This window comes from Desmodus rotundus, chromosome 11, assembly GCF_022682495.2.
Source record: "Desmodus rotundus isolate HL8 chromosome 11, HLdesRot8A.1, whole genome shotgun sequence".
NCBI lineage: Eukaryota > Metazoa > Chordata > Mammalia > Chiroptera > Phyllostomidae > Desmodus > Desmodus rotundus.
Window position 1 is genome coordinate 41,303,804 of NC_071397.1, and position 72,089 is coordinate 41,375,892.

The window sequence follows — 72,089 nt, forward strand, 5'->3', positions numbered from 1 at the left end:
CATGGTAATTCAGCACATTTTAAAGACAAGTAAGGAAGTCAAAGCTCAGGAGAATTTGTTATGTGGACTATCACTTTCCTTGATTCTTCTTCTCTTATAGGGACTTCTATTCTCTATTTATAAGACTAGGAAAGCAGGAAGAATACATACAAAGTTGAAAAACAAAATTCATATCCCCTGTTGAAAGCTGAGGTAAAATTAGGTGTCCTCTAACATTCTTATTCTTTCCACAGAGCTGTTTCAGAAAGGGTCCTGAGTGACCGCATGATGGATAGCTTTTGTTTCCCCAATGCTTTGGGCATCAATCCTCATGTTCATTCTAAGTTCTTTCTCTCCATAAAAAGTCCTAAGATAAGTGCTATGGATAGACAGTTTGGGGTTGCCCAGAAACTGTCTGTATGATAGGCATGTGATTTTCTTTGCTAACCTCTTCAAGTTAGCATTTTTATTGCTGTCTGTAGTTCAAGACACATTAACATAATTTCAGATATACTTTAGGATTTTCAGAGATGAACCACTCTCTTTCCCTTCAATTGGATAATAGCTTCCACACACCAGATAAAGCTCTGTCCAAATAGTTTTATGTGAAAAGAAAGAAGAAAGAGGCAGGGTGAAGTTGATTAAGAATAATTCCAGTATATTCAAACATCATTAGATATATGTATATCTACATAGTCCATCATTTATATAGATATATATCTACATAAATATAAATATAATATGTAGATATATAGATAAATCTCAATTAATATAATCATTATTATTACTACTGTTATATTGTATTGCTCCCTTCTTTTCTTACCCACTGTGAACATGAAATGCTTGATAGCCAGCAGGTTGACTGGAAAGGAAAGGATAGGACTGATGACACAAAATCACTCACCTTCGTGTGGACCTATTCTATTGAAGGATGAATCCTGGAAGTTCATACAGGCAACAAGTGTGAACAGTGCCCAGTAGACAGTCTACAATGCTAAATTTCTCAGCCATTGATGCATCAGGAGGGAGGGAGGAAAAGTGAGAACTCTTTAGATAAGACAAAAAGTAATGGAAAAGTATTTCTAACTCAACAATGTTTTGAGAGAGTTCAGCTTATAAAATGGATTTCTAATGGACTAGCATTTGGGTCAGCCAAACAATCAATAAGAGGTAATCTGGGGAGGCCATTTCGTCCTTCATTCTGTTGGAGGCAAAACCATGTTGATGTATAAATGTGCCTCCTGGTTTCCAATTGTTGTTCTCACACAGCAATGAGGCGTGAAGCCTGGGAAACCACAGATATTTGGATCTAAGAAAGTATGTATTTTATTTCCCCTTCCCAGGGCTGTAGAGTGGAAAATGCACAAGGGAACTTTCTCTTAGTCTTGTGAGTTCTCATAGATGTATAACCCTCTTCCTCTGAGCTTCAAACTCACTAACTTAATCTGTACATAATTCTATTATCAAAAATGGCTCCCTGGTATACACATCTCAGGCCAACAGGGAGACAGGCAGATTTCTTTCCTTCTCACAGGTCACACACCTTACCTTCTAGCTTTCAGTTGTCAGAAACACGCGGTCTTAAAGCAAAGTAGCAACAATCTCTTTGCCTAGTTATTTAGCCTCCATATGCTTTGTTTGAGTAAATTTCTCACTGAAAAAGAGGAAACTGGTCCTCACTTTGACATATACACACAACTCCTCTCCCCCAAAAATCTCTGTATCATCTTAATTCCTTTAGGACTGAGTCAATCCCTATATCTTCTATCAAGGGGGAATAAAAAGACAGAGCAATGAATTCAGGGCTTTCCAGCACAGTTTTTACTTTCCAGATTCCTTAGAGACCTCCCTCCACAACTTTTTTCCCAGCTGTACTTGGAAGCTGTAACAGATCCAGAGACCATTTTAGAACCTCATTTGTATTGTCCTGACACTTAAGAATCCAGTTTCTGCTACAGGGATGTCATCAAAGTTGGTGGGCTCAAAACATGACCTACTTTTTAAAACCCATCTGTTAGGAGCCTATAGATTTTCTTGGTTTGTTTGTTTCTGACTGTCTACAGAAAGGGCAACAGCAACATTCTCACTCTGCAAGCCCACCCCAAATAGTACTCAGCTGAATGCTCACCACGAAGGAGCTGAATGCCTTCCAAATATGCAGCAGGCAAAAAGAGTGATTTTCCTTAATCTGGAGAGAGAGTAGAAAGTAGTATTCAGTTTAGTTTATGCACATCCAGGCTATTTCCCACCAAAAACATACTCCAGACCAAATTGGAGCATTAGAAATTAGCACAAAAGATCTACCAGTTAGCCTGCCAAATGTTCACCACTGTGGAATTATCATTCCCTCTAACAACGAGGTTCCCAATACACACCCAAAGAAAGGGGATTTAGGAACTTCAAATTGAAGTTAATGGACACCTTAACATAAGCCACTATTGCTCTGGATAGTAGCTCTTCAATGTGCCCTCTCCGTTGATTTTACCCTAGTTTAATCGCTGAATTTGTGCATGCATGCACATAAACACAAACACACATACATAATGAAACTTCTGAGTTCCCCAGAGTTCATCATTCCTGGACTAATAAAGCTACAGATAAGGAGGGCTGAAAGAAAGGAGGGAGGGAGGGAGGAAGAGAAGGAGGGTGGGTGGGTGGGGGAGGAAGGAGAAAAAGGGGGAAAGCAGGAAGGAAAAACAGGACATTCATATATACTCACTCTTCAGCTAAATCATTTATCTCTACCTAAAAGTCAGATTCTAGGTTCTATTAACACTCAATTTCACATCATGTGGACCCCAACCCAGTTCTAGTTACTGATTCAGTAGTTCCCTATAATGTGGTTCAGGATCTTATTTTAGAGTCTTTCGATTAAAGTCCTGACTCTTCACATTCCTGCCTCCAATCTCCAATGCTGTAGAAAAACTTCCTTCCCTGCAATGACTCCATGATCCACTTTACTCTTATCACCTTTATGCTCAAACCTGTCATATAGTTTCGTAACAGAAATTAGACTGATACATCAGTCTAGGCAGGGCTAAGGTCTGCCTAGTAGCCTATGAAGTTATGTAGGATTTGGTTACAACAAGTCGACCCTAGACAAGTGAGATATAAAATGTCCCAAATTATTAGATTCAGATATAAATTCTTTTATGATGTTTTTGTTCTCTTTCTGACTTCTGAGGCCAAATTATGAATTGCTGAGGAGCAGAAGCTGATATACTAAATGTGTTAATTTACCAAACATTGACAACTCAACTATTTAAATTAAAAGACACTTTGTTCAGGGATAAAAATGAATATCAAACTTACCCAGCATTTCAGCAAGCAGCTTGAGTTCAGTCACATTAAGGGACTGATGTTTTTGTGTTGAGTCAAGCAAAAGTTATGTAACAGCATCAGTCTGAAGGGACTAAAATAAATTAGTTTCTACATGAGAATTTTCATAAAAATGGGAAAAATGCAAGTGTGGTATTTTTTAAAACTTATCCACTATCACTTTCAGATAGGTCAGTTCTAGGGGTGAGTGAGAATAGGCAGGAACAATTGTTTTAGTGACCCAGCCTGCCACCTCTAGCGAGTCACATTCTCTAAGAACTCTGGCAGACATTGCTGAACTGTTGCCGGGAGACAGAAATGGAGGTTTTTTTCGTAACCACAATGAACTATGTAAAAGTGTTTCTTAAAGGAACTAAGGAGAAGTCTCTCCTGGGCTTGACACTGGCAGAGAAACTTCTAGACTTTTTCTACTTTGTCACCACTCTACTGATTTGGGCAGGTCTCACTTTTTGGTACTCTTATTTTTGGCTTCTGCCCTATCTCTTCTTTAAAAATCTAAGCTCCCAGAGATCTGTGTGTGTGTGTTTAATTTTAGCATGCTTCTAAGCCAGCACCAAAGATAAGTGTTCCATGCCTAAAACCAAAGAAACCCAGGTACAATCCAGGGATTCAGCCTTCCAAGCTGCATTTTGTGATTGACTTGCCATGTGGGCTTCAAGAAATTCATCTCTGTCCCTCCATTCATCTCTGAAGTGGGAATAATAGCAGCCATCATCACTTGCAGTACTGTTTCCTTCGTCATTAAATATTTATTAAGCGTCCACATGCATGACACACAGTTGAAGCTATATAGGCTAAACCAGACAGATGCTATTCCTGGCTTTAGAGAGCTTTCATAATGCAAAAGATAGGAGGCATCTGGGCACATAAGTACAGGGTAAGAGTGTGCAGATGTGTGTGTGTATGTGCTGAAGAACAAAAGCTGGACCCATATCCTAGTTGACATATTCCTAACTACATGTGTTTGCCTTGATTTTAGCTTATCTTTGGTCAGTAACAAATAGAGATGTGTTTTTATTTCACACTAGAGCATAACTAGATTCTGCCGTCTTTTCTGTTTGTGCAAAAGGCATTCACTGGCATACATCCGGATGGTATTCATGTAGCAGGTACACAAGATGACCAACCCCACAGAAGAATAAGGATAGATCAAACATTCACAGCACCAATGAGATTCTCACATGTTGGTGTTAGCTAAGTGCATAATACCATCAGGGCATTATTCTTTACAGTATAGGTCATAATGAGACTGAATTATAATGGTTTTTCTTTTCTGCTAAGAAAACACTTTCTCTGGTCAGAAGAGGGCAATTGGAGATGTGGTAACCAAGAGGGTGTAGAATGGAAGTTACTGTGTTAATATGTCTCTCGCTATGAAGCTCCAGCCCTTCCCATTAACCTTGTGTCAATCTGTATTATTAAGAGACAGTCAATTATGTGAGATACATTATAATTTTTTTAAGCAAACCATAGTTGCAAGTTTTCATCTGGGACCTAGCTGAGTTTCCCTTGTTTGCTTAATCTAGGCTTTCGGTTTTCCTGAAAGATGAAAGCCTGCCATTTTAGCCTCCATGCCTCATAATATGTGTGTTAAACTCACCACTGCCTCATTATTTATTAATGTCAAGTTATTACACTTCAGTGGAGGATGGGGGCCGAAGCCGCAATGGTGACAGATGTTCCAACAGATCAGCTTATATAATGAGAAGTCAGGCCAAATCTGTCGAAAGGGGTGTTTTTTTAAAAAACACACCGACTTCAAAGAAATGAGTTGTGGCATCTGTAACATCTACGGAGCAGTGCCAGTGCAGGCGAGCCGGTCTGCAGCCGAGCAGCGCGAGGCATGCGATTACTGGAGCTTGCCGCTCAGTGACTGGAACAACATCTGGGCTGCAGCAAGCTGGCCAGGACATTTTAAAAGAGCTCCTGCGGTGCCTCAAACTTTGATTTTACAGAGCTGTGGGGAGAGAAACAGGCTGCGCTCAAGAGCTCATGTGTTTGGCTCACATATTTTGTCCTCAGTCACTGTGGAGGGCCCCACTCAGCTGGGGAATCTGAAGGACGCTCTTGGACAGTCGCTCTCCATCGATTCTGCTAGCTCAGTGGATTTGTGCTGAGGTCTGGGCAGGTGATCCCTGAAAAGTGTATGAAATAAGAAATATCTCTCACCAGTCCATGCAAACTACTTATTCTTTCTCAGCAAGAAACTCTCAAGGGACGCATTCGTGCAAGAACTTTACACCTATCAGTTTGTTTTGGATAGCACTCGAGTTGGAAAATAAATAGTATAGTGTGTGAGTGTGAATGTGAGTGAGTGTGTGTGTAGTGAGTGAGTGAGTGAGATTGTGTCCTACAATTGAGAATTAAGAATGTCCATTCCCAGTATCACAGTATCCCAGCACCAATTCCCAGTATGAAAATGTTCAAAAAATCTTTTTCCCTGTCCCCTTTCTAGACCATACATTTATTCCACAAATATTATTATGAAACTACCATATGTGCCATATGCATTAGAAAGTGTCTTGGACAGAGTGAAGACCTGGGACTCAATTTCAGCCTTGCAGCACCCCAGTTGCATGTGCCTCATTTGCAGCTGAGATGCTTTGGAAAGCATTTACAAGGTGTTTTGGAAACCCTGAAGTTCTACTAACATGGAACACGTGTCAGGACAGCAGGGGAGAAGAAGAGCCTGCTTTCTGGAGCCAGAAGCCTTGGGTGCAAATCCTGACTTTGCCAGTTACAGATTGTGTGACCTTGGGCAAATTATTTAATCTCTCTTTGATACTCAGTGTCCACATCGATAAGATGGGGATGATACTAATAGTAATAATAATAACCAATTACAGAACTTGTTGTTGGGAGCAAATGTGTTCATACATATAATGTATTCATAATTTTACTTGGCACATAGAAAGCATTACATAAATATTTGCTCCTTTAAAGCCCACATGTGCATGCACACACCCCACCCCATCACACATAAATGAAAGGTGTTATTTCAAAACTGAAACTGTCAGATGTGAACACCAAAACTTCCCTCTCATTTCTGCCTTCTCTTCGAGCCTTCATTTGGCCTAACTCTGTCCTGCACTTCCTGATTTCCTTGTTTTTCCAACCTTTCGTGTGTATCTTTTAATAGATGTAAGCTTCCTTTCCCAACTTTTTACATATTATAAAGCTTGGAAGCTTTCCGGTCCCAAAACACAAGCAAGAGCAGAATCCAAAGGACATATTGTACATGCAAATTAGAAAAGGGAAAGGAAGCATGAGCCTAGAGAGAAGCACTGGGTAGAGAAGGCGCTGGGGCTGAGGAACCTGAAGTTGAAGACTCTCACTTACCAATGCCGACTAACATTGAATGCTTGATAAAGTGGACTGTGGATGAATCAGACCTGGCATGAATCCTGGCTTAGCTTGAGCATTCAATACCTATGCACCCTTGGTCTTAGTTTCCTCATCTGTAAAATGGGTAATATTACCTCTTCTTCTAGCACAGTTACATGAATTGTATTACATAAAGTAGATAACAGACTTAATAGAGCATCTGAAGCATAGTAAGTATATAATAAAGAGCAGCTGTGATAATTACCACTGGCTGTCTCATTTCCAAAACAGAACCCTCATCCCTAGAGATCTTTCTTTCTCCAAATCTCTCTTTCCCTCCAAATCTCTCTCTCTCAGTCTCTCTCTCTCTCCAAAGCCCATAATGGCACAGGTTTGAGATACCTTAGTGGACTCAACTCACAATCTCACATCAGTATTAGAGAAAAGTTTGGAGAATGGAATGAAGAAGAAATAAGGGAAACCTCCCAGCTTTCTGCCTTTCTTCATCTCAAGCTGCAGATGCTTAACAGTGCCTTAAAAAATTTGCCTCTTCACTGCTTGATAAAAAATGAAGTGGGCTAAGGAGATACCCTGGGCTGTCTACTCAGAAAAACAGAGATTTACCTATAATGGAATCAACATGAAGACCAAATTTCAAAGGATTTAGAAAAAAAGTATTGTTTTTAAAAAGTCAATGACCACACTTCTTTGTGACTGAAAAAAACAAAACAAACAAAACCCAAGCCAAAAAAACCCCCAGCCAAATATGCCAATTGAGCAGGAGGAATTAAAGAACTTTAATACAATCATAAATTTCATGAGCTATCACATTTGTTCCAGTCTCTAAAGGTGACAGTCATCCTGGTACAGCAGTTCAGGTTCACATGCTTCACACACCCACAGAATAATCCCAATGTGGAAGCCCATAAGTGAGTCACTTGGGGAACAGCACATTTTTCTTCTTCTTTTAAATCCGGTGACAGCAGAAAGAAAGCACGGTTTTAGAAGCCACATTGATAATCCTCATTATCCAATCTATTTTCACATCAGAAGGAAAGATGGTGTCAGAGCCCAGAATATTTTTCTTGAAGTTTATGATGGGTCAGCTAAATAAACAAGAGGTCCAGATTCCCCTTTGATAGCTACCCTTTCCCCCTTATCTAATGCCAACTATACTTTTTATTGGATTTCTATTCTCTCAATGTTCTTTGTGGAGACAGTTCCTGTGACTTACAGCTGGTGCTAATTTATCACTTTCAGCATAACTAATTAATTCGCTGTATCATATAGGCCAGTCATATTTCCATCAAATGTTGCTATCTTGTCCTTCAACCTAGAAACCTTGGTGTGATACTCTCTTGGAAAACCTGGATCACATCTAAAAACATGTGGCAGAGAGAGAAGCCAAAGACGGGCCATCCTGGGAGGCCTCAGGTTGGGAAAAAAAGCTCTACTGTCCAAGCAATAGAGGACCAGCCACATGCCATGTCTTCACTGGCCAGCCCACAAGTTTCCATGTTTCTCTGAGTAATTTCACTTGTTTCCACATCACTTGCCTCACCCTGACCCCTCCATTTCTGTTATAGTGACCAATGAATACAAAGTCCAATTTCAAATATGTCTTCTTCCCAAAATACATACAAATGTAGCATACTAGGTATACTTAATGCTTATTTATCATAAACCAATAATAATTTTCATGGAGCATGAAAGAAATTCCTCTTTGTGGATGTGGGTAAGGGGAGGAAATGGAGACATCTGTAATAGTGTAAACAATAAAAATAAAGTTAAAAAAAGAATTTGAAAAAAGAAATTCCTTTTTGGAATGGCAGCCACTAGTTGAGCATTTTAAAAGTGGCTAATGTGACTACAGAACCTGATTTTTAATTTTACTCAACCTTAATTAATTGAAGTTTAAATTTAAGAACAAGTTATGTGAAATATTTTTTCATTAAAGACAACTTTATTGTTTTGGGAGGGTGACACTAAAAATTTGAAAATTTAGAATCCAAGTTCAGATGTGCTATTAGTGTAAAATAGGCACTAGAGTTCAAAGACTTAGTGCCCCCCAAACATAAGATCTCCCATTAATAATATTTTTATTAATCACAAGTTGAAATGATAATATTTAGGATATATTGGATTAAAATAAAAATATTTTATTAAACTTCATTTCTCATTTCTGTTTAACGTGGTCACCAGAACATTAAAACTACATTATGTGGCTCATTTATATTTCTATTAGATAGCAATGCTCGAAAAAAAGAATACAAAGAGATTGGAAAGAATAGTTGTGCACTGAAATGGAGAGGCAGGAGGGTGGAGTGAGGAGAATGAGAAAATACTAATTTAGCCCATCTAACTTTATGAAAGAAAACAATTTTATCTGAGACTAAATCACTGACTCATAATTGCCTATAGAGTTAATTTTCCATTCCATGTTTCTAATCAAAACCTTGTATTGGTCACTTCTGGGTGATGAAATTGCCCTGTGTGACAGCTGACTGCTCAATGCCCAGGCATGACACACTCCCCTGACCTTATCAAAGTGCTTAAAATGGTGTAATAAACATACAGCTTATAGTAATGGCATTAAATGTTCCCCTAAATGGTATCTGTGTGGAGCTTAAATTAGATGGAAGGATTACAGACAAAGTTTGTGTCATAATGATTCTTTAAAGTGAAACTGTAAATCAACATTCATCACTACCAAATATACAACTTGAGAACAAACTCAAGTGCTGCTATTAATCACGGTTTCTGAGCATTCGATGACACAGATTAAACTGCTGTAAAGAATACTGCTGTGCATCATATTCTTACAACTGTCATCAGTGCTTCCTCCAAGGGTCCATAGAGCAGGAAGAAAAGCTGTTCAGCACTTACTGTAGGTGCCTCTCACATTTACCGAAAATCTGGCAACAGGTGTATGTTCACAACAGCCCTCAAAGGTACCCGCAAATCTTCTGCTTTCTTAAAAGAAGAGAAAAGTCTTGGAGCAATTGAGAGGCAAAGTGGAGGTAGAATGTAGGGGGCCAGTAAAATGAGATCAGATATCACATTTAATTTAATTTCCATTTAACTTTCAATCAGATATGACTTTCCACATACCTTCTATAAAATATTTTAAGTAATTTATAAGATACCATATTTCAAAGGTCTGAGGCTATGTAACATTTTTGTTATGTTTTTAAATCTTCCAAACAGAAACGCACCTTAGAGTCAATGACATCTTACAGTCGCTGTAGGCCAGGCATCACTCTGATGAGGTCATTGTTGCGTGCATGCTGTGTGCCTTTCAGCCATGCTGGCCCTATTTTAATCACTTTCCTTGAGTTCTTTGCACTGTCAGTACAATAGGGGTTGAGCTTAACCACAAAATAAAATGCCTTTAAGAAGATTACATCAGGATACAGCATTGAGACAGAATGCTATTGTGCACATAAAAAGGCACAGAGAGAAAAAGGTAGAACATGAAGTCATCAGTAGAGGAATGACATCAATTCCACCTTTTCTTATAAGCAACAACCAAGCGCTTTATGGGACCAAACAAGTAAAAGAAGCTGCCTTATACTTTGTTGGAGAAACGTGCAAAAGGATGGTTTATTGCATACCAAACAATGCAAGGGAAGGCAGAAGAAACTGCAAAGCAACAAGACTGATGTGATTGATTGATGTGTTGCACAGAATGATGTCTAAGGCCTTGGATCAAGTATAATTAGCATTGTGTTTTCTTCCTTAGTGGTTCAAAATTATGCACATCTTCAATTCCAAAAAATTCAACATGAAAGTAGATGTATAAACAGACAGTATTAAAGAGCTTGTGCCCTCAGTTTATTTTGGGTCCCAGTGATACACTTCTAAGGGACTTCCTTGTCTTTAGTAAATAGTAAGTTGACCCCTGGTCTCCCTTCTAAATATGGGTGCTCACATAAAACTTATGTACTTCCTTTTATAAATGATTGTTTTAAAATATGAATCATAATCAACAGAAGAAAAAAGCAAACAAAATATAACCAGAGACATTGAAGTTAAGAACAATCTAACAATAGCCAGGGGGGAGTGGGGAGGGGACAGTGGGGAGAGGGGATTACAGGAACTACTATAAAGGACACATGGACAAAATCAAGGGGGAGGGTGGAAGCAGGGGATGGAGGTGGGTTTTGCTGGGGTGGGGTGGAGGGATGGGGAGAAAAGGCATACAACTGTAATTGAATAATAATAAAAATTAAAAAAAACTATGAATCACTTTGGTTTTTTATAGGTGAGCAACATTCAGTTACAGAAATTATGAAATGTCCTCCTGCCTGTAAATAGAATAATCTTCCCTTTTTTCTGACTTGAGGTCTAATAGGTATGACCATAGAGATTTACTGAATAACATTGATAGGAAAATACCAGGAGAATTGATTACCTGCTGATTAGATGACAGATGTGACTCAAACACATATCAGCTGCATCTGTGTATCAAGCTTATGTATTTTTTTTATCCTCACCCAAAGACATGCTTATTGATTTTAGAAAGAGGGGAAGGGAGGAGAGAGAGAAGGAAGAAACATCAATGTGAGAGAGAAACATCAATTGGTTGCCTCTCTCACATGCCCCAACTATAGCTGAACCCACAACCCAGGCAGGTGCTCAAACTGGGAATGAAACCCTTAACCTTTCGGTTTACAGGATGATGCCATATCATCCGGTTCCCAGTCAACTGAGCCACACTGAGCAGGGCCAGACTTATGTTTTTAATGGCATCCTTGTTGCATAAGAAGCATCCCCCAACATTTTTAGTAAAGCAGTACTACAAATATACTTGGCTTGCAGATATGAAGAACTTGAAAACACAGTGCAGCTCATGTTAGATGAGGGGTAGCAGTATAGTGTATCCAGTACACAAGTGTATATATTTAGATTTTAAATGTAAAACAAAATCAAGACCAACAGTGTCCTTCCCTCAACCACATTCTTCCTAGTACATGGTTTCATAGCGCTATTGACGCTGTTTTCATGAAGAACATTTACACTATGGTGATTTTATATTTGTTTGAGTTATGTGATTAATGTCTGTTTCCTATATTAGATCATACACTCTGTGTGCAGGGCAGTTCTGTGTCTTATTCACCACACTATTTCCAATGTCTTGAATGATGCCTGATTCATAAATGATGTTCAATAGATATTTGTCAAAGATTGAAAGAACATAAGCACAAATGATGGTAATACATTTTTCTGAAAGCTATGAGAATTATTTTTAGTCTTTCTTACTAGAATTAGTACAGTGCTATGAACATATTAGCATTATGCTTTTCAAATTTGGGGGTAAAATATACATAACAAAATTTACCATTTTAACCATTTTTAAGAGTAAAGTCCTAGCCTTGTCTGGTGTTGCTCAGTTGGTTGTAGCATTGTCCCGTAGATCGAAAGTTCTCAGGTTCAATTCCCTGTCAGGGCACATACCCAGGTTTCAGGTTTGATTCCTAGTTGAGGCATGTGCAAGAATGCAACCAATCAATGTTTCTCTCCCTCTCCTCTCTCCTCCCTCCCTCCCTCCCTCCCTCTCTCCCTCCCTCCCTCCCTCCCTCCCTTTCTCTCTCTCTAAAAGCAATGAAAAAATGTCCTCAGGTGAAGATAAAAAAAGTTCTATGGGATTTAATATTCACATGGTTGTGCAATTAGTGTCACCATCCATCTGCAGAACTATTTCATCTTCCCAAACTGAATTCTGTACCCATTAAACACTAGTTCTCCATTCCTCCCTCCTCATTCCCTAGCAACTACCACTCTACTTTCTGTCTCTTTGAATTTGACTGTTCTAGGTACATACAAGATTTGTCCTTGTGTATCACTTGTTTTCAAGGTTCATCCATGTTGTAGCACATGCCATAATTTCATTCCTTTTTAAAGATCAATAATATTCCATTGTACGTACAGACCACATTTTGTTCATCTGCTCATTTGTCAATGGACACTGGGCTCCTTTCCACTTTTTGGCTACTGTGAATAATGTTGCTGTGAACATGGGTATAGAGACCTGTTTAGATCTCCATTCTCAATTCTTTTGAACACATATTCAGAAGAGAAATTGCTAGATCATATGGTAGTTCTATTTTTTTTTAATGAACCACCATACTACTGTTTTCCACAGTGGCTGCACCACTGTCACCTGCAATGCACAAGGGTTCCAATTTCTCCACATTCTCACCAATACATGATTTTCTGAGATTTTTTCTCTTTTGTATGATATCCATGTTAATGGACGTGAAGTGGCATCTCAATGTGATCTTGTTTTGCATTTCTAATGACTAATGATGTTGAATATCTTTTAATGTAGATACTGGGCATTTGTATATCTTCTTTGGAGAAATGCCTATTCATGACATCTATCTATTTTTATTTGCTGTTGTTGCTGCTGAATTGTGGAAGTTCTTCATATATTCTGGATATTAATCCTCATCAGATGTATGGTTTGCAAATATTTTCTCCCAGTCCATGGGTTACCTTTTCACTCTGTTGATAGTGATCTTTGATACACAAAAGCTGTTAATTTTGATGAAGTCCAATTTATCTATTTTTTTGTTGCCTAGAATTATGTTTTGTAACACAACAATTATTGTAAAAGCAATTCTGGTATTAGATGGACTTGAGTTCAAATACTGATTTTGCCCATTTCCAGCTGGGTAGCCCTGGGTAGGTCAGTCTTTTATTTTGCTTCAGTTTGCTCATTTATAAAATTGTACTAAATAATATTTGTATTTTGGAGATTAAAATATATAAAGGAACTTTGGGATCACAATTCACTTTAAAAGAATATTAGGCAATGACATCAATAGTCATAAAAGTTAAATTTCAATCTGGTAGGATTTTCCTTGAGGCAATATAGCTACCAGATCAGTGAACTTTTGCATGAGGTAAACTTTTCCTTTAAGAAAAAAATTGATATCATTCTTCTCCTCTCAATCTTTATTATGTCAACATATTTGCTCCTTTTGTAAGAGGTATAGGAAAAACAATTCTGTCAAGTGAAGACCTGACTATTGGAAATAATTTCCATAGTATTTTGACATTTTGTACACATTTTCCAGGGGGATCATAAAAAGAAAAGCTGACAATTTCATTTCTCCTCTTACTAATCCCTAATAGTAAACTCTGTTAAACCAATTAAACAAGGACATCATGGTCTAATGCTGTGGTAGCCTCTATAAGCAAACCAAAATCTAAGCCTATAAATGTTTAAAGGTTATGAAATCAAAAAGCCAAAGACAGCCAGTCACAAACAGCCAGCTAGGCTTTAAGCTGTAGCCAATAAATTATTGCTTTACTTTGTTTCTGCCTTTTCTCTAGAAAAGTCTCTTTCCAAGCTCCTGCCTGTGGAGTGCTCTAACCAATTCCAGTTTGGTGTTGTCTGATTAGAATCAATTTTTGCTCAAATGAACTCTTATAATATTTAATATGCCTCAGATTTTTTTTACCAACTCTTAATCCTCCCTCAGTCACCCATTGATGCTAGAGAGCTGTTCACAGGAAGCAGGTGGCAAGAAGGGAAGTTGTGTTGAAGGATCGTCTTGGTGATTGGTCTTGCCAACCAATTGCTTTCCCTGACAAGAGCTCCATGTTTTAGTTACACAACATCAGCAAGGAGCACCTTCTTTCTCCTTTTCTTTCCCTTCCCTTCTACTCTCTCTCCCTCCCCTCTCAGTTAGGACTTTTTCCCCAGTCATTACTATTTTTCCAGTCTCCTTCTTTCCATGCTGTCAGACACCATTAAGGCACCAGAAGCTTAGGCTGAGCTACAGCTTGTCATCTGATGGCCGGGTGATTGTGAGCAAGTCCTTAACTTTTGCAAGCCCCAGTTTCCTCATTTACAAAGTGAGGACCAAAACATTTCTTAGGATTGTTTGTGGTAAAGACCAAATGAAATAATGTATGTGAATATGCAGTATGTACTATAAAATGGTACACAAACTCTATTTTTTTAATACCTCATATAAGCAAAAGTCTGCATTAATTTTTCCCCATCTTTAGCTGGGAGAAATTGTCTTCTTAATTCCTTTAAGGGGGGTAAGGCAGAGGAAGAACCACATTCACTAATAAATGATTATCTAAGCTTTAGTCTAATTTGACAAGGGGAAGAGGATGAGGAGACAACAACCTTCTATCCTGTAGTTCAGCAGCAGTTACTGCATGGGGAGAGTAAGGAGCAGCGTAAGGAGAAAGGAATCAGGGTGTCAGAGTCGCCTCAGACAGGAAGGTAGCCACTATTACTGCAAACAGTCTTCCCTATTTCAGAATTAATAACTGTTCTTTCCCAAACAAACCTTGTCAAAGGAAAGTGCAATGTGTTAACTCCCCAGAAAGGACTCTCTTGGCCTCTGTCTGATGGAAGGGAAATGACCTGAGACCTGAACCATCACTGGACAATTGTGTGTGACAAGACCAAGTATTTGGATGGCAAAAGGAGAATTGCACAGGTGGTCAATAAGCTTGTATGTCATAAATGAGTGGCCTGGAAGAGTCACACATCATTAATCAGTTTTCAGTGACAATTTGAGTCACTTCCTACTCATAATAACCCTCCAGAAACATCCACGTCATGGGTAAACTGTGGATTTCTTTTCCTGGTGGTTCAAATGTAATTCACTTTGGCAGTGACTGAAAGTCCTTATTTACATATTTTTTTATGTTTGTTTATGGTCTTACAGTTGTCCCAATTTTTCCCCTTTTGCTTCCCTTCGCCTAGCTTGTCCCCTACTTCCAGGGTTAGTTCCCACACTGTTGTCCATGTCCATGGGTCCTTCATATATGTTCTTTGACTAATCCCTTCACCTTCTTTCAATCAGTTCCAACCTCAGCCCTCCCCTCTTACAGTTGTCAGTCTATTCCATGTTTCTATGCCTTTGGATGTATTTTGCTCATTAGCTTATTTTGTTCATTAGATTCCATTCATAGGTGAGATCATATTGAAGAAGCTATCCATTCTCCCTTTTGCCCATTATCCCTAATTCTCCAAGGACACACATTACTTTCTGCTTTGCAGAGCTTTCTAGAGCTTCACTGCTCAACATGGTAGCCACTAGCCACATGTGGCTATTTAAATTTAAATTTGAAATAATTAATATTTTTTTACTTATCTTTTTTGATATATTTATTGATTATGCTATTACAGTTGTCCCATTTCCCCCACTCACTCCACTCCATCCTGCCCACTCTCTCCCTCCCACATTCCCCTCCTATAGTTCATGTCCATGGGTCATACTTATAAGTTCTTTGGCATCTACATTTCCTACACTATTCTTACCCTCCCCCTGTCTATCTTCCACCTATCATTTATGCTACTTATTCTCTATACCTTTCCTTCCACTCTCCCCCTCCCGCTCCCCTATTGATAACCCTCCATGTGATCTCCATTTCTGTGGTTCTGTTCCTGTTCTAGCTGTTTGCTTAGTTTGCTTTTGTTTTTGTTTTACGTGTGGTTGTTAATAACTGTGAGTTCGCTGTCATTTTAACTGTTCATATTTTTTTATCTTCTTTTTCTTAGATAAGTCCCTTTAACATTTCATAGAATAAGGGCTTGGTGATGATGAACTCCTTTAACTTGACTTTATCTGAGAAGCACTTTACCTTCCCTTCCATTCTAAACGATAGCTTTGCTGGATAGAGTAATCTTAGATGTAGGTCCTTGCCTTTCATGACTTGGAATACATCTTTCCAGCCCCTTCTTGCCTGTAAGGTCTCTTTGGAGAAATCAGCTGACAGTCTTATGGGAACCCCTTTGTAGGTAACTGTCTCCTTTTCTCTTGCTGCTTCTAAGATTCTCTCCTTATTTTTAATCTTGGGTAATGGAATTATGATGTGCCTTGGTGTGTTCTTCTGTGGGTCCAGCTTCTTTGGGACTCTCTGAGCTTCCTGGACTTCCTGGAAGTCTATTTCCTTTGCCAGATTAGGGAAGTTCTCCTTCATTATTTGTTCAAATAAGTTTTCAATTTTTTGTTCTTCCTCTTCTCCTTCTGGCACCCCTATAATTCGGATGTTGGAACGTTTCAAGATGTCCTGGAGGTTCCTAAGCCTCTCCTCATTTTTTTGAATTCTTGTTTCTTCATTCTTTTCTGGTTGGATGTTTCTTTCTTCCTTCTGGTCCACACCATTGGTTTGAGTCCCAGTTTCCTTTGCATCACTATTGGTTCCCTGTACATTTTCCTTTGTTTCTCTTAGCATAGGCTTCATTTTTTCATCTACTTTTCGAACAGATTCAACCAATTCTTTGAGCATATTGATAACCAGTGCTTTGAACTGTGCATCTGATAGGTTGGCTATCTCTTCCTCGCTTAGTTATATTTTTTCTGGAGCTTTGAAGTGTTCTGTCATTTGGGCCATTTTTTTTTTTTTGTCCTTGCGGGTCTGTTACTTAAAGGGGCGGAGCCTTAGGTGTTCCCGGGTGGGGCGGGGTAATGCTGGTTGCAGCGCCGTGAGGCTGTATGTGGAGAAGGGGCAGAGAGGGCGAATAGGTGCCCACTCCACTCTCTGCTGGATTTCAGCCACTCCCTCCACTACCCACGATCAAATTGGGCCCTTCTGGTGCTGGTTCCCGAGTGGGTGGGCTTGTGCACGCTCTAGGCCCCTGTGGGTCTCTCCAGTGACCTCTCCTGTGAGGCTGGGAGTCTCTCCTGCTGCCACCCCAACCCCCACGGGCATTTTAAATCAGAGGTCTGAGGCTTTATTTCCCTGCGCCGGAGCCCTGGGTTACGTGGTCTGCTTCGCTCCCCGCTGTTTGTCAAGGTTTATCTGTGCACGAATGTGGGGCCACGGGGTACCACCCACCACTCTGCCTGCCTGTTCTCCGCCACTCTGAGTCCAGCCCTCTGGGTTTATCTGTGCACGAATGTGGGGCCGCAGGGTCTGCTGGTGGTCAGACTGCCTGCCCCGTTCGTCCCAAACTCTGCCAGTCTGGGGCCCCTCACAGCCACGCGAGTCCTCTCTGCCCTGGCTGCGCCCCTCTTACAGGTCTGGATGAATGTTTATTTTTTATCTACTTGGTGTTGGACTTCCTTGCTGTTCGATCTTCTGTCAGTTCTGGTTGTGCGAGGAGGCGCAGTGTGTCTACCTACACCGCCATCTTGGTTCTTTCTGAAATAATTAATATTAAACAAAATTTAAAACATGGTCCATCAATATTGGACAGTGCAGATAGAGAATACTGACATTGTTGCAGAAAGTTCTATCAGACTATTGGAGAATTCTGTGCTAGAATACTCATCCCCTGTTTTCACCAGTCCTCCCTGGTTTTTACCAAACAGTCTCATCTTCACAGCTTTCCTTGATCTCAATCCTCTTCCCAAATAATCTTAGTTATGTCCTCCAATTCCCCACAGCTCTTGGTACTACTCTGTTTTAACATTTACTACATTGTGACTGCATCTTTGCTTCTGTGACTCTCTGATGAAGCTCTGAGAATCCCCCCCCAAAACAAGTTTTTCTTGCTCTTCACCACATTCCCAGCAACATGTGGCATGTGGCAAGTGCTCAACAAATGTTAAATACAGGGGTGTATGAATGATTGCACTTCATGTAAATAAGCAAACACATATTAGGAGCTCAGGGTGTCATTTACACCCTTTTCCCTGGGGTACTGACAGATGTATCACACACACATGGGGGAAAAAAAACAGAAACAAAATACTGTTTTATCAATATGGGCAAATATCTGGTATCCACAAAGGAGACCTGTAGTAAAAGATATTCTATGAACTCAGTGCAGCCTCCTGTTTGTGCATACTACCTTTCCCCAGTCTAGACCTCTTTCACCCCAACCTTTCAGGTGGATCTTACCACTAGAATCAAAGGATCTTACCACTAGAAGGAAAAGCAAGCCAAAGTACTCTCTTGTGTTCCAGAGAAAAGGAAATGGACAGATAGCAAGAAGAAGCATGTGTGCCCCCAACATGCAGTGCCTCACTCATTCAAGCTGCTCACCCATAAGATGGCGCCAGCTGCTGGGTTGACAGCCATCCTTGTGGTTTCCGTCATAGCAAAGAAGACTCAAACTGTCTTGAGTCTTCACCAAGAGAGAAAATATTTTTTCTTCCTGACAGAGTACCCCTAATCTGTGGGAACTGGAGAGATCTCTAGGTCCTCTTCTGTAATTTAACATAAAATACTTTTCCTGGATAAAGTATTGATTGCAATATCAATTCTCTTGTACAAATGTACAACTAATAACCTAGAAATGACCATATTAGTAGCTTAATACAACAATCCCTTTAAAGCCACTGAGCCCATAACTCCCAGGATACAATACTCCCATCTCTTGTGAAGCCCGGGCTTCTTTATCACCCAAACTATCTCACTGCAATCAACAACATATCTGCAGATGTCCAAAATATAGCTGTATGTCTTAGGATACAGAAAGTCTCACTTTTCTGCTGTTATTTCTAGACTAGACTTTAGGTGGTGCCTGCAACAGAAACAGTCAATTCCTGAAACAAGAGCTTTGCCTGATGAAGCTCCCTAAATTAAATTGTCTCCAAGTTGCATGTGATACCTTCCTCACTTAGGAATATTTCCCCTTTAAATTTACATAACAGCTTAACTGCTTTCAAAGATATTCATAACAAAATACCTGTAGTTTGGGGAGAAGCATCTTCTTTGGACACCAACCACAATCTTCTGTTCATAAGACTTAGCTGAAAGTGAGAGAGAGAAGACTGTCTTGTCTATTTGTGAGGAGGCTGCATTCCTGGGTCTCCACTGATAATAGTAAATTGGCCACTAACCAAGCAGACCCTTCAGACTGAGGTTCCATCCTAGGCCTACAAACTTTACTCATTTTTAAAATTCATTTTCACATATTTGCTTATATAGCTACTCCTTCATTAATCATTTATTATCTTTACCATATGCTGTGGCAAAAATAAACAAGATACGGCTCCCTTCCTCATGGATCTCCCATTGTAGCTGGGCTGGTTGATCTACACTAAAAGCATATATTGAGTCATAATCTTTTAAGAGAAATATGAACAGAGTGCTGGGACCACATTTTCGAGGGAGAATGTATTTCCCATAGGAAAAGGAAAATGGAAGAGAAAGAAATTGGGAAAGGTTTCACCAAGGAAAGATTTCTGTGAGTCCTTAAAAAAAAAGGAATGTAGGTTCGAAGCACATTGAGCCCTGAAGGGAAAACATGAAGAAAGATAAGGAAGCTTGAAAATGTTTCATGTGAGATCATATGGTATTTGTCCCTCACTGCCTGGCTTATTTCACTTAGCATAATGCTCTCCAGTTCCATGCTGTCACCCATGCTGTCACAAAGGGTATAAGCTCCTTCTTTCTCTCTCTGCTGAATAGAATTCCATTGTGTAAATGTACCATAGTTTTGGGATCCACTCATTTGCTGATGGGCACTTAGGTTGCTTCCAGTACTTGGCTATTGTAAATTGTGCTGCTATGAACATTGGGGCGCATAGGTTCTTTTGGATTGGTGTTTCATGGTTCTTAGGGTATAATCCCAGCAGCGGAATAGTGGGGAGAGGGGTTTACAGGAGCTACTATAAAGGACATATGGACAAAATCAAGGGGGAGGGTACAGGTGGGGGAGGAAAATGGGATTGGCTGGGATGGGGTGGAGGGATGGGGAGAAAATGCAGAGAACTGTAATTGAATAATGATAAAAATTTTTTAAAAAGAAAATGTTTCATGTGATTAGTGGAGACTATCACTGAATTTGCTGAATATCTTGTGTGAAGCTTGTAGATGGATCAAAATTGTTACCTCTGAAGGTCATTTGCTTCTCTACACACAACTCTCCTAGCTGATCTCTCAGGATCTTCTACCTCTAATTTGTTTTTAATTTCTGTCTCCCCACCCTCCCAGCATGCTCAAGGTAAAACTGAGTAGACAGCAGACATTTAAATACATACAATTTCTAGTTCCCCTTTTCCCCATACACCAAAGTCATCAAATTCAGAAAATACAGTGAGCAGAAGGTACAAGGGACCCACCATAGTGTTCATCCATTGTGAACCACACTTCCCTGAGGCAAGGGACTCCTAGAACTTTGTAACATTCATTGACAAAAGTGCCTCTCTTTATTGTTGCTGAGTGACAGCTGCTATTTTGTTTGAAAACATATGGTTCAACTAATTTTCCCTTGAAATGCATTTAGGCAAATTAAGAAACAGGAATCTGCAAATTTCTGCAATTTATTTCACCAAATACCTTTAAGAAAAATGTGCATGAGTTTGCCAACACCCTAAACAAGCAAGGTTTTCCTTCCTGCTATTAATAGAGAAATATCTTATTACAGTTCTGTAAACAGAGCCAAATTGAGAAAATTGCATTTAAATGATGTTAGGGCTTCAAAAAAAAAAAAAAACCAACCCACAAAGCAAACTCAGAGTTAAGGCGATAATGCATCCCTGTTGTACCTTGGCACAGGAGCAAGCTTTTTGCAGTGACCATCTGGGATGTGCAACATCATAATAAGGGTGAGGGCACCAACTCACAAAGAAGCCAAGGGGCAACACTTTTTTTCCTGCCAACTGTGATATGTTACAGTAGGAAGGTTTTTTCTAGGAAACCAGCATTTCGACTTTTACAAGGCATTTGAAGACACCAAAACTTTTTCTCACTGCTGTACCCCAAATATCTAAAATAATGCCAAGCAAATACATGCTCAATAAGTATTTATTGATTGAATAAATATTGAAAGTGCCAACATTTTTCTGTAGTAATAAAAATTTGATGATCCTTTTGGATACTTTTACCTCTTTCTAAGACAATAAAAAATGTATAATTATTTAACCAAGAACATTTCAGATTTGTTGGTAGGAGGGGTAATTTATCAAGTTCAATTAAGCTTATATACCTGAAAAATCACTTGAAAAATGCATGTCTGTTACTACTACTTCTACTAAGAATGTAAAAAGGGAAATTCAAAACATCCATCACAAGCACAAGCACAAGCAACAAAAGCACAAGCAACAAAAGAAGAAATAGATAAATTGAATCTCTTTGAAATTATAAACTTTGGTGATGCAAACAAAGGACATCATCAATAAATTAAAAGACAGCCCACCTAATGAGAGAAGATATTTGCAAATCATATATCTGATGAGACTTGTACCTAGAATATATAAAGAAATCTTACACTTTAATATTAAAGATAACCCAATTAAACAAGGGTGAAGGATCTAAAGAGGTATTTCTCTAAAGATAAACAAATGACCAATAAAGCAGAAGAAAAGATGCTCTACATAATCAGGAAAGTAATATCATCAGGAAAATGCAAATCAAAACCACAGCAAGATATCACTTCACATCCACTCAGCTGGCTATAATCAAAAAGATTGAGAATAACAACTGTTAGTAAGGATCTGAACAAATTAGAGCCCTCACACATTGAAGGTAAGGATGTATAGTGGTGCAACCACTTTGGAAAACAGTTTGGAATTTCCACAAAACATTACAATAGGACTCAGCAAAATCACTCCTAGGCATATAGCCAAAAAGAAATAGAAACACATGTTCACAGAAAAATGTGTACATCAAAGTTTCAGCAGCATTATTCATAAGAGCCAAAAATGGAAATAACTCAAATGTTCATCAATTAATAAATGGATAAATAAAATGTGTTATATACCTACAGTGGAATATTATTAAGCAATAAAGAGAAATTAAATGCTGAGATATGCTATGATGTGAATGAACGTTAAAAACATTATGCTAAATGAAAGGAGCCAGTCACAAAGGACTGCGTATTGCATGATACCATCTACATGAGATGCCCAGAAGAGGCAGTTCCATAGACAAGAAGTAGGTTGGTGATTGTCTAGGACTTTAGGGCAAAGCAGGGGTTGAAGGAAAATTGGGTGTGACTGTTAATGGGCATGGAGTTTTTTGCAGGGTGATAAAAATGTCCTAGAATTGATTATGGCAATGGTTGCACAACTCTGAATATACTAAAAACTATTGAATTGTTCACTATAAATAAGTGAATTGTATGGTTTGTGAATTTTATATCACAATAAAGCTGTTATTTAGAAAAATGTCTTGGCACTTCTCCAAGGAGGACATACAGAGGGCCCAGAGACATATGAAAAGATGCTCAGCATCACTAGCCATCAGAAAGATGCAAATTAAAACCACAATGAGATACCACCTCACATCAGTCAGAATGCCCAACGTAAACAAATCAACAAACAAGTGTTGGAGAGGAGGTGGAGAAAAAGGAACCCTAGTGCATTGTTGGTGGGAGAGAATGCAGACTGGTGCAGCCACTGTGGAAAACAGTATGAATTTCCTCAGAAAAGTAAAAACGGAACTGCCTTTTGACCCACCAATTCCACTGCTGGGATTATACCTTAAGAGCCCTGAAACACCAATCCAAAAGAACCTATGCACCCCAATGTTCATAGCAGCACAATTTACAATAGCCAAGTCCTGGAAGCAGCCTAAGTGCCCATCAGTAAATGAGTGGATCAAAATCATGGTATATTTACACAATGGAATACTATGCAGCAGAGAGAAAGGAGCTCCTATACTTTGAGACAGTATGGATGGACCTGGAGAGCATTATGCTAAGTGAAATAAGCCAGGTGCTGAGGGACAAATACCATATGATCTCTCCTTTAACTGGAACATAATCAACAAAAGAAAAAAAACAAACAAAATATAACCAGAGTTATTGAAGTTAAGAACAATCTAACAATAGCCAGAGGGGAGAGGGGAGGGGACAGTGGGGAGAAGGGTTTTTAGGAACTATAAAGGACACATGGACAAAACCAAAGGGGAGGGTGGAAGCAAGGGATGGAGGTGGGTTTGGATGGGGTGGCGGGGAGTCGTGGGGAGAAAATGCAGACAACTATAATTGAACAACAATAAAATAATTAAAAAAAAGATTAATGCAAAAGAGAAAAAATGTCTTGGACTTAGTCTATTGAGCATATTAATATAATATAAAACATGAACATAGAATGTGTACATTGATCCAGTTTCATATAAATCAGTGAATTGCAGAGTAATCAACTATTTCATTTTATTCTGAGTTTCAGCATGAATAAAAACCCTTCAAAATGGCAAACAAGTGTTTTCTCAATGAGGATTTAAACATATTGTGAATGAACTTGGAATGTTCTCTAGATATTTTACTAGATGCCATACTTATTCTGAAGTAAAATAATTTTATACCATGGAATTAAGAGCTTCATGAAAAAATTTATTAACATTTTTGTTGTTGTTGTTCACTATAAGGTAGGAAATATAGTTCAGCTTCCTTTAAATACTAAACTACAACATGTCTTACATGTTATAACTAAATAATGCAGAGTTCCATTTAAAACATAGGTGGCAAACACAAGGCCCGCAGGCCGAATCCGGCCCTCCACCTTGTTTTATGCGGCCCAGCACCTTGTTTCTACCAAGTGGCAGCGATGAGCTCTTGCTTAACTGTTAAGGAGTAGCTACATTTATACAGTCCTAAAATTACATTTGGCTCTTTGAAGGCAACTGCGAGGCTGATGTGGCCCCCGGTGAAAATGAGTTTGACACCCCTGTAAATGATAAATTCTAAGTAGTCCAATAAATTTAAAATAAGCCTGGTTACATTTTGTTTCTTGTAAATATGTATATTCCATATCCAAAAAGATACATTTTTATAAAACTATTTTTCTACTATTAAGATGGATAATATTTTTATACTAAGGTCATATGAACTTCAAACTGAAACAGTAAAGATTCTCACCCCAGCTACCCCTTTCACATGTAAGAAAACTGTGACCTAAAGTGGCTGTTTTTGTCCAAAATTATGATTGAGAAATCCATGGTTTGAAACCAAGCTTCCTAATCCCCCAGGAAATGATATTTTTATCATATCAAAATTCCAGAAAAAGAAAATGTATCATTTGAAAAATCTATCAGCATATAGATGGAAACTAAGTTTATGTATCTGTTGGATGTTTCTGTACCCAAATGTATAGTATTTGTTCATTTATACCACTGATAATGTTTTTAAGCTTTGAGCTCCTAGAAGGCTGCAATCATGTATCTCTCTATTTAACAGTTCCATAGTCAACCTTACTCTCAAGTTATCTGAGAACCTCTTATAAAGAATGATGACCAACAAGATGAAAACACAATGTAATAATTTGTTAAAACGGTTTAATTTCCAGTGGAGGGCTTAAGCAAACCTCCATGTAGATGAGTCAATATATTCCCCATGAGGCAGCACAGCATAGTTTTATTTGAAATAAAAGATTCTTTATTTGAAATAAAAGTTGCTTTACAAACTTGTCTAATTAGAGAGTGCATTAATGTGGCATCCACCAACTCTGCCATGATCCTGAAAGAAGCTCATGAAATGATTACTTTTAATGGCTTTATACTCAGTTTGGTCTTCTTGCAACTCCTCCCCACCATCCAAATCTTCCCAGAATTTCCCCCCCCCCTTCAAAAATTACTCTTTAATCCTAATAAAACCTCCAGCTGCCTCCAAAGCTTCTCTTTATCTATTTCATACCAAGGTGTGAGTTGCTGAGAGGTTTAAATCTGAGGAATAATTTCTCCAGAAGAATTCACATTTTTAAAGTGAGGTTCCTTTTGTTGAAAACTTCAATAATTAATATAAAGAGTGAGTATAAATTAATGTAAATAGTAATCCTTTGCTATATCAGCAACACTGTGCCCCAATCTCCTCTGGGGGCCACTGAAGTCTCCTGACCCCCTACATTCCAGAAATAGGGGTCAGCAACTGGGTGCCCTGCTTGTGAAAAGCTGTTGACCTCTGGGAAGGAGCGTGTATGGAAGCAAGTGTTAATTTTCAAAATGTGACTGGTTGTGATAGCAGCAACCTCACCTCATCACAATGTCCCCTGGAATGTTTTCTCATCCAAGGGTCTATAGGTGATCTGTCATCACTGGTCAGTGGTACAAGTGACTCATTCTTGTATCCTTGCCCTTCTCCCCTGGTCCTGAAAACAAAACATACCACACTGCCCTCCTCACATTTGAATTTTCATGCGCTCAACATTTGTCAGGGCTTTGCACTCAATGACATGGTCAGAGCATGAAGAAATTATATTTAACACATGAAAAATGAATAAGAGGCCCATTTCTCCATGCCTTGTAATAGAAAGCTACACAATTTGTGTTTGGGGTATGCATGCATGAGCTTATTCTTGGAGCAACATTTAGAGACAGTTTAAATGATTACCCTCCAACGTCATAAAAGGGTTTAAGTAACACACTTTAATATATAATTTCTTAAGCACTTTTTTAATAAAATACAGATATATAATTATAATTATTAATGCATATATGTCATTTAATATAATGATAAAAGCCTAGTCATTGAAGTGACATGGTGATTAATATTTACAGTATAACCTAAAGGAGACAGAATTTGTACAATATTGCTAAATCAAAAAAAGATTAATAATACTTGTGGTTTCATCTCAAATCAACAACAGCAAAAAGGAAAATGATTAACTTATTAATACATATGGGTGTAGATTATTATTTGCATGTTTTCTGAAGGTGAAAAACTCTTTTGTTCTCCTTAAATTATACTAAACACTAAGGCTGGGATGTACTCACATGGACTTTCCCCAAATCTTTGTCAAGCTATTAATACCATACACAAATATCTCATATAGATCTACCTATTGGAAATATTTCATGTCCCTCCATGATAATCTTAAATTGAAAAATCAAAATTAATTTGATGAACTGTTACAGAATGCATGAAGAAACTATCAATATCTATAAACACAGTCACATCCTGTGCAAATCCTGTTGAAATAGTAATCCTCCAAAACATTCAACAGCCATGCTGCTTTAAAGTGAAGGAAATCAGGAGCTACACTTTTTCTCCATCTAAACTAGGGACGAGTTAAAGCAACTGTTCAGCACTGAAAGGCAATCATACTGCTTTAGCTTGGAAAATATACAAGCTATAATGAGGCATTGTTTTAGTTTCTCAACAGACAGATGCTATTGCTCCCACCAGGCATTCTCAGCCTTTCCTATTCACCACATAAGAACTATCAAGGTTACTTGTCTTGAAATTTTTAAATCAGGTATACATTATTTTAGGGTTTTTTTAAATCAATGTTTTAATTTTCTGGTTTTGAGGTTAAAAATGCTGTTGGGGTTAAAAAGTTTTATAGCTCCTTTATCATAATTAGTATCTTCCTCAGCCCTCCAAGAGGGGCTTTATAGTAATGGGCTTTTTGGCCTTTGCACTACAGCCCCCAAAAGACAGATTGTTGGAGATAACCCCTTGAAATTCCTCACAGCATTATTTAACACCATGCAGAATATATCCATTTTGGGAATGACTCGGACTGAGGGTTAATGAGGGTAGAGGTTCCAATTTGTAGGAGTTACAAGACATAAATAAGTAGCATAAATGCCTTTTTCCTTACTTATAGACCATGGGTCAGGAGTCTCAAAGCAAGATGGAAAAAATATCCTGAATAAAAAACCACACTATAAAAATCTAAGGGGTAGCTTACAATATTATTTTTCTTGATTTAAAAAGATAAGCAGCATTTCTCACTGGGATCAAAGAGTTTGACATGGATTTATTTTATTTTTGCCATTCCACTCATATATTCTTGCCCTAGTGAAAATTGGAACTTAAAAATATTTATAGAACATTCTTTAACGGTCTACTTGATAAACTAAATAAAATGAGGAAAAAATCCAAAATACTGGAAATTTATTCTCTGCAGATGAATAAATACCTCTTATATGCTCAATGGAAAATGAAAACTATCACAAGCCTCTCCTCCACCTTCCTTAAAAATATAATTATTGTGGATTATGGGTATTTACAGAACCACAGTCATCTAATATCTGTGATAAGAGCAAGCAGGAACACAAAAGCTAATCCTTCATGATTATAAATATTTCTGAACTAATACTAAGACTTCAGTTGGCTTTTGCATTTTAGTTTCTCACACTGTACCCGACAATAACAGAAATCACAAGATTCTGTGTGCTGGTTACTGCTATTTATCAACACTCAAGTATAAAACTATAGAGCATTTTTCTGACACCTTGTTATAAGTCTTAGTCTGGTTAGTATCATTGTCAAGTTTTAAGTTTGCTGTTTGGTTTTTGAAAGAGTCTGAGAACTTCGGTTAAATATACACTTATGCCAATACTTGGTGCAACTGGGGGAAGTAGAGGGAAAAACAGGGAGGGTTTGGTTTTTGTAGGCTTCAAAACTTTACATGCTATGTACAGTATACATATACACCATAGATAGTAATTACAATCTCACCATGAGAAAGTAAAAAAACTCAGAGAGGCTTCATTTTCCATTATATGTGCATTTTACAAACTACTGATAGTTTCTTTTCATATAGCTTTCAAAAAAAAAAAAGACAACGAAGAAAGAAAATACATAAGATCAATTCAAATGTAGTTTAACTTAAAGGCTTCATCAGACCATATGTGCAGACACTTGAGATGATGACAGAGTTAAGCTTCCTAGGGTCCTAGAGTCAAAGAAACTCTGCTGACCCCCACTGCTAAGCAGGTGCACTCCTTCCACAGGGGGCAACATCTGCCGATCGGTCATGGTCCCACTCGGTGAGGACCCCAAGAAACTTCCTTGGGAAGAAACAATTTTCTCAGGACTGGCAGCCAGCTTGGGGGATGTGGAAAAGTTATATCCGTACAAGGCACAGGGGCTGTGTAACCTGAAAGTGTTATAGGAACCCTGATGGGTCTGGTTAGCAGCAAAGGCGTTGCCAGAGGGTGAAGGCATGATGTACTGCAGCTGGGGGGACATCCCCGATATCTGCATGGACAGGCTGGTCTGTGGGCAGCTAAAGGTGTCCCCATCAGTGCCACCCATGGACATGTTCACAGAGGCACTGCTGCTCACGCCCACGTAGGAGGGAGTCCGGGGCGGGGCAAAGGTCTCACTGGTCTGGTTGGTGAGCCTGTTGTAGGTCTCTGCCAAGGATGTGCTATATCGGTTGAGGGTGAGGCCAGACCGGGCACAGGCAGAGTAGTCTGCTGGGCCCAGACTACACAACTGGCTGGTATTGGGCCCCAGATGGAAGGCAGGAGAGGAGCAAGGGGAGCCAGACAAAAGATGAGGGTGGGTGGCAGCAACACCATTCCCAGAACCTTGGAGTAAAGTGGAAGAACTTGTATTTCCTGAAAAAAGAAGGCAAAATGTAAAGAGCAATGACTCCACAGCCATCTTTTCCTTTCAATTTTGTAAACAGGAGCTAGACATGGTTTGTTACATGGGGTGCTACAAAGATGAAAAGGAGATGGTTTCGGCTCCCAAAGAATTACAATTTAATTGATTTCAGATGAAATATTTTAAATACAGATCCTCTCAATATTTTTGAGGCAAAATATCTACCTAGGGAATGACATATTTCTCACTGCAGAAATATTAGGGCACTACCACACAGAATTTTCACATTAGCTTTCTCAAAGTTTTCTCATTTACTGTAATATTATAAACACTGACTTTCCCAGCAACTTTATAAAACATAAATTTCATCTTACTCTATATCTTGTTCCAAAAATATAACCATCTCCTCTCACCTCTTCCTTCAGCAGAATTTGCTCTGGATCAGAATATTTTCTTGCAAGAAAAAAAAAATTCAAAGGAAAGAGCTGAACTGGTCAAAAGCACATAGTGCTTCAAACTTGTCTTCAGCTGGCACTGAAAGCTTGTGTGCGTCAGTGACTGCACTGCATGGGGCTTAGCTGTTGCAATAGGCAATAGGCAAGAACTTCAAACTTTTTACTTCCAACCAGAAACAGGTTGGTGAATCACGTGCTGACACAAGAGCAGATGTCCAGCGAGCAAACAGTCTTGGGAAACAGAGAGGGTGGTTAACCCTGCCTCCAATCAATAATGGTAATGGTGGCTGGCTCCTTTCTCTGGATTTGCTGGCAGATTGGTGTTTGCAAACTTGACAGAACTTAGGGGTGAGAGGAGAATTCCAATGGGCTGGACAGGTTGTAAAACCTTCATTGCATTAGTGACAGTGTTTTATATAGCTTCTCAAAATAATCTAAAAGCTCAATCCAACCAATGGTAATTATCTAAAACACAGCATGCTAAATTCTTACTGGGGAGCTGGGCAGGATCAGATGCAAACAGCCTGAGTGTGGGACTGGGTCGGGAGCCCCACCTACACAGGGCAGAGAAGAAAGTGTCAGGGAAGCGTCATTCCTTTCCGTGCAGTTCTCTATAAAGAAACACTAGCCCTGGGCTTGGGAGAAATACTCAGAGGTGACCCCATGGAGGTCTGCCCAAGTGAGCCTGACTTTCTCATCATAAATGCAACAGGAGAACTCTATCTAGGGACAATTCTGGTGAAAAAAGAGAAGAAAGAAGCTGGCAAGAGAAGGTGAACTAGAACCAGCGATGTACTTTCTTGTGAGGTGCAGCTGGCACCAGAGCACCTTAGTCCACCTCTAATTTTAATAGGAGATTTAAAGTGAGATAAAGTTCATGAAATATATAAACAGCCTAAAACATTGAAGACTTAACCTAAGACCACAACAGCCCTTTTTCCTGGTCCATCACCATACTACACAGAAAGAGATGGATCCTGTAGGAGGATGCTGGTGATGAGGAGGCCACTGTAGGTGTAAATAATGACACACATTTTTCAGGGCCTGAGCTTCTAGGCAGGAACTGGCTGTTTATATGACTGGAAGACTGTGATTTACCTTGCTTGGGAATTCCAGGAATATCTTCAAAGGTGAGAGTCCGTAGTGAAGGTCTCCAGAATGCATATGACTCCACAAGGGCTTCCAAACCCATTCTAAACAGAAGAATCAGGATGGGGATGGAGAAAAGAATCTGCATTAGGAGCACTGAAGCTTTCCTCAGTTGTAAGCAGCTCAGAAAATACCAGCAGTATTGGCAGTGCCCCCGACATTGGCAGGCTAGAAGCTTGGCATAGGCAGAAAGAAATGCTTCAGAGATGGGCTACCATTCCATCACTAGGGGCACAAGAGTATGGAAACCACCCAAGAAGTCCTGTCAATGTTAGAAAACAAAGCAGACCTCAGAGGATATGAAGCTGTCTATCCCCTTGGGCTGAGAAGTTGAGTTGAAGAGCGGCCATCCTAGCTGATATGACTCCAAGGCTCTGTGGTGATCCACCCTCTCCCCCTGTTACATTACTTCTCCCTCTGGTGAGGAAGCCTCTGCCACAAAGGCATGTCCTTTAAAGCCACCTCTTTCCTAAGAGACATTTCTGCCCATTATCCGTTGCCTCAGCAGCCAACTTAGAAGAGCACACATCCAAAGAAAACTGCTTTCTCTCTCAGAGGCTCCGTCTCCACCACATCCAGGGCAGCGGGGTGTGCTCTCACTCCAGCAACAGGGGGTCTGAGGGGCAGCACTGGTGTCCCAGCCCACTGGAGACCAGGGGGTGGTCTCACAGGGAGATAAGGTATATGGAGCTGGCATTAGCATCATTGTTTTAAAATCCCTCCATACACTTAATGGATAGATACTTAAAGAGACAGGAAAAATTGGTTATGGACTATTTACATAATATATGCATATATTTAAACAAGGGCAACTATTCTAAATATATACACATGTGTAATTATCTCCTACCATAAGTGATTCAGAGTCTTTCCCTCCTTATATCAGATAACTAAGTCCTCTAGGTTCTGGAAATGAGGTCCTTCATTCAACTAGACCATTCTCAAGACCTCACCACTATTCCCTCAACCACCTCAGCTCTAAATAATTTGTTAATCTAAATAACCTTGTGCTTTCTGTGAAACATACAGCTCCACTATAGAAAACAACTGCTTCCTGAGTCTGAAACAGTACACAGACATCTCTTGTGATTGTTAGATACAGTTTTACTTAACACAGGTAATTTGTATTTAATGCAGATATTATTAAAGATAGATTTATCTTTAATAGCTTAGACTCAATCTGCTACCTCCTCTGCATTCCCTGCATCTCTAAGTCATGAACTGTGAAGTAAGACTAAAGGAAACCCTCCCAATCACCACCACAGTCACACCACCTAGACAACACCTGTGGCAAAGATGTGTGCAGATAAACTCATTTCACGTGACCTGCCCTTCTCTTCCTAGGTTTTGGACATTGAATTTGCTTACTAAGAGCGTTCAGGGTACAGACCCATTAATTTGTTGATTTCTGTCATGACTCCATAAGGAGCATGACTGCCCCAACTTAGTGACTGGAGACAGGTGTGGATGTGTGGATGGGTGATATGGTACATGCACACCCTTGTATATATAAACCATGCTCATATGAGACCACACATGGACCTGACTCATCCCTGAAATCATGGGTTGGGGGGCATGCTGTCCTGGGAGCACTTGCGAGAGCCGTCACCAGTGCCATACAGGTGTTAGTACAGGGCTGCCAAAGGGGAGAGCAGGGCACAGAATTACCTGCACATGCTTTACTTGGGCTGCACTAACAGCGAAGGGAAGGCCCTGCTTAATTTGTAATCAGCATGCCACAGAGAGAGAGAACTATTTAGTGGTAAGGACACAGGATTGACAGTCAGGAGAACTGAGTGGTGACTGCAAGCACTGAAACTCACTACGTGACCTTAAGTAATTATTCTAACGTCACTGGACTTCAGTTTCCCATGAAGTGAGCATTAGAATACAAAAGCTATGAATCCTATCCTAGCTCTAAAGTTGTTTGCTACTAAGTGATTTTTCCCAAACCAGACATTATATCTGTGGCTGACCACAAGCCAAATCTAAGATCACTCTACCGAGCAATGTTTTATGTATATTAAAGTATTAATTTGGGGAGAGTTTGGCAGCCTGCATGTAGCCTGCATGTATGTCATTTAATACTAAACTAACTAAAGCTAGGTGCTGTTTTGCCAATTATTCTACATGTAGTTTGTACTGATACTAAACTTGGATGACTTTCTAGAAACAAGCTTTTTTAAATATTAAAGAATGTCAGGACACAGTTTCGCATAAAACTGCTTTTTTATTACCACATAGATGAATTTTAGTAATCATAGTTTTAAATATTAAAGACACCAAAGTGGTCATGAAGTGGTCTCCAAGGAAGTTTACTAAGAGGTAATTAATGAGCAGCCACTGGTCATAGAACTCATTAACTATGGTGATGAGTGTTACTGCATTACTTGTGTTAGCAGTCTAAATACAAATCTACAGACTAAAATCTTGGGGAGGAGTTATTGATCATCCCAAACACAGACCCCTAAGTTTCAAAGACAGGTTCTGAAGGTGGCATATCTACAAGTGATCTAATTTGGAGCTATTTTTTTTTTTTTTGAGACTGCTGTTTCACACTGCAAGTTCCAGAAAGGATTTCAGATATTTTGCAGGAAATAGTTATAAAATATTTATTAGCTGAATCTGGACTTTTCTTAAAAAGCCTTCATTTTCCCCAGTAATGGAGACTTTTCCCGTCTAGTTAAAGAAAAGATAAAAGGCACCTCCTGCAGGAGTGTAGCCAAGGCGATAATTTATACAAGATGCCTTTGAAAATTTTCCACATTTTATCACCACCCTAATTTATGCTATCAAATGGCCAAGTTTATTTAGTAAAATGGTTATGCTTTTCCTAAAGTATTTAAAGAGAAGAAATTTTTGTACCTTCCTGAGTAAAAAATTTTATAGGGTCAAACCTAAGACCTAACTGAAGAATGAAACTATTCTCAGCACATAAATTCTCTTTCACGTAGCAAATGTCTTGCAGGAGAGCTTTTAAGGGCTGAAGCTACTGATTCCTATAAAATAGGCTGTACAACCATAAATAGCCAGGAAGGGATAATTTTTAATTAAAGCAAATTGTTCTATAAAGTTTAAAAAATCACAAGTCCATATTTATTTTTTGTCTTAATTTGTTTATTTCATCTATGGGGAAAAGTAATAGAATTTGCATTAAAAATCAGTAACAACAGCACAACAGAACCACAGGTATTAAAGAAATATACTGAACTTTTTCTCATGGGTTTTCTTCTCTACTAATATATAAAAAAAAAATCACTCTTCCCCTAAGACCTCAGCACCATTGTACCCTCAAAGTTTTAAATGTAACTCAAGTTCCTTTTTAAGGAACATAATCCATAAATTAGAAAGCTTTGAAGTTGATCAAATTTTCTCTTCTCTATCTTTTGCATTTATCAATGGAAAATGTTAAAATTAGACATTTTTAAATGTGGACTATTGGTTTATAGATATTTAACACTCCAAAATGAGAACTGAAGGGCTTATGTATAAGAAGCAGAAGAAATAATTTTACTGAGAAGAAAAGTGAAACTATTCATTTCACTAACAAGAAAGCTATGTATAGGCTCAACATGTTCTTCCTGTACTAAGCTACTATTTAAACACTTGAAGCAAAATAAACATTTTGTTTTAGCAAAATTTAAAAAGTGTCAAAATATAATTCATTATTTGCTATATATCCATTAAAACCTCTGAAAGTTTCAGAATCAGGAACAAATAGTAGTAAGCACTGTAGAGGCCATGCCTATACACTCCCGAAACAGCCCAAGGGCAGGGAAACATTCATCATAAACCCAGCATTTTGACCTCACCAAACAATAGACTTAGTGGTTGACTTTCACCAAAACCACTGATTGTCTTCACTGACCAAATTTTATTTTTAAGGAACAACTATAAAGGACACATGGACAAAACCAAGGAGGAGTGGAATCAAGAGAGGGAGGTGGGGTGGAGGAGGAGTGGTGGGGGGAAATGCAGACAACTGTATTTGAACAACAATAAAATAATTTAAAAAAACAAATTATTAACCTCAAAAAAAAAAGACCAGATGCCTTTGCATTATGCTGACTTTTCTAGAAATCTTCCTGAAAACTTGTCATACACATCCTATCATTTCACTTTAACTTGAAGGTTTATTCACTATTATTATCTACCCAAATCTGCCTTTTAAAATATTTTTAAATTTAGTGCTTCAGAAATGAAGCAGCATATAAGCAGTGTAATGCCCCAGCATCAACGGCAGTGAGATCTCACTGGAGCTGTCTTGCTGGGGAGCCTAGACAGAGCTCCTGGCTGTGTGCCCTCCAAGCCTCAGTGTCGCCCTCCTGAAGTGCCAGTGAGGTTTAATAAATGCAGTCTCTGATTAAAAAAAATAACAAACAAATATATGCAAGACTCTTAACTGGATAAATACTATTCTGCTATAACAAAGCCACATGAAGATTCCACCAAAGTGTTTGTCAAATGAGAAAAGGAATCTTCCTGAAGGCTCCCTTTGGTCACCTCACCAATAACCATCTCAGTGACTAAACTTTTCCACTTTCAGAAAAAAGCAAAGTTAACCAGGAGCTAATATAACATAACAAAAACCAGGCAAAGTTTTCTCCACATTGAAACAGACATTGAAAAAAAGAATACGTAATTTCAATACAGTGAACATCTTAGCATAGGAACATATGCAAATTTTCTTACACAGTGAAGAATTTCAGAGGGAAGCCCTGTTATTAGTCTCGTTGATCTACCTGCACCAAGTTAAAGGCCACCCTCGAAGTAATACTTCCATTGCCTTTTAGTACTCACATTGCACAGTGCTTAAATGACACCATTGCATAGAAAGACGAAATCAAGTACTGATTGTATTCTGAGAATAGGTCTCTATATCTGCCTTGCCCAATTAATGAGCTGAAAAAAACTAAAAATCTGGGCTACTACCTGATTGTTTCCTTTCTACAATTTTAAATGAAATTGTCCCTAAAATAAGATAATTGGGGATTTTAGCTTCACACGTAGACACAAACTATCAATACCAAGTTGTCAAGGAGTATTAGAATAATATCTGGAGTAGAGTAATAAAAATTTCTCAAATACTCTTTTAAAAACAAATGCTTTTAAAAACATTTAAGTGAAAGCCTTATCCTGAAAAGTCATCTGGAGAACATTCGTCTGCTATTACTCTCTATTACTATCAACAGTTATTTTTGAAAATGTTGCACTGAACTGTATTGGAATAAAATTCTATCAATAAATTCAAAAACTCCTGGCACACAGACTAGGGTAATCTGCTTTTTGATAAAAGTAATAGAGTGGATTTCATTATTGTAGCTCTCCCACTTCGTACAAACACCATAAAACTCAACACAGAAAATAAACAAGTGTCTGACTGTCAGCAGAGCCAAGACAAATTTGGAAACTAAAGAACATCAGCTCTCTTGGCAATGGGCAGTAGTCTCATACTCTAGTTGGAAATCTGAGGGAACAAGTGACCCCACCATACTCCAAAAACAGAATCAAGAGATAGCCGTGACATCACTAAGCAATTTGTAAACCAAGAGCAGATGCAGAGAGGGTACTGACTTGCGATATCGAAGCCCCTGGGCCTGTAAGGGCAGGCTTCATTGAGGCCCCTCAGAGGCAGCATGTGCTGTACACCCTGAGAACTTGTGTTTTCACCCCAGCATCATACATCAAAGTTTACCTTAAGAAGGGGCAGGCCACAACACCACACCCCAAAATAAATTATAACCAAGGCCCAACAGCGTTAACAAGTTTAAATCCTCATCAGAAATGACTTCAAAACCATGTCAGCAAATTTAACTGTTTACTTTGTAATGGAAACTATACAATAAAAACAAATATATTTATCACAGCTGGATGTTCACGAAGACCAAGACTTACCTGTTACGCCCAGAGTCTCGGAAGCCTTTGGCAAATGGATTCCTATCTATCTTCAAGCGAGTAATCTGCAGAGTAAAAAAAAATCACATCAGATCTTATTATAAATGCCAAGTAAGGTTATTAAAAATGGAAATGATGAAAGAACTACAAGTAATTCCAAAGTTAAGTGTCAAAGGAGTCTTCTGTGTTCCTCTCTCATTTCCCAAGTATTTTATTATCTTATCAGTAAAGCTAGAAAAAAATTTCAGAAATCATTCAGACATTTACCTGCTATGAAAAAGACATTTCCCCACCTCTCATTCAAGCTCTGTAAATAAAGTTTGTTTTCCTTTTAATTTGCTTAGAGAAGGAGATTCTGAATAGTCTGTTGATAACTTGCCCTTTGTTTTCCAGTCACTCTAAACTAAAGCTCCTCCCTTTAACTCTAAGACATGGTTTAATCCAGCTACTCTTATGGTGGTGGGGGTGGTGATGGGAAACAGCTAATATCCAATTTCAATTTAACAGCCATTTATATGCCTGAATGTTGTTAATTTAATACCTATCCTTCTCTTCCTCACAGTTAGATAATTTACACTCCTTTAACTTTTCTGCCTCTGTATTTTTCTCTTTCTCCTGGAACCACCTTTATGACTCGCATCTAAAAGTTTTCCTTGTTCCTTTTTCATCTGTGGAGTCCTGACCTCACCAGAGTACTACAGTGATGTCTAACCACAGCTAACCACTATTTGAAGGTTTCAATGGCATTAAATCTTATATTTGTAGTAGAAATAGTAGCTTATAGTTCTAAGTTGTTGACTCATAACCAGCTTTTTGCCCACTAAGACCCAACATTTGGGGGGAATTTTTTTTACAATTAGTCTAATTGTCTCCATTGAAAACATTTTTTAGTTACATCATCTTGAAATTAACACTAATAAACAGCATCCCATCTATTTCTTTCCAGATCTCCACTTTACCCAGAGGAATTTGCAGCCTATTTTCTAAGAAGCACATCATGCTTCGTATCCTATGTTTCTTGGTTTAGTGGAATCTATGAAGTCACTAAAGACACTTCTGACTGTACCATTTTGGTTGAGGACAAACACTGTTGTGTAACACTAAGGCAAAGAAAGGCATCTTTGGAAAGTCATCTTTAGCACCCATCTATTGTTTTGTACGAGTTCTCAGCCACCCCCCAATCAGCCATGTCACACCTGAGATACCTGAGTTCCATACAGAAGGGTTTTCATATGTGGATAAAACTACATTATAAACGATATAAGGGTTTGCTTATTATTAATCATGTATGCTACTGTTTCGTTGAAGGAGTTATTTATAACTCATTATAGCTCAATTCTGTTCATTAAATAATGTTTTAAAAACATTAAATAATTTAAATATTCATTAAAATAGTATTTTCTTTAAAAAAGTACAGATTTATATAAAGGGGTAAATAGAGATATAGCACAATTACTATTAACATTGTGTTTACTACTGACATCCCATCTATTGCATGTATACCATTTATGCTGTACGAAGAGTTTTATGCATATTATTGTGTTTCATTTTATCGCAACTTATATGTAGTTATTATCTCAATTTTATGTTTTCTTTTAAACTGAGGCTTAAGTATCCTATGGTGAAATGGTTTCTTGGTGGTAGAACTGGGCTGGGACCCTAGGCTTTAGAGACTCTGCTATTAACCTCCAGGCTAGGCTGCTTACCAATTTTCCATAAGTTCTTCAACATACTAGCTGGGAAGTTCAAAAATGAACATGATTGCATTTTATTATTATCAAGTTCCCTTTTAATTTTTCCACCCTCTTTAATCGATCAGTCAGCATTTGTTAATTGGTATTAGTAACCAACATGTACCAAAAGCTTACTGTCTCTCATTTACTGTATCACAGAGACTGGGGAGAAAAAAACATATTTAACACAGTTAGTTTTTGTCTGTCCAAGAAAAAGAGAGAAAGACACAAAGAGAGAAAGATGTATTGGAGTTGTTTAAAAGGTACTAAATGACTCTGCTCTTTTCTCCTCATGCATTATATTTTTCCTTTATGAAAAATTTATTTTCTGCACCTAACATATTTTAAGAATATCTTCCTAATTATCTCCAGCCTATCTAAAGGTTAATTTCCTGTTGCTTCTTAAAAACCTGTATAAAAGCATGACAATGTGAGTGTGAGAGTACAGGACAGCTTTGCTCATAGGACTGGCATCTCCAAATGGATGAGTGTGGATAAGTCTCTCAATCTTAAAAGGGAGGTCAGGATCCACATCTCCTAAGAAGCTTTAAAGCAACAGAAACCACAGAATAGAGATTAGAAAGCCTTACAAATTTTAACTGAGTTGTATGTAAATTTAAAGAGAAATGGAGACCTAAAAGAATTCTGCTGACAACTGAAATTTTTAAAAAATGTACCAAAGACCACATCAGCCTCAACTACATCTCTCTTTCTTATGAAAACTGGCCAGAATTGCCTGGATTAAAAAATTGGCTTGATTCATTTCTCCATCTACTTGACATAGCTCTGAAAAATATAGATATATGCTTACCTGCATACACAAGAAATACTTATTTCTCAAAGTACTTCCAATTTTAAGAAAGGATTACCCCACAATTGCTGATCTCTCAGACTATAAGCATATATATCACCCTCTATTACAATTAAAGCATATCTTGAAAGAAATAGCCCTTTTTGTATCTATCCCCAAATGACTATAAAGGATAAATTCTTCTGAAATATTTCTTGTAATATATGGATTATATTTTAAAATAAAGTGAGCTACTGAATCCCATGCTCTCTGATATTGTACAATTCATTTTTTTCATATTCTCTGTGTCTATTTCCTAGCCAATATACGCACTTTCTAATTTTCCTGACATCATGACTTAGTATTTCAAAATGGTAAGTAAAACTGACATTGTCAGTCATGAGACACATTCTTGTCTAAAAAAAATCCTCACTAGAGTAACCTTTCTTGGGGAATCCTGGATAAAGAATGACATGATATCATATATGACAAATAGGATAGTAAACAGGATAGGTAGCTTTCTATTTACATCTGAAATGAAAAGTCTGGAAAGATACCAATTCTGAGAACAATACCTGCTGATTCTGATAGGCCGTAACAGTGGTGAAGACAGTTTCTGGAAAGGAGAATGCTTTCACTCCCTCACCAGATGGCACAGGCTTGACAGGAGAAAGATCATCTCCACAGTCTTTACGGATGACATGGACACGTGGTTGGTATTTGTGCATAGAATGAAGAATAATCTATGGCAAGGAAAGAAAAGCCAAGTGTATCAGGAATCTTTGCCCAATCTCAACACCATGATGAAATATTTAAGATGTAAAATGTTCCCAGTTAGAAATAAAAATTTCCAAGGATGCAGAAATGCAAATTTAATAAAGTATACCAAAAATGGAGAAGAAGGGCTGGGAAGTTATTTGTAAAATGTGCATAACAATACACAAGAGAAAAATCATTATTTTGGTGCAATCCTGTGTACAACCATGTGAACTTAACCTCAAATTCATAAGTATTTTACCTATAATGAGCTGAATGGAATACAGAGTCCAAACCAATAAAACTAAAAGTGAGTTTGAAATGATTATTTAAATTCTACCACACCCATCCCCTAAAACAATAAGTATTTGCACACCAAGGTTTTCTTAAGAGAACATTCTTCCTCTATTAATGACTGCAACATGTCTATTTAGGGGCAAAGGGAGTTTTAAAGATAGCCCAGGGTTTGTCATATGCACAGCCTGCAAATTCTCTGATTTGTCTGGAGAGCCCTGTGTCCATGCCTCACAGCAAAGCTTCCAAAACCCCAGATACCTGGGAATGGAAAAGCTGGCATTTTCAGACTGCTAAAGGAATCTTATCATATGCTTCAGCTACATTCTACTTTCTACCCACTTATGAGAATTCATCCTAAGGAAATATTTAAAATCCAGAAAAGCATTCCATTACAAAGATGTGCAGTGAACCATTTATAACAGTTGAAAAACTATGAAGCACTTACACAAGTAGATTGGCTAGGTTAATCAAAGGTAAACACAACTGGATTTGGTATTATTTAGTCATTTCTAATACTGTTTAGTACAATTTTAACCACGTAATAAATTCTCCTTTTTAAATCTTACATGATGAAAAAGGATCCGAGTTGTTTATAAACTTACCACAACTATATAAAAATAGGACAGTAAAAGGGACCCATCCAAGGACAGGAAGAGTGATCATCTCTGGATGATGAGATTATGGTGAATTTATTGTCCTTTATATGTTTTATGTTTTCAAGGTTGAGGAGGTGGGGTAAAGAAACAGCCTCATCCAATGAGGTTTTCTATTTGCTGCTGAGACTCTATTTTCAGATATTCATTAATGAGTTTAGTTAATAAGCTTCTACCTTTCCTTAGCTATACAATTTGAATTCAGGTTCTGGAGTGTTAGGAGTGCTTAAACAGAAGTCTTGTAAAAACACAGTGGTTGACCTACCTTGTGCTTTTCAGAATTCAGGCAGTTCAATGAGCCAAATTCAGAATCTGGTCAGCCCACACTCAAAAGCCCTCTACCCAGAGAGTGTATTGCTGCTATAAGAGAATGTCTTTACACTCTGGCAGTAACCAGTACAGTGTTTAAGTTTTGTTTTGTTTTTGTATTTTTACCCTAAAATAGCCTTGCTGTCCATGGAGTGAGGTAACTAGACAGCAGACGCTTGAGGGAGAGGCAGCATAAGTATGAGGAGAGAAGAGGGCATGGCGGCCCATCATCACCTGGGAACACACACACGGATCTGCAACCTCTGAAAAGCAGTCTTTCCAAGTCTAAAAAAGGACAGGATTTCAGTAACCCTTTAGTGCTCACAAAGAGCAACATGAATAAAGGACCCGAGGACAGAGACAAGGGGTGGGGGATGCAGTGGGGAGGGGGCGGGAATTAAACGTGCGAGGTGGGAGGTGGGTAGGTCAGGGGAGAGTAATGGGCTAAAAATGGGGACAACTGTAATTGAACAACAATAAAAAAATGAAATAAAGTAGAAAACACAGTGTGCTACTTGTAGTAAGGATAAGTATTATTTTGCAAAATATTTTCTGTGTATGTACTTGCACTAGGTCATGACATAAAATGTGTCTCTGGCTGTGAGTCAGCTAAAAAGTCTGAAAAACACAGAAGCAAGATTTAATTCTAGTGATCATCAACTTCCAGAGTAGAAGAAAAACTGGAGAAAATTGCTTCACATTAAACAAATAATACATGCATAACTAATTTCAGAGGACTAGAATGAACTGACTTGAAATGAATAAAACACTGATCTGAGTTTCTGTTTACTAGTCAATGAAAAGGAGGTTTGCGTTTTATGAAGTCTTTGTTTTCTCAAGCAGATTTCTCCATATAGCTATACCCATATCTGCACATTAAGGGACAGCTGCCAATAATAATCTAAAGATTAATGAAGCAAAATGTAATTTTCAATATTACTTATAGGATTTTAATATATCCTTGGAAATTTTTAGGGAATGCTGAACAAGCCTCAGTTCTTTTAACACTACATTATTAACACAAACTTATAATGATGAGTGGTCTATAATATTTTGCTTATTTAATAGAAGAAGTAAAGCAAAGAGAACCACTGGCCTTGTAAACAAGGAGACCACAATGACATTGTCCATCACCAAAACTCAAATAATTACATCGTTTTACATCAAATAATTTACATCAAATAATTACAACAGAGCATGTTTCGTGCTCTGTTTTGTTTAGAGGGAGGATCTCTTTTCTTTTTGGTATTGCCCTAGTAGTATAAATATCACGTGGGCCTATGTCCATAATACAGAATGCAGCTTTGCAGATTAACACACACTTTTTTAACATCTAAGGCACTAGGCTTGAGTCAAAAGATGCATGATGTCACTTATTTCTGATTTGATGGGTCTAAAGTGCCTGTAGTTTGACAGATATGCCAGCTGAACCTTCTAAAACAGCTCAATAGGGAAATACTACTTGCTGACTCCGGACATTTTTCTAGATGACCTAAATATCAGTATTGCAACAAGTCAAGCAAAGCACCAAGGAAGAGCAGATGACAAAAACCTGACTCCCTGTATTTTCGTGATACCAAGTACTGAATCACTTTAAATGGTAGGGGTCAATGCAGGACACCAAGTTGCAAGCTCCATAGCAAGGCAACCTTGGTTTTGTTTCAGGCATGATGGTCTATATAAAGCACTCCTTACAAATGTACACTTTCAAGTTCATCAGCTCATTTGATTCACACAAAATCCTCTGGGAACTGGGAGCACAAAAAAAAAAAAAAAAAGAAGAAGAAAGAAAACTAAGCCTCATAGAGCCAAAGTGACTTGCCCATGAACATGAATGTGTTGGACCTCTAAGTTGTTGTAAGTTCTTTCCATTGAGGAGATCCTAGCAATCTCCCCTGTAGTGTCTTTCTTCCCCACCACATTCTCAAGCAGAAATGAGAATCAGGGAGAGGACAAACTTAGAGCTAAGCTGCCTCTACTGAATCCTCAGCAGCTAGGAAAACAGACCCTTGCACAGGTACCCTGGCTGTGGCTGCCTGGGCATGCTTCCTTCCAAAGCACTATGGGTACAAGTCCTGCTGAGGTTTCAGGTGCACCTGTTAAATGTCTTGTAATTCTTCAGGAAAATGATCATCTAAATGTTTCGCTCCGGATAGCAAATTCCAGGTGGATAGGGAAACATGCACATGATGAGAAGGAAATACTCCACCCAAGCACATTAACCATCTGCACATGTGTAGCCCAAGGACCAGTCTTGTTTTGCATAGAATCCAACATAAATCTGGCTCTATATTCCTCAAAGGCCAATTTGGGATTACAAAGTCTTCACAACATTCAAAGATTAGCTGTGGAGCAATGGGACATTTCCACTCTAGATTATCACCAATATTCCTCTCCAAACAATCCCTGGTATTTTGAAAGATTCATCTTTCAAATGACACATAATCTCAGATCTCAAGCAGTCCTAGGTCCAGGCACAGCCCTGAGAAAATTTGATTCCTGTAATCACTCAAGGTTTAATAAAATTTCAGATCTGCATGGAGGTCTCAAGTCACTATGTGGAACACTTACGTATCTTTAGCAGAGTAAAACTCGGAACTGGGACCACACACAAAAAAAAAAAAAAAAAAGAAAGAAAGAAAGCAATTTAGGAAGAAAATTAGAAAATCACTTCTCATTTAAATCTACAGCTCGATTAGTTGGAGATTAGTATCACTTCCTTTACAACTGGCGGGGGACGGGGCCCTCAACCAGACAAGGGAGGAGGGGTGAGTCCCTGAGAGGTCCCTGCATGAGGAAAGGGACTACTGACTTTAAAAGTCCCACCATAATGGTACTACTGTCTTCCTAGACCTGAATCACATCAACAATAGAATAAGAAACAAATTCCTAGCCTCTAACCTAAACTCACTGGAGTCATCAAACAGAGTAAATAAACACAACAGACACAGTCTTCATGAAGCCTCCCCAATCTCTCCTGACTGGAATATTGTGGCATCTGTACTTCTCTAAGCTGACATGTGTCTTCTCTTCCCAGCTATAGGCTTGAAGACGACCAAAGGCAGAGACTACGCCTTCTTACAAAGTCTTCAAAAATATCTTTTAAATAAGTAACAAAAAAGAGCATTTTCCCTCCAACATTCTCCTCTGGTATCAACTGATACACACATTTTTAACATTTGCAAAGGCAATTTCTTTGCTTCTAAAATGCACAGATATATATCTTCCTCTCCCTATTCCCCACACACATGAATTACCTCCCTTTAAATATTACATCCTACCACAACCTCACAAGAAAAATTTCATTGGTAGATGACACACTTATCTGGATTTTGCCTATTTTCTGCAATTTTTTGTTTTTCTTAATAGTAAAATATAATTATTTAGTTATAAACAACTGCCTTTCAATTTGTAATCTTTTGTGTTTTAAACAAATGCTATGTGATCATTGTATGTGTCATCCTGGCTAGGCCATGGTACCTATGTATTTGGCCAAACACCAGTCTGAATGTTGCCATGAAGGTGTTATTTTTTTTTTAAGATAAACTCAACATTTAAATCTGTAGACTTTGAGTAAAGCAGATTACCTCTGTATTGTGGGTGGGTCTTGTCCAATCAGTTGAAGGCCTTAAGAGAAAAAGACTGAGGTTCTCTGAGGAAGAGGGAATTCTGTCTCCAGACTGCCTTCAGATGTGAGTTACAGTGTCAACTCTTTCTTGAGTCAGCAGCCTTCCAACCTACCCTTAAGATTTTGAACCTAACAGCCACCAAAATTGCATGAACCAACTCTTTAAAATGACACTCTTTCTATATATTTATACTTACCTTATTGGTTCTGTTTCTCTAGAGAATACTGTTTTAAATAAAATCTAGTGAAATTACATAGTTAAAATCATACAAATAAATTACTAGGTCTATATTAATATTATAGTTTTTAGATATTCGATATAAAGCCAGTAATCCCATCTGAATTAGAATAATAAAATGACTATATTAATTTAAGCTATTAAAGGGAGTTTATGCCGTACTTATGACAGTATGTATTTTTAGACCAAATTATCTCTTTAAAAGACATATACTCAAACTGTTGAACTCAGTGAAGTGGAGTATTTAAGTTTTTTAAAACAAGTAACACTTAATGACATTTATTTTTAAACTTTTTATTCCAAAAAACTAAAATATCTCTCAATGGATGCTGGCAACATATCATAGTCATTTCCCTCAATGAGACAGAAGTAACTAGTGTTGTTTCACCGAAGTCAGGTGAAAAATAATTGGTACAACTTGATTGTGTAAATAAAGAAGAAAAGTGAAGTAATGCACTAAAACGTAGGGCATGAAGTTGGATTCAGAAGTAAAATCTACTATGCTACCTTTCCAATTGTTTTAAATCATAAAAGGTAATAAATAAAACACTGGCAAAGTGAGATAGATGCATCTGAAAATCTAGATACTGCTTTTGTACCACGATGAAATTTGTACTTGAACATTTTCATTAAGGTCAATTGCTCAAGTTATTGTCTAGCAACTTGCAAATCATATCCTGCCACCATAGTATTATGAGTTTATAACAGTTTACATTTTGTTTTAAAAGATTTGTTCATAACTATGCTATCTTTGTTACCCCTTTGAGAAATGAATTAATTGATATTCATTTTATGTATAACGTACTAGTCAAAAGCATTTTAATCCGGCATCAATCAAAACCCTCCCAAATATCAGAAACCTAATAGAAATGCTAGCTTTCACTGTGAATTCAACTGCTACAAAGGAAGATTAATACAGATATTATGTTGTATTGGCAACTTAAAAACTCGTGAATGTCATTGCTATTGGTGACATGGTAGTCAAAAGTCACAACTCTTGGTAAAGTTCTGAACAAAATTAAGTACCATCTGCCCTCAATTAAAAAAAAAAAAAAGAAATGCTAGCTTTGAATGGAAATCAGCATGTATCCAGAGTTACTTATTTATTAAAATAACAATGTAGAAATATTGCCTATGAACAATAATGCATAAAAATTAAATAAGGTGTTAAAATGACTGTATTATTGGAATGGCTGACTTTGACTCACATACCATATTTCAACAGTTTTAAAACTAAAAAGAATTATTATTTTTACATATTTTGACACATTAGATGTCATTACAAAACAATTGGGAGTTTGCAGATGGAACATTATTAAGAACCTGTAAGCCTCAACTGGGAAAAAGCCAATGCAGGCAGGACACAAAAAATCATTATTCCAGTTAAACAAAGTGTATTCATATTCAGAGTATGATAATTAGCACCTTACAAGGGTTCAAACAAATGTTTTGGTTGAATAGTCTGTCTGGGGTTCTTTCATTCCAGCACAAGTGCAATATCTAATTTTAATCTATTAAATGCTTCATAGGATACTCTGGCCACAAGCATAGTCTCTGATGCAATTATCACCTTGATTTTGCACAGCTTATTATATACATGCTGATCAACCAGGAGAGAAATATTGATTTAGAAAAGTTCATTTCCTGCAGTCTGGCACAGTATGGATGTGGGTGCACCATCCAACAGCAGTGAATTATGGATGCCAACTACTCACATGGCCTTGGTCATCCAGTTCATTGTTGGTGAGCTTGAGCTTGTCAAAGCTGATCACTTGTCTCATCCAAGTCTCTCCCGAGGCAGGCGAGTCTGGATGAATGTACACCCGGGGTGGCACAGGGGAGTCAGCGTTTCCAGCCACCATCCACTTAGAGCTGTGGTAAACATACCTGAAAGACAATGACAAGGCTCAGTATGTGGACTATTGCTTTCTTGGAATTTCCAACTCAGTAGAATCAGACAAAGTTTTAAATCTAAAATACTATGATGTGCTCTTTACATCCAATGCATATACAATAAGATTTTGACAACCTTTCAAAAACTCTCTGAGGCAGCAGTTGGCCTACTGACTGCAAAGTGGCATGTTGAGGGCTTAGTGAAAACATGCATACCATCACCACCATAAATACAAGTATCCTGATTCTCAAGAATCAAACTCATTCATGTTAGACACTCTGTCCATGTTCTGATATTTTCCATTTTTTATCCGGAGAGTCAATTGACATGAGCAACTACTAGGTTGTCAAGTTCACCTTTAAGTGAACCTCAAAAATACATGAAAGTTATCTCTAGAAGTGTCCCACTTCCTTTATCACTTCCCATTTTAGGCTTATGCATAGATTGATGAGATAAATAGCAGAAAGGCAGGGGGAAATTGTTCGAAGTTTCAGTAACTTTTATTTTCAGAGCAAAAAGTTTTATCTATTATCATTTGGAACTACTTTTTCTAATTCTATTACTTTATTCTATTAAGGATAAAGTATTCAGTTTAATTTTAGAAGTTTGTATAATCATAAAATGTAGAATTTTATCTCCTATATTTCTCTTTCTTAACTGTTATAAGAAAATTCTGTAAATAGTTTTTAAATACCACTAATTAAAATATACATAAAACTTTGAAAATTATGGTATATATAATATTACTCCCTTAATTATGAGACAAAACATCCTATTCTGTTTGTGTTAAAAATATTGACTCTAAAAATAATACATTTAAATCACAATGCTTCAAGTAATAAAATCATAATATTTAATTCTACATTCAGATGATTATTTATTAGTGTTAACTTAAAATACACTAATTCAAAAACTAGAAACTGGTATGTCAATGACTGACTTAGAAAAGGATAGAAAATAAAATTACTTTGTATACTTAGGTGTTTTTATTCCATTTGTGTTTTAAAATATGACATAAAATGTAGAGCAACAATTTACAAATAGTCTGAAAATTCTACCTGTGTAGTATGTAGATTTCTTTTTAAAATAGCATGAAACATTTTCATAACATCTCTAGTAAGACCCTCAGTTTCAACTATGGTCACATATTTCATTCTATTTTGAGCTCAATATGCCTTCTATTCTTTAATTCCTTTTCTTGGGTAAAAAATACATAGTCACAAAATTAAGAACAAGTTTTTTTTTAATTCCCTTTTTTGGTGTAATGTAACGTCAATAAGTAAGTTCCTAAGTGCATAGGCTTTTTTGAATATTAATTTTACATTCTAATAAGTCACAATCATTTTTACCTTGACAAAATAGCATTCTCTGATAGCAGAGAATAAGCCAATTTTTTTTTCTGTTAGTGCTAAAAGAGTCGGAAAATCAAATGCAAATCTTGGAAATGCAAAAAAGCCCAAAACAAAACAACAACAACTGCACTATGGACAAAGAGTTATTACCAAAATAAATAGAGTAATATGCTCTATCAATTGAAAAAGTATGCATCTTGAACAGTTTAAAAATCTACATCCACTAAGAGAATAAATGTTACATGCTACATATTCTTTGTGAAACACTGTAAATACAAATGCTAAAAACAAATTTCTTGGGAAGTAATGTAACTAAAAGCAAATTTATGTTCTATGACTTGATAATTTAAAAATCTGGCACCTTAATACTAATACTTAAAATTATCCTTGCTTTATGTGAAAATAATAAGAATCAGTTAGGTAAAACAAACCATCCAACCTATGTGGAAGAGATCTGGAGGAAGAAATATGAGATAAACTTAGAAGAGAAAGGAATAATTTCTAAGCTCATTAAGAACTACATTATCTTCCTTACCATGAAACCCACATTAGAATATGGATTTTAACCAGGTATATTAAAAAAATAAACTTTGATGCCTTCTAACTTCTCTCATGCAGTAGATAATTTCAGCAAAACTCCCTGGATTATTTAATTAAGTAATATAACTTATACACAAAACACAAATAATAAACCTGTCCTTTTTATTAACCATTTTTTAGTATTCCACATGTGCCTGTACTAATTAAATTTATATACTTTGACACCATAAGCCTTTTTCAAAAAAGCAACTCCCTAAATTTTAAAAAGTGATAAAAACCAAATCTGATTTCATTTAAAAACTTATCAAATACAACAACAAAACAAAAACAAAGAAAACCAGAATTTAAAGCAGCATTTTCTGGTTTTCCACTCAAAATCTCATTTTTTAAATGTTAGCATTTTTAACTCCTCAGACAAATAAAAAGCATCATCATTAAAAATTATTGATTTGCTTACTTGCAGAAGAAAAAGAGCAAAGATTATTGAAGAATGTATGTCTTTTCCAACTTTACCTCATGTTTATATAAATATATTCTCTTTAAAAACCAAATACTACAGATTATTAACTACTAAACAAAAACAACACTAAGATAATTAATCATTACCAATTTAAAGATGTGTTAATATCATGAATTACAATATTTTATTTTTCTAACTTGTAAAATATCTTTAATCATTTTCTCAAGTAAAGAGGAAAAGCTTGCAGACAGGTACCATTTTCAACATAACCAGATAAAGGGAATTTATTTAAGATAAAAATCACAAAGAAAATAAACATTTCACTAAATAGTATGTATATGTACAAACTTTACTTAGCATTTCCTCTCAAAATTCTAATCAAAATGTGAATCGATATTCACTTGGTTTAGCAACAGTACACTGGCCCCTATTAAAAGTCTTCAGTACTTAAAGAGATTTCTGTATCTATGGAAAGCAAAACAAAAATTAAGTTTCCACATTTACTGTAAGAAAAGGCATCCTCTGGGCTACTGAATCTGAAGGGTACTGGATTATGGATCTGGGAATTCTACAGGCTTTTGGAAACAAACATGATAGTTACAGACCAAACAGACATAACCTAGTGTCTTCTTTCCTCTGGTACCCATCCAATCACTGTACCTGTATCTTTTGTTGTCCACTGGTACAATGTCCATGGCAATATAATATTGCTGATGAGGATCTAAACCTGAGATCTTCACTCTCATTGCCGGAAACATGCGCCTATGCACAAGGGAGGAGGGGAGAAAGGATTTGGCTTTTATTTTTGTTTGTGATCACACATGGATAATGAATAAGCAAAGAAACCTTGAGAATCTGTACTTTTCATATAAACTAATTTGTAGCATTCACTTTGGTAATTAATTCAAAGAATCAGAACATGGGACATAGCAAAACTGAGGCTTTCAAATGTAATTGGTTGTAGCCTATACCTGTGTTCTGTGTTTAATGAAATGTTAGTATAGCTAAAAGCAAAATAATTTTATACACTGAAGGAGTAAAGGCACTAAAGGAAGCACTTTTTTAAAAAAATCAATAAGCATATATATTTTAATAATACAATTAATAAAATGTTCCAAATGGTAGAAATAGAAATTTTGAATTTCTAAAAGTGATAAAATATATTATAACATGAAATTTTAAAAGGGTTATAAAAACCCACAAGGAGCCAATGTGCCATGCTATAACCAAACAATATGTTCTTTATTGAGACAGGACTTCCTGTCTGCAGCAAGGTGAAGTGCAAAAGTTGCTCTAAATTTGAAAGGTATAGTAAAACTTCTTTATTGAAAGCAGAAACTAAACACAATGCATATTTACCAAATCATCCCTTCCCCCACCATAACCTGATAATACTTTCTTATTTAACCACACTTGCTCAAAGCACTGCTAATTAAAACAAATGAAAATCGGAATTTCTCTTGGTGTCCCATAGATAAGTATCATAGGAGATGCTAAACTAAATGCACTATCTTTTTAAATGGGCACAGTAGCAAGGAATACAACAGCAAACTTTTGTATATAAAGAAATAAATACAGTTCTTTCTTTTAAAAAAATCTTTTATCTAATGACTTATGTCTAGGACCCTTCCAGTTAAGCTAATTTTTGCTCATTTACCTTATAACACGAATTTTAGTACTGTTATTTACCAATTTTTTTCTGTAACAATAATGCCATTAAAGACCACTTGCACAAAAAAAGAAAGTCCATTATTACTAACTAGGCATGAGAACAGTTTAATACGCTGGCTGTTTTAGTGTTATTTCTGTGCACCTGTAAGATAAAGAGTAAAGGTCTTTAACTACATCCTTTATAAGACAACTGTTGCTTTGTGTTGTTGAAGGCTGAATTTGGATCATTAATAATAGCTCTGTGAAAATGTAGAAGGTAGCATATGGATTCAATAAAATATGTTTTTGTAATTTCTAATAAGTTTGGATACTTTTATGCTATCCAGGTTTTTGCCATGTGCACTCCCTAAAGAGATGTGTGTGCTTTTTACGTTCCTTTACGGAAGATGTTATTCATAGATTTCAATGCACTAAATGAACTGAAACCTTTAAAATGCAAATATTTCTCCAATTAATGTGATCTGGACAACAAAATCCATTTATTTTACTAACTGAGGGATATGTAAATTTCACTTTCAAAAATGGATATAACTGCTTACAATTTTTTAAAAGAATTCTTCTGCAAATTTAGACAAATGTGTTGGATTCCATTTAGGGGAAAAGAGTTAACTACGTAACTGTGGATCTACAAAGTACTTTTTAAAAATCAGGGTAACCATTTTTTAAGGAATTAAGCATGTATTACAGGGATTCCAGTAATTTTTCATCTTAGTAGAATATCAAAATAGCACAACACGCTATGTTCTCACATTTCAAGGAAATCTTTTGATAAAGAACCGATGTGTGAGTTTCAGTCTGAAAAAGCAAAATCATAGTTTGCTAAAGAGTAAACTGCCTTTTAAAAGTCGGGGAGCTGGGGCGAGGTAATGTGTTCCATAATACCCGAAGCGATTACTGGAGTCTAAATAAATGCCTGGACAGATGTAAATATGAACACGAATCTTTTGCAGGCAGAGTATCAGTCGAAACAGCTTCCATATTGGCGTTGACAGTGACTTTCTCCTGAGCATCCATCCAACAAGAGGGCTGTCAGACTGTGCCCCTCACCGACAGCGCTCTGGGGTAGGCGGGCAAAGCCAGTTTCAAAAGTGAACCACTACCCAAGGGCCTAGTTCAGTCTGTAAAGAAATGCTAACCAGAGACCACCCCCCTTCCTAACCCACCCAAAGGGTTCCTTGTGGCCGGGGCTGACGGCCATTCGCGCCAGCTCGCCCTTTACCTGCCCGCCTTGGTGATGATCATCTCGGTGCCGATCTCGTGAAAGCGTTTCCAGAGCTCAGCTCCCTGAAGATCCACCCGCGGGGCCTGCGGTGAGGGCAGCGGGGTCCCGGGCCTGGCCAGGGGGGGCACCGGGGAGCCCTTCCGGGAGCCTTCCGGGGAGGCCAGTGGGGAAGCGCCCTGCACGAAGCCATCCTCACAGACTCCTGGGCAGCAAAGAGTAGAGAGGGGGAACCAGTGAGGGCCCCAGAGGGGAATCTTGATGGGGAGACGGATCTCGGGAGGGAGGCTAGGGGTAGGTAAAGGACCAAGGAGAAAAGGGGAAACTTTCCTGTCTTGATGTCCTTCTAACAAACAGGTCTATTGTTAAACACCCGCACTGACCGCCAAAGAGACGCTCGACGCTCAAGTGGGACCCCTTTGGCCCCCAAGTCCCCAGTGCATTTCGCCTCCGCGCGGTCAAGGCCCAAAAATAAGTTTCACGCGGCCCCCGGGATCTGGGATGCGCGCCCAATGCAGCAGGAGTCGGGTTCCCGAGTTCAGATTCCCAGGGCAGACCCCGACTCACCCCGCGCCCCGAGCGCACGCAGCAAAAACGCCTAGTGCTGGGCGCTTGGTGATAAGAGTCAGGGCCTTCCGTCTCAACGGGAGTCTGAAGCGCCTGGGCTTTAGGCTGGGCCGAAGGCATCCTCTAGAAACATTTCAGACTCCGCTGGCGCCAAACTCCCCGGTCTCCCTGAGCGTCTTAGCCAAAGGGCTAAGGACCGAGAAGAGCGCGAAAAGCAAGCCCACGGTCGTGGTCGGCTTTGGCAGCGGGAATCAAGCAGGGAAGGGACGGGAATGGTTCAGCTACCCCTCGGGAAACCACGTTTGCAAATACGCCGCCCTCTTCCTGGTTCGCCCAAATGGCTTAGGGCTTTTGTTCCGATTTGGGAGGCAGTTATGCCGTCGCTCTCTCCACCTCCATGCTTTTAAAGGCTAGGAAAGAAAATAGGGCACCTACAGACTGACATCCCAAGTGAGGCAGTTGCAAAAAGCACAGATCTACCCCGCGGAGCGCCGCAAACAGCAGCCTGAGGGCGCGGACCGCCGAGCTGGAGGCGGCAGCAGCCTGAGGTGCGAGGCTGGAAGCGGCGTTTTAACCGTCTGGAGGATGACACGAGTTGCACGGCGACAGCCACTAGGGCAACGGCGAGCTTTGCGCTCTGGAACCCACCGCTAACGCGCAAAAAGCTGAGTTGCCTCGGGAGCGCTGGAACACCGCACTCGCGCACGCCCACCACTCTCAGAAGTTCAGGGTCTCCGCGGCCGCGGAACCGGGGAGGGTACGCGCCGCGAAGAAGTTGGGTGGCAAGTGGCCGACTCACCCGCGGCTCCACGGGAGCCGCAGCTCAGCTCCAGGTCCGCGCAGCTCCGGGCGGGCCCGGATGCCGCCCCAGCCGGCGGCGGGATCGCAGCGCCTTCGTCTCCTGAAGAGCCCTTTTCGCCGCCGCGGGTGCAGCCTCCGTCCTCTAACGCCCCGGCCGACTCTTCCGCGCCCAGCTTCCGCCGCTTCTTCTGAAGTTGTTGCTGCTTCTCAGCGCCGATCAACGCCTCCACCGAAAAGGCGTGCGCTTTAAGGCTTAACATGCTGCACGGCGAGCCCCTCCGCTTCTCGGCCATCCCCGCCGCCAGGCGCTCGCCCGCCCCTCGCTCATATACACTCACGCAGGCACACGCGCACACTCGCTCTCCTTCCCCCACCAAAATTTGAACGACTCTTGGGGCCTCCCGCAGGCCGAGATCTGCCCCCTTCCCCGCTGCGGGCAAAAAGCAAATTTGGCGTTTCCTCTTTCTCGCTTGTGTTGGGATCCGAGGAACTAACTGCGCTCCCGCCAAGTTTCCTTTCCTAGGTCTCTCGCGCGCTCTCTCTCACTGATGCACTCCTTCGCTCCCACCCCTTCCACCTCACCCTGCTCTTCCAAGATCTGCCTCGACTGATGCGCGAAAGAGGACTAACATGGGTAAAAAACACTCTGAGGACACAAATTAGGGATTGTAATTGAAATTTGTTGCCTTGATCTGTCAGCACTTCCAGTCAGGAGAGCGGTGGGAAGAACTTGCTCATTAGTGTCAATAAAGCGGCGGGGGTGGAGTACCGGGCGCTGCCAATCACCGAGGAGGCCGGCCAGTCCTGAGGCGCCGACTCCGCGTAGCCCGCGCCCACTTCCTTACAAGATTGCAAAAAACCTAGAGCGAAAAGCGCCGCCGTCTGGCTTGGAAGTGCCAACCCCGGGAGATGAACAGGGTCAGCCTCCTTGCGTCCAGCCCAGTCCAGCCCCAGTCCTCGGCTTTCCTCACTAGGACCTGGAACCTCTGAGGAGTCTGGCTTTAAACTTAGATAATCACCAAGTTAAACTATCAAAAATATTTTTAAAAACCTTAAACTCCCTTATCAGTTAATATTGTTACAACTCAACATTTCGAGGAGTAGGGAAAATTCACATTCACCAGGCCCTTTTTTTTTCTTCTCTCATTTAAACATTCCTGCGCCTACTCTTTGCCTGGCAAGGCACTAGGCGTGCTTGGTTTTTGTTTGTTTATGTTTTATTTGGTGCATTTTTCTTGGGGAGGGAGAGTGGGAATCAAGATATATTTAAATTCATTATATTTATGAGAACAAAATAAGCTCAGTTCCTCATAGGAGCCCTTTTCTTACAAGCATAGTAGTTACAAATGTAGGTCGTTGGATTTAAATTGTGTGACTTTAATGATGAAGACTTAGTTTTAAAATCCCTAAAATCTTTGCAAAGTGAAATAAGTTTTAAGATGCAATTAAATTTCTCATTGTAGTGTTTTTAAATGTTTCTGTGATATAACCTAACTTCAGATTCGCCCTGTTTCGGACAATTTGCCATTTTTCCCCTCGGGTTTTTAAAGCGCCAACTTGTTTCATTTTTAAAACAAAATTTTTGGAAAGAACAACAATTTTCAAACAAATAATAGTGAACATATATCTGTACAGTTTTGTAATTTCAGCTCGACTTTTTGTCAGGGTTAACAAAAAATGGGTTTGGTTTAACTACAGCAAATTTCTGTGGAATAAAATTCGTGATGCATATTACTCTTAAATCTTTGATATAAAACAGACAGCAAAGGATTGTTTTTCCTCTCCCTTGCTCAATTCAACCTCCACAACTGTTGGCTACCCTATTATCTCTGATTCTCTCTCTAAGCTTTCAGTAGAGTGATTCAGGGAGTAGTTTCGCTACTTCGATCATTTTACTGAAGCTCGGAGAACGCGAGGTTCCTCCAAGACAACCTTCAAAGCTGGAACCGAAGCTGACTTGTCCAGACGCCCTTCTGTTCTCACTGCGGGGAAGGGTCCGACAGCCTCAGGGTCAAAAACGATTGGGAGAGGCCCTTCCTTTAAAGGCTTGAGAGATGGATTCAACTGGGAGGAGTGTTTTGCATTTGTAAAAAAAAAAAAAAAAAAAAAAAGGCTTTGCAAATGACAATAGGGCCTCCAAACTCGGCGGCGCCCCAGGCGGGTATTACAGCTTTTAAAGCGCAAACTGGGTTTTGCGCCTTAAAAACCTGGTCAAATGCTGGCTAAGGCCTGGTCGAGTGCTGGCTAAGGCCTGAGAGAGCAGAGGACCCCTGGAAGGCTTGGGCCGGGAGTGGGAGTGGGTTAGGAAGGGGGGGGGGGTGGCGGGGGGGAGTAGCGCAGACTGAGCAGGAAGCTGCGCTCCGAGCAGTGCGTGGCCAAGGCGTCTGTGGCCAGTATCAGCGGCCAGGCAGAACGAAGGGTCCGGCTCTAGGCCCAGGCTCTTGGTAATCTGAAGCTGGAGCGACCCTTGCTTGGCTCTTGCGAACCAACCTTCAGCCTCGGAGTCTCAGAGGCGCTGAGGCCGAGGGCTGGAGTCGCCGGGGCTCTCAGGCCTACTGGAGCCCAGCGGCAAGGCTAGGAGGAGCTGCTGGTACGCAGAAACCGGAGTCCGCCTGGGACTATCGCAGTTTCCAGAGCAAAGCCTGCTTAGTAGATAGATTCTTGTCCATTTGTACTCCTTGCAACTCAATTGACGTAGAAGGGACTACAGGGGCCTGCAGGACGCTCCCAGGATCACGCAGAGCCAAGGCCTACTCAAGGCTTCCGACACTTCTTTCAGCTTTACTCGGGGCAGCAAGGGGAGCAGACCCCAGAAGGCGCGAACGCCCGGGAAATTGTGTCCACACAGACGACAAGCTGGAAAGCCGGGCCTCAAAGATACCCACAATGCAGGTAGACTGTCTTCCTTAGTAATAATTCAGGTGTGCGCTGGGCTCTGGGAACTAGACGAAGGCGTAGTTCCCTGTAGTCAAGGTTTAGCTGGACTTCGCGAAACAGTAACGGAGCTGCACCGCCGCTGGCCGTCTCAAGCAGCCCTGGAATCACGCTCAAGCTCCGGAACCCAACAGGAACAGCAGCCACTCCCCGCCCTCCCATCCCCCACCTCCCACCCCGGGTCAAGCAGCAAGTCTGAGGTCTCACGGCGACCCGACCTTCGCTTCCGAAGTGGGGGCGCCTAACCTCTCCCGGGAGCGGGAGGGCAGGAAGGCCGGAGACTGAAGGAGGGCTTAGTCTTGGCTTTTGGGATGATGGCCAAGTTATGGACCTAAAAAGGCGTTTTCTTAAAAGCGTGGCACATGTGTGCAGGGGCCGAGCCAGGGCCTTGCACATTGCCAGTCAAGAGAGCAAAAGAAACAGGGTGAGGGCGCATACTGGCGGGAGAAAAGCACAGGAGCGTGTGCACGTGTCTACACGGGTATGTGTGTGGACGCGCGTGTGTGCACCTGCGCGCGTGTAAACATGGGTGGGTACCTATATACTGGGGAGTGTGTGCCTCCCATCAGTTCAAGAGAGAAAATGTCTTTTCTCGGAATGAGCTACGTTAAAGAAACGATTAAAACTGAATTAAACTGTCAGGCCTCTGGCAAAACTAACCTGGCTGTATTTCAAATGAAAGTCACCCAGGGAAGACATTATCAGGGCGTGTCTGTCTCCACTACCTGGGTGAAGGGGAAGGGCAGACAAGCCTTGCGTGTCCAGGTCTGGGAGAACCGTACCTAGTGGAATCCATTTTCAGCCACATAGCAAAACTACCTGGGGCGGGGGCGGGGTGAGTTTTAAAGAGCATATCCGGTTCCTCCTCCTTATTTTTCTTGGTGCAGTTTAGACTTGGGCAGTTTCATAGACCTGGGCAACAGTGTGGTGATTGCCCTGGGTGCGGGGCGGGGGGGGGGGGTGGTGGTAAAGGGGACTAAAAGGTAATGGGGAAAATACAATAAATAATAAATTAATTAAATTGGGCAGTTTGGAAAAATTCTTCTTTAACCTGCATTCTCTGTCACCTCCCGCTGTGCTTTCTCAGCGGGGGGCGGGGTGGGGTGGGGGTGGGAAGAAAGAGTGAGAGAGAACTTGCTATTTCATACTACCTGACTTTTACTTGCATTTTCTTTATATGCAATTGTTTATTTCTAAATTAAAAAATCATATGTGTCAGGATTTCATTCTCTAGATATAGCTTTTGTTTGTTTGTTTTTAACACTTGACAATCGTTGTTGGCGTTTCTAACCTTTAAGTTTTGTTTCCCAGACTCAAGACCCGACACAAGGAGGTAATCCCTGGCATACACACAAGCCTGTTCTTGGCCCCTGGAGTTGAGGCTCATCAGGTTGTCCCAGAATTTCCAAAGGGGCAAGATCGGGACTTCCTTCCCACGCATAAGAAGATGTTTGTTATTAGCTGAAAGGTGAACCCAGATGAGGAATACAGAAATAGATGGGGGAGTGAAAGTGAGCCAGGACCCAATCCAAGCGCCAAAAGGGGTACTTCGTTAGCGGCATTACTTTGGAATTTAATCTGGGAAGGAGTTTTATCCTAATCAGGAGCATTGGACAGGCGAAGGAGCGCTGAGTCACCGGGCAGGCCTACACAACTCGCCTGGGGGATCCCTCTCTCCCACCTTCCTTCCCCTACCTTTTCCCACCCTCTTGGTTCTGTTGGCACATACACTTCTCGCCTCTCCCTCGGATCTGGGTTAATAAAAATAATGAATTATAACCTACACAAATTTACAAAGGCTACGGGAATAAACCCCGGTGGCCAGGGGCCGGACGGCTGCGCTCTCGTGGGCCTCTGCCCTGACGAGTTGCCGGCTGCAGCTGCAAACCCAGGCCCCACGCAGAAAGAAATCCAGAACCGCAGTTCCTCGGTGTTCGATTCTCTTGCGGATTGGTACACACAGACTACACCTCCCCACGTGTTGGCGACTCTTGGCTATCCTTGATTCCACATATCCTTGATATTCCAGATTACTATCAGCTGTGACCGAGTCCCGCTACAAAATAACTCGCGTGGCCCACCTAAGAGCCCTTCCGGGCTCCCCAGCGCCCAAACTCGGTTTCGCCCAGGAGAGACTCTCTTCTATTGCTGGTTTTCCCATCAATGCTCATTTCTCACTGCGGCTTAGGAAAAGTGCGAGGTCTGGGGAGAGCCAAAGGAGAGTGTACTTTGAAGTTGAACTTACCCTCACGGCGCTCTCCCTCTCACCTTCAAGTTCACCAGCTTGAGGAAGAGAAAGAAAGGGTGGGAGGGAAGGGACCTGCGACTGATCTAGTGTCGAGGCAGTGAGGAAGTAAGGAATCTGTGATGTGTCCAGAAGAAAGCTCATTCGGCTTAGCTAGTGAGCTTGCCCACTCATGTCCAGTTTCCAGTAGTATCTGCTCTGCCTCCAGATAGTATTGCAGTTATTTTTCATCTTGTGCGTGAAAACCCGCAGCCTTCAATTCCTCATTCATTGACCCACATTCCTCCCACAACCCTACAGTTAGGGGTTAGTAACAGAAACGTCCAAGAAGGAGGCCACACTTGTGGCTGTCACTGATCCAACTGTAAGATGTCTCGAAGGAGGCAATGAAATTAGCACCAGATGTAAATGAATACCCAAAGATGGGTAGGTGGACATTGCTGATACCAATACCGCAAAAATCGACTTGGACATGAATCACACTGAGATAATTAATGGGGAAATTAAGTAATATTCTGTAAGTAGTTAATAAACATTTTAATAGTTTGTGCTATATGACGTTTAAATTGGTATTAAATTACACAGCTTCATATTCTTTGATTTAAATATCTAATGTTATTTCCCCCTGTGACAAATGTTATCTACTGGTTTAATATGAATTTAAAATGCAACCAAGTGTTCCTATTTAGGCTCTGTTTAAGAATCACTAGGTCTGGTGTTCAGCTTTTTATAAAAATCATTACACCCTTTAATTGGCTGTAAATTGGGCCCTGTTCTCATATTTCACATCTGTAGATACTAACAGTTTTTAAACAGTGGAAATTCTGTGCACATTTATAAAATCTTCTGAAAGTATAAACAATGAAGAATGTGGCTGGAATTTATTCATATTTTTGTACTGACAGATGAGGCATTACAGTTTCAGCTGAATGAAAGAACTTTTAACAGATTACCTTAAAGCTAGCACTGGAACTGCATAAAAAGAAGCGAGCTATTGAAAAGTAGTATTAGCATTAGGAATGAACCCTGAATTTAAAAACATGGGCAAAAATATTGACAACAAGCTATGAATTTTCTACATGACTTCTGGTTTGTTTTCGTTTTCACTTTTAATTGTGAAAACTCCCATCCTTTAACTCTTGTATCATAAACAATTAAGATAAAAGAAAAGTGAAAAAGATTAGGGTTTTTTTCCCTCTTTGCTGTATAAAATACTAAACAATGTCTCAAAATAATCTTACTGGAATATTCTTCCAACCTGAGTTTTCAGGAAGAGCCAAATGAGAATCTTTTAGCAAAAGACTAAAGAACAGTAACATGTACATTTAGACATTTTTGGAAATGTTGCTTTTAAAGAATCTTTAGCATATACAATACTGCATTTCTCAATTACTGCATTTCCAAATTCAGTCTCATGAAGAAAGGGTGAGGGGAAAAAAGCTATCTCAGTTTATGCATAATTGGTAATGTAAATTTAGAATAACTAGCATTTGTAGTAAGACCAGTGCTTTTTTATATTAACCTTTATATTTTGGTGCAGGTTCCTTCTCAAATTACATAAAATGTACTTTAAGAAGCACTCACTACCTGCTACAGATGTCCAAGAAAAACTGAATTATGGAAGTCGGAAACATATGGCAGTTGCCTATTGCACAAGGAAGGTACATATGAAAGTTATAAATTTCTTTCTTTAAGTCGGCATTGTAAATGCATTTTATAGGGTTCACAGTATGTATTACATCTGTAGATTTAATTTTTTGAATATACATTTTTGGACATATTTGTGGTTTGGGATTCTAAGAGAAAGAACTCCTCTCTATGTGTCAGAAATAAAGAAAAAAACAACAAATAAAAATAAATATGTGGATAGGCAAACATTTTTCTTTTAATTTCCCAGCTGGTTATACTGAAAAGGACATCAGATCATCTATTGGCAAAGGATTACTCATAACACAGGAGTTGCCCTTCAGCAGAGAGTGCTGCATTTATTGAGTTTCCGCTGCTCAGGAAGAAGCAGAGATGTCTACTTGAGCAAAGCCAGCTTGGGGCAGATGTAAAAACCACCAAACTAAGGTTGGAACAGACAGGTGTCAAAACCTCACCAATTCAATTTGGTCTTGAGAAAATTTTCCTGCTACTTTCTGACCTTTTCACTGTCAAAATATTAATTTCAATATTAATTAAAAATATTAATTCCTGGAACATTTTGATTGCAATCATAATTTAATATTACATATTCAGTATTATCAATGGATACCAAGTACTATCAAATACCAGGGGATCTTCCTTTAAACCTTCAAAGTTATTTCAAAATAATCCCTCCAATTTTCTACCTGAAGCCTCCTGTACGATCTTTAAATTTAACTTTAATTTGTGGATTTTAAGAGTCACAGCTCTCTTGTTTCAGTTTATTTGGAGAAATGTTAGAAGCAAGTTATGGGAATGGTCCTTGGTCAAAAAGGAGTTTAAACAAATATATGCTTGTTTCAATACCCTAAGAGTGAGGCAGGTGCCTAAAGGTAAGGTCGTTGTGGGTACACATCAACAAAACCATTCTTAGACTTCCGTTGTGGTAGAGCAGAAAAAAAGCCCCAGGCTTATCTCAGCTTTATTGTACTAGAATAAAATTTATTGCGGGGGAGTGGATTCAAAATAATGGTAGATGCACTCTTCCCAGTTGTTAAGTTTCATTTGGTTGTGTTTTGAGTTGCGCTTGTGCTTAATTGTAGAGTGATCGCCTGTGTGCATTTTTCCCTCCAGTTCCTGCCTTACTGAAGGCTATTCTTGGCCAAGCTTTTGACCACTGGGTCTATGTGGGGCTGTAAGAAATTGAGCTTTCATTACTGGGGGCCTCCACCTAGGAGTGGAGAGGAATCCCTGAGGCGAAAATCAGATTCTTTCTCTCTATTCACAGAAATTTGGAAACAAGGAAAGTCCCAGGGAAATTTCTGATTTCCTTGTTTTCCATGTTTTAGGTCTCTTCCAGAGCTCCCACCGTGACCTGCCCAGGCCTTTCTGCTCCCCCCTCGATAATATTTATAATTAGAGCTTTTCAAGGGGGACCCCTAAAATAGCATTTATTATTCATTATTTAATAACAAAAACAGCGATAACAGTAAAAAGAAACTAATCAGTGCAGTTTCCAAGGGCGCCCTAGAATCCCTGGGGGGCGGATCCGGCTGGTAAAACATTTAGGGTTTCTCATTCTCCATGTGGTTCCACGCCTAAAATTAAAATCCAGTCTGAGTTTCTGAAGCTCGTTTTGCTTTGGTCAGTATCTGCGGGGTTTTTTATTTTCGTGGGTTTTTTTTTTTTCATTTTGTTTCCTTTCCCTTTTGGGTTTGGTGCCTTTTCTTTTTTTCATTGCCGAAGACAATCTGATTTACAGTTTGACTGAGAGTTGCATTTCTGTTTAGAAGGTGAAACGTCCAAGTCAGTTAGCCAAATTATTCCCCGACGGCTCCAATAGTGCGCCAGAGTCCCAGAGTCAGTTATTTTTTATGTCTGACTGTATTTCAAATGTGCAGGGTGATAAAACAACGCGGCTCAAGCTGCAAACTATCTTAGTGTGTTGAGGAACAATTGACAAAAATTAACGTATCCAAAGCGCCGGCGTTCGTGAGAGCGCCTGGTGCAGAAATCAGCGTCGCCGCGGCTTTGCGAGGCTGCGCGCTGGAAGCCGCACGCCCGCGGCAGCTGCGACTTTCCTCGAGGTCTGGGTTCGCCCGGCGTTAGGGGTTGCGATCCGGCGTGGGTATGCGAGAGGGGATCGGAGTAGGTCCTGGGTTCAGAATTATCCAAGGAAAGGTCACGCGTTTGGGGAGAAAGGCATGATCACGGCTAAGCAACCCACTAATTCTCCATTTAGAATTCCCCAGTGGGGTGTGTGGGTGAAATAAAAAAGGACTTAAGACAAACTTGGGGAGTGGGGGTGAACAGAGGGAGTAACAACCCCCGACTGTCTCTGGATACCAGAGGAGTTTCTCTGATTGCTCTAGTCCCTTGAAAGGGAGATTCTTCTCAACTATTAACAATTAAACCCTTTTTACGGGAAATCAAGAAAGGCTCTCTTGCTTCATGGGAAGCGCTCTGCGGCAGCGGCGCTGTTGCTGCCCGGAGTCCGGAGTCCGCGTGGTAGTCATTTCCCGGTGCCCTCGCCCCACGTCGGGACCTGCCCTCGCAGAGCCCGCATTCCCTTCCCTGGGTGATAAGCCTGCTCGCGACCTCGGGACTGGTGGGCGAGGTAGGGCGGCGTGGGAGTGGGTGGGAGTCTCGACCCTACGCCGGACGGCGGCGAGCGACAAGGGCAGTCTGACTAGCGCTCAGGGGCCACAGGGAACAGAGGCCTCTTGGCCAGTGGAGGGGCGGGGGGGGGGGGGGTGTTGTTGATAAGTGCAAAAGCAAAAAACAGCCCTCATGGTGCTAAGTGCACAGTAAGTGCGAAGAATAAATACATCACTTCCCGGGGCGTCGGTCTGGAAAAGGCTTCTCAGCCCCCTGCGGTTCAGACCCTGCTGAGGGTTATTGATTAGCGTGGGCGCCCACCCCGCTCAGCGCCTCCTCCAGCAGCCAAAACAGATGCGCAGCCCCGGCTAACGCGCGCTCCTCGGACAGCGCGTTGCCGGGCTCCTGCGATCACAAAACCCCTCAGAAACAACCCAGACTCACGAGACCGCACCACCGCGCGAACGGAGTCCTGCGCCCCGCCCCGCCCTGCCAGGGCACCTAGGGAGGCGACCGAGACCTTACACACGGAGTTCGGGACGAGTGTGAAGGTGCGCGCGCTCGTGCGCCTATGTGTGGATGACCCTCGGGCTGTCAATCTCGGTGGCTGCCTGGAGATGGGGGGAAGCGATAGCTATTATTAGCTTATGTACATCTGAATTAAAAGTTTCCTTTTAAAATAGGCTAAAGTGAGCGAAAACCTAAAGCTCCAGGCGGGGAGCTATAGTTCCCGGGGGGCGCGGGTCCCACTTTTCTGCAGGCCGCGTGGGGAGCTGGGCGTCCGCTGCTGAGGTCTGGCGGCAGTGTCCTTGGAGCTTCGGTCTCTTTGTGGCCCCCAGGCTCTGGCGCGTACGCCTCTTCTTGCCCTGGCTCGGAGGTCCAGGGCCACTGCCGACCTAGGCTGCCTCGCTGCCCACCGTTTCCTCCCCCGAGAGCGTAAACATGAATTCACCCGGGGCCTCCGGCCTGGGCATGGGCACTGGCCCTCAGCCCGCCCCGCTCTAGGTGATTCCGGGACGGGCGGAGGCAAGCGGAGCTCGCTCAAGACAGGATTCTGCACGGATTAGTTCTGTGACCCTGATCACGTCACGGCCTGAACCTCCTCAGCATTACATAGGGGATAATAATCCTTGTGAGGCCCTCCCTCCGGGTGGTGGTGGCATATTATATTCAGGTGGGGGGAAGTGGGGGTTGGTAGAGGCAACTATTCCGCCTGTTCACTGACGGTTCAGATTTGGCGGTGGAAGTTGGGAAGATTCAGACCTCCACGATGAAGGGAACTCTGGGCGTTTAGGTTCCTCGGAGCCCGCCAAGCTTTGGATGGATGGGAACGGCCAGGATGGGTACGCGAGACGCCCTTAGGGACCGTGGGTGCCACTGTTCCAGCCTGGCCTGAGGCGGAGCAGCTTCGCCGGGTACTTTCCGTAGGATCCGGTGGCCCCCCGCGCCCTATACTTGGCTGGGTACCAATCCCTCCATCTCCCCGCGGGCAGCAATAATGGGAGACTCCAGAACCCTGGGCTAGCGCGGGATCTGGGTGCCTACAGAACCGGTGCTGAAAGGAAAGCCTTTGTAGGTTGTCCAGATCCGAGGACGCGATGGAGGCAACCCTGAGTCGTGCAGAATCAGCTCCACGAAAGACATTGGCCTCTGAGTCTCTAAAGGAAGAAATCTCCCAACACTTTATAAAGCTTATTATAAAACCACCTGGAAAAGGTGGCATCCATATGGATGGAGGGAGACATTTAGGAATAACAGGTAATTAGAAGGAGACACCTGAAAGGAATAATAATATGTTTGTTTGCAATTAAGTTCAAGTTAACCCTAAAGTAAACTAACCCTTAAAAAAAAGACAAAATTTCCCAATTACCATTATCACAGCAGTCTATGAATGAGTTTCTTCCCCATTGCTCCATTTAAAATCCCAGGACACTTCACCTAATAACTTTCTTGACTTCTTTCATTAGTGAGGTCCTCTTTGTTTTTGTTTGTTTGTTGTGTTGTTGATTAGAAAAGCACATTCACAAGTTAATAAACAGGTCAACTCTTTCAACCTGTTTCCAGTTTGAATCATAGTAGACCAAAAAATGAATGCAAAATAACCTGTATTTTGGGCAGTGATCTAAGATGGTTATAGGCTCTCAGTTGCATAGTTATTTCTAAGAAGACTTTATTTAAAAAAAATGAAAAACATTTTCGGGCAGTTACAATTACATTAGTACATGTTGTGGAAATAAACTTGAGTTAGGAAAAAATTATTAGAAACAGCTGTGATGTTAATATTTCAAAGCCCAAAGCATTCAGTATGCTCAGTATCTACTTTTCATTATATTTTTTTCTTGTGCATCCACATAATGCACTACTTCCCTGTGTGTAATACAAGACACTTGTTTAATAAAGCAAATGACTGTCTGTGTCAGGGAGATTTGGTCTTCTCTCCCTCTCCCAGTCCATGTGCAGCAGATCAAAGACCTGAATTACCTCTGTCTTTCTAAAGACAGCCATATGGTGTCTTGATTTTTCTTCAGATTTTTTAGCAACAGGATTCAAAAGGCTAAAGAATTTGTGTGATGCTACAGATGAAAGCTTTATCCAGGTAAGTTATTTTTAAATTAATATCATGCATACCTTACCTTATTCCACTAAAGTTTTGAGGAGTCTCATGAGAATACATATAATAAATAAATATGAAAATGCTGATAAAAACTAAGAATGAGATAAAAAAGAAGTTACAATCCAGAGTCAAGATAGGAAGGAAAAATGAACCCTGATATGCATGCAGAATATTAGACAGTTTTTGGAAGAGAAACTTTAAATTGGTCTCTGAGCTTCCTAGCAGCAATAGTAAAAGGTGAAATATGATCCTTACTGAGGACAAGGATAAATCATATTAGTTTCTTATAGCAAGTAATACATTCCCTAAGGTGATGATAATGATGATGATGATGTTGGTAGTGATGATGATGATATTAGCAGCAGCAGTAATAGTATGTTTTACTTACATGCTGCTCTATTTGGGAGACTAACTGCTCCTTTCTCCACAAAGCCCTAATACACTCAAATATTCTTCTTGTGATATTTTTACTTTGTTTCAGTTAGACTATAGCTGCTTCTCTCATAGAGGCAATTTGGTGTTTGGAAGGAGCTTTGGAATCAGAGAGACCTGAATTTATTGCTGGCTTCTGCACTTAGCATTATGCTGTAATCCTTGGCAAGGCACTTAATATCTCTCTCTCTCTCTCTCTCTCTGACACCTAGTTTTCTCTATAAAATGGAGACAATCTATCCCATAGGTTTAAAGAGAAGATATTCCAGAGCCTGAAGTTAAGAAACTTTTTTGTGTATTAAGCTATTGTGGTTTTTATGGTTATTAACATAACACAAAAGTTGATTTTCTTTCTTCTTTTCCATAGCTACACAGTATTCAAGGGCACTTGTACTTTGGGCCTCAGAGCAAATTAGAATGCCAAAGTTTGGACTTGAAGACCTGTCAGTACAGTTTATGACCAAGGTCTCTGAGCTGACTTACCCTCCCAACTTGCTCGAAGTGCTTAAAGTTCTGGAGACAGAAGAGGAAATTGGTAAGATGGCCCTTGCTGTGAACTGTGAGTCAGTGCCTGAGACAGCAAGTCTCCATCCGGGTTCTGTACAGCAGCCTCAACCTTAGTCACCAGTGAGGCTAACACCTTGATATTGAGATGATCAAGGCATGAATGAGTTACAAAAGAAAGTAGATATGTCTCTGAGTATCAATTTGGAGTGGGTCAGGAGCACCATGATTTTGCAGGTCACTACAGAAAGTCAGTACTTGTATTTTCATATGTATTGAGGGTTTGGGGCAGGAGCTAAATACAAGGTGACACTTCCCTTGCCCTGCCTCTTTTTGTGTAGAACTTTTAGATTAGTACTTTCAAAGGACCCAGTAGTGGTTTTAGGTTTTATGCAGACAAGTTCTCTGTCCTGGTTCCACTGCCTGAGGCAATTGGCCTCCTAGAAGTCTTTTCCTTTTGGCCCTCTTCCTTCTTCCATGTTTTACCTGTTCAGCTCCCATAAACTCTCACTTTCTATTTCTGCTAAATCTTGTGGGTTGATAATGGGTTAAATATCAATCTAGTATATCTAAGTCTCTATATTTCCCAAGGTTAATTGTATATTACAGAATTATGAAGATGAATATGTGCATGTTTGACCTGTTCTACTAGACTGTAAGCTTCTCATGGTCATAGGCTTCATTATGTTTATGCACTGACTGACAGAATTTAGAACAGTGGATAATGTGTCTCAGGTTGAGACAGTCCCATGGCTAAGATGCCGAGAAGAAGCAGCAGCATGGCACAGCAGGATAGGCAAAGACTTGGAGTCAGAAGAAGCCCAGGGCTTTATCTGTTCTGTCACTGGCCCCATGATGTTGTGTAATCACCTAACATTTTTAGATTCTACCTCAAGTATTAAGAAGAGGTGATCCCAGAGGTACCACATAGCACCAACCTTTTAAGATCCTCCATCCACTTTCCAACGGAGTGTAATCTCATCCTCCTCTGATTTAGTCCTCATGGCATTTTATTTCTCCCTCTTTTAGGCATATAACACATACTACCTTACATTAAAACTGCTATAAACTATTTCTTCTCCATTAGATCACAAGACCAATGAATGCAGGAATGGTGTCCACATCAGTATTACCAGAAGACTAGTCTGTGTTTTGCACCACTGTGCTCATTACAAATTTTTGAGTGAATCAAATTTGGCCCTTCATTTATAAGCAGCCATTAATTTGGTGTAAAAAGAAGGCAGGCTAACACTCTGCAATTGTGTGAGACTGGGGCACGCAGGCCTCCTTCTCTGTCAAGTCCTGCTGTCTTATCTCCATGTCAGCCAGGTCACGCACAGCTTCCCTGTGCTTATTGCTCGTGGGGGTGTAGACCAAATGATCCAGAACAACTATCTAGCTACTTTCCTTAACAAATGCATGGAATATGGCAAAAGGAAAACAGCTTTATGATGTTTTTTTGTAATGTAATTTTCCCCACCTAATGAGGGTAAATGGTGGGTATTGGTCAGTGCCATGTGCAACCAGCAATGGGGTCCACCCGGTCCTGAAGGAGGTTCAGAGAAGCGGGCCAGCTCTTGAGTATGGTTTTCTTGGCCATGTTTGACAACCCCCTGAATCTCTCCCAGGGAAAGGGAGATGGAAAGGAATGAGAAGACAGCTATGCTCTGCTAAAGCATCTGCATCTGAATTCCTCTCTTGGCTTTAATGGATTTCAGTATAATGCTGCAGGCAGAACCAGTAGGCTATCTTCTAGAACAGTTCTGGTGGGAGGATACAGCAAATTCTCACAAAAAGGCATTTCCTGACTTCCTCTGCCAGAGGGGTCATTGGGCCTGCAGCTCTGCCCCTTGTTCGGTCTTCTGTGTTCACCTTAAACTGAAGCTCCTCTAAGCAGTCCTTTATGCTGTGGCCCACCCATAGCCTCAGCCTGCACCGACTGACACAGCATTCCTGCAGTCCATCCCTGGCAGACTGGTGCTTCCCCAGCTTCTGCTGCTATTGGTGAATGCCACCAAGTTGCTTGGCTTGCCTGTTGCCTTGGTTACTAATACTATCTCCATAGCAATTTAACTTCCCATTTAACTGTACACATGCTTGGGTCTTGCATGTTGGAGACCCTGCTTCCAAGTTTGCTGTGGGAAGGGAAGGGGGAATGTATGGGGAGAGCACACTCACTGTTCACATTCCATTATTGACCAGAACACACCTGCACACCTGCAGAGGAATCTAGAAAATATAGTATTTCTTTCCCCACTCCCACCCCACCCCCCAGGAAATGAAAATAACACTACTTGATGATTACATAGCTTTTTCTCTCAGAATTTTTGGAGGCAACTTCCAAAGCTAGTATGCCCCAGACTCAAAGTGCAGAGAAAGTAGAATCCACTGTTTAATTAGGTATAAAAACTAAGGTGAGTATTGTAGGTTAATATTTGTTTTTTGCTCTTATGAGCAACAAACTTCTCTTTGAGGTCTGGGAGAATTACATTCTGTGGAATTGAAACAAGGGGTCTGGAGAAAGATGAGGATGTGAAGCGTCAAAGGATATCCACTTATAATGGAAACAGCCATCTCAGTGTTAAAAACCCCAAATACATTTATTACACATTTCCATAGTGTTTTTATTGCCGGAGTCACCTCCAGTGACTTGGAACTTGGGAAAGTTTAGCCAACAAGCTCTACTGATATTCCAAAATCCAGGAATTAATCAGATTTTATCTGGCTTTTTACTTTTAGTCTTAATACATGCTATCAGCACTCTCCCTTCCTTCTCCATCTTTGTTAACATTTTATTTGCATCTTTAATGATTTAACAGATGTCAAATTTGGTTATGGGTTTGACAGAGGGTGATGTTGCTTGAATATCTTTTGCCCAGGTCTGGTTTCTGAGGGGATAACAGACCACTGATGTCATTTCCATGTGCTTTGATGGAAGTTTTAGTGTCCCGACACCCCTGTGGAAGTTGTTTTACACTTCTAAAGTGATTTCAGCCTTCTTGTTATGATTTTTTTCCCAAACATGCTTTTGCATTTTACCTTCTCACTGAACAGTATATTGTAATACCATTTAGGATAGCTGTTTCAACACCAGTACACTCAAATTTTCAAGATGAGAAGTGTAGGTAAGAGAAAAAAAATCTGAAAATCTTAAGTTTCTGGGAGAAATGATGGACATTGCTCATTGATCTGTATTTCTAGTCAGAGACTAGAAAAAGCTTTGTGTTGTTTGTTCTTAGAACAGTCAAATTTATAGTTATTTTTTCAATTTTTAAATTATTTTATTTTTGTTCAATTACATTTGTTGACATTTTCTCCCCACCCATATACCCCACCCCAGGCAAACCCACCTGCCTCCCCCGTCTCCACCCTCCTCCTTGGTTTTCTCCATATGTCCTTTATAGTAGTTCCTGAAAACCCTTCTACCCACTATCCTATCACCCCTCCCCTGTGGCTATTGTTAGATTGTCCTTAACTTCAATGACTCTGGTTATATTTTGTTTGCTTTTTTCTTCTGTTGATTAAGTTCCAGTTAAAGGTGAGATCATATGGTATTTGTCCCTTACTGCCTGGCATATTTCACTTAGCATAATGCTCTCCAGTTCCATCCATGCTGTTGCAAAGGGTATAAACTCCTTCTTTCTCTCTGCTGCATAGTATTCCATTGTGTAAATGTACCATAGTTTTGGGATCCACTCATTTGCTGATGGGCACTTAGGTTGCTTCCAGCACTTGGCTATTGTAAATAGTGCTGCTATGAACATTGGGGTGCACAGGTTCTTTTGGATTGGTGTTTCAGGACTCAGGGTATAATTCAAGCAGTGAAATTGCTGAGTCAGAAGGCAGTTCCATTTTCACTATTCGAAGAAATTCCATATTGTTTTCCACAGTGGCCTCACCAGCCTGCATTCCCACCAACAGTGCACTAGGATTCCCTTTTCTCCGCATCCTCTCCAACATTTGTTTGTGGATTTGTTTATGTTGGCCACTCTGACTGGTGTGAGATGATACCCCATTGTGGTTTTAATTTGCATCTCTCTGATGCCTAGTGATGCTGAGCATCTTTTCATATGTCTCTGGGCACTCTGTATGTCTTCCTTGGAGAAGTGTCTGTTCAAGTCCTTTGCCCATTTTTCACTTGGGTTGTTTGTCTTCCTAGAATAGAGTCATGTGAGTTCTTTATATATTTTGGAGATCAGGCCCTTGTCTGAGGTATCATTGGCAAATATGTTTTCCCATACTGTTGGTTCTCTTTGTATTTTAATGCTGTTTTCCTTAGCCACGCAGAAGCTTTTTATTTGGATGAGGTCTCATTTGTTTATTTTTTTCTTTAGGTCCTTTGCTTTAGGGGATGTGTCTGTCAGGATGTTGCTGCGTGGAATGTCTGAGATTTTCCTGCCAATGTTTTCCTCAAGGACTTTTATGGTGTTACGACTTACATTTAAGTCTTTTATCCACCTTGAATTTATTTTTGTGTATGGTGTAAGTTGGTGATCGAGTTTCATTTTTTTTGCACGTAGCTGTCCAGATCTCCCAGCATCATTTGTTGAAGAGGGTATATTTGCTCCATTTTATGCTCCTGCCTCCTTTGTCAAATATTAATTGACCATAAAGACTTGAGTTTATTCTGGGCTCTCTGTTCTGTTCTGTTGGTCTATGTGACTGTTTTTATGCCAGTACCAGACTGTTTTGATTACAGTGGCCTTGTAATACAGTTTGATATCAGGTATTGTGATCCCTCCTGCTTTGTTCTTCTTTCTCAAAATTGCTGCAGCTATTTGGGGATATTCATGGTACCATATGAATTTCTGGATGTTTGTTCTATATCTGTGAAATATGTCATAGGTACTTTAATAGGGATTGCATTGAATCTATAAATCGCTTTGGGTAGTATGGCCATTTTGATGATGTAAATTCTTCCAATCCATGAGCATGGTACATGCTTCCATTTGTTTGTGTCTTCCTTAATTTCTTTCTTCAGTGTTTTGTAGTTTTCTGAGTACAGGTCTTTTACCTCCTTGGTTAGGTTTATTCCTAGGTACTTTATTTTTCTTGTTGCTATATCAAATGGGATTTTTTTCCTTATTTCTGTTTCTGCAGTTTCATTGGTGGTATACAGGAATGCCTTTGATTTCTGAGTATTGACTTTGTATCTGGCTGTTCTGCCAAATTCATTTATTAGGTCAAGTAGTTTTTAGATGGAGTCTATAGGATTTTCCATGTACACTATCATGTCATCTGCAAACAGTGACTGTTTCATTTCCTCCTTCCCAATTTGGATGCATTTTCTTTCTTTTTCTTGTCTGATTGCTGTGGCTAGGACTTCCCATACTATGTTGAATACGAGTGGTGAGAGAGGGCATCCTTGTCTTGTTCCTGATCTTAGTGGGAAAGCTCTAAGTTTTTGTCCATTGAGTATGATGTTGAGAGGCTGTAGGTCTCTTATATGTGGCCTTTATTATGCTGAGGAATGCTCCCTCTATTCCCACTTTGCTGAGTGTTTTTATCATAAATGGGTGCTGTATCTTATCAAATGCTTTTTCTGTATCTATTGATATGATCATGTGGTTTTTGTCTCTGCTTTTGTTTATGTGGCGTATTCGGTTTATTGTATTGTGAATATTGTACGATCTTTGCATCCATGTGATGAATCCCACTTGATCATAGTGTATGATCTTTTTAATGTATTGCTTGATGTGGTTTGCCAATATTTTGTTGAGGATTTTAGCATCTAAGTTCATCAGCGATATTGGCCTGAAGTTTTCTTTGTTATGCCTTTATCTGGTTTTGGGATTAGGATGATGCTGGCTTCATGAAATGAGTTTGGGAATCTTCCATCTTCTTGAATTTTTTGAAAAAATCTGTGGAGGATGGGGATTAACTCTCCCTTAAATGCTCTGTCCAATTCTCCTGTGAAACTGTCTGGTCCAGGGCTTT

At 39.8% G+C, this 72,089-nt stretch overlaps 1 protein-coding gene across 1 annotated transcript; it reads right to left on the bottom strand.

Annotated features, from left to right (window-relative positions):
• Positions 1 to 27,970: 27,970 nt before the first annotated feature.
• TBX18 (T-box transcription factor 18) lies at positions 27,971 to 53,541 on the bottom strand. The gene is made up of 8 exons (XM_024576671.3): positions 53,198 to 53,541; positions 51,832 to 52,036; positions 49,602 to 49,703; positions 46,411 to 46,582; positions 39,390 to 39,557; positions 36,292 to 36,356; positions 30,346 to 30,440; positions 27,971 to 28,803 (listed from the first exon to the last, which is right to left on the bottom strand). Exons 1-8 carry the CDS (start codon positions 53,490 to 53,492, stop codon positions 28,079 to 28,081), a joined length of 1,827 nt encoding a protein of 608 aa, XP_024432439.1. The 5' UTR covers positions 53,493 to 53,541; the 3' UTR covers positions 27,971 to 28,078.
• Positions 53,542 to 72,089: the final 18,548 nt, after the last annotated feature.

Excerpts from the sequence above, each read along its gene's own strand:
- TBX18 (XM_024576671.3), bottom strand. The coding sequence starts at position 53,492 with ATGGCCGAGAAGCGGAGGGGCTCGCCGTGCAGCATGTTAAGCCTTAAA. Across the intron at positions 39,558-46,410 it reads AACTGGATGACCAAGGCCAT|ATTATTCTTCATTCTATGCA; the intron begins GTGAGTAGTTGG and ends TCCTTGCCATAG. Across the intron at positions 28,804-30,345 it reads TCCTGGAATTCCCAAGCAAG|GAAATACAAGTTCTTCCACT; the intron begins GTAAATCACAGT and ends TTCTTTTTTCAG.